At 42.7% G+C, this 72,089-nt stretch overlaps 1 long non-coding RNA gene across 1 annotated transcript; it reads right to left on the bottom strand.

The window, feature by feature from the left end:
- Nucleotides 1–14,939: 14,939 nt before the first annotated feature.
- On the bottom strand, nucleotides 14,940–22,923 carry LOC311239557. Its single transcript, XR_014620432.1, has 7 exons — nucleotides 22,818–22,923; nucleotides 21,904–21,933; nucleotides 21,678–21,732; nucleotides 21,345–21,429; nucleotides 20,833–20,906; nucleotides 19,931–20,056; nucleotides 14,940–15,466 (listed from the first exon to the last, which is right to left on the bottom strand). It is a non-coding gene; the product is annotated as an uncharacterized lncRNA (long non-coding RNA).
- Between the last annotated feature and the right edge of the window lie 49,166 nt (nucleotides 22,924–72,089).

A 72,089-nucleotide genomic window follows, 5' to 3' on the forward strand; every position in this document is an offset into this window, starting at 1 on the left:
CTTGCAGACGCGAACGGCCTGGGTTGGTGAATTGCTGGAGACCAGCGAGGATGCGTCGGTCTCTATCTGCCCGATGGAAACAGAGGATTACATGGTAGAGGCAGACAGGTTCTTGTTTGAAGGCCCAGTAGAGACGAGTATCCCACCCGTCCAGGTAACACTGGAGGGGGGTGAAATGTCTCCTTGGGGCGTCTTGTTCGAGGATGTCGGGGAAAACCCTCGGCCTCATCGGCAGGATGCCCTACTATCAGCCACATCAGACTGTGGCTCCTTGACCAGTCGAAGCCTGCTGCATGTGAGGGATGCGGGTTCGGTGGAGGAAAGTCTGCAGGGGGAACTGCAGGCTTTGTTCCCCGAGCTTATGGCGGTGGCGGCCGCTGCAAATGGCGTGCCGCTGCCGCAGCCACTGCCTGCTCCTGTCCCTGATGATCTAATAGGTCATCTCTGGCAACGTCGCCCGGTGAGAGGGGTGGACGTTGTCTACCCATTTTTCCCCTCAATGGGGGCCTATGTTCGTCGGGGCCAGGTGGTGTCCCACATCATGGGCCTTACCCCCGCCTACGTACCGGTTACGCGGGTGGTGGGTTTGGTCGACGGTATGAGAGAGGGCGTGCCACGGCTTGATAGGCCGATGGCCGCTCTCCTCTGTCCGGAAGTGGTGTGGGAGCCGTTATGCAAGCCGGTTCTTCAAGGAAAATCGGCTAGGCGGTTGGCTTATTGGAGCGACCAGTCGTTCATCTCTGGTACACAATCTCTGGCTGCTGCGTCTAATGTCGCGCAGCTGGCAAGATTTATATCCGGGATAATGACGGGCGGCACGGAGCTGACTGATGTCCAACATGACCAGCTCACCCAGGCAGCAGGAGCTGTCCTCCATCTGACTCAGCTGCAGGCCATAGCCGCTGGGAAAATGCGCGCCCTGGCGACTCTGATCCAGCGCCACCTTTGGCTGGAGCAGGCCCGTGTGCCGGAGAAGAAGAGAGGTCCTCTTCTAACGGCCACCCTCTCCGATGCTGGACTGTTCGGGAAGGCCCTGCAATTGATGACCTCAACGTGCAGAGAGATGGCAGAGGAGAGATCCGTGCTCCAACCCCATTTTCCCCCTCCCGTCATCGCCGGTGGAGTCAGACGGCTTTCATGTCGTCGAGCTTCCTCCTCCGTGGCTGCTACTGCCTCCACCGCCACTGCTGGCCCATCGAAGAAGGCTAGGAGGAGAGACGGTGCTGCTGCTGCAGCCGGCCCACCTACGACCGGAGGAGACGGTAGGGATCGCCGTGACCAGCAACCGATTATCTACCGTCCCTCCGGGGCTTCTCGGGGTGGCAAAGCCCGAGTGGCTCGAGGCAGCAGACGCCGCTAGACCCAGTGACTTTTTTCCCCTGCGGTCCCCTCTGTTTACCCCTCCCCGGCCTCTCATATTATTTGTTTTCTCATAAATAAAAAGTCCCCTCTAAAGGGGGACTGTATTTTTTGTTAAACAAACTGTGTGTTTCTTCACCAAAACATATGATGAGGTTGCAAAGTGTGAATCTGCACTAGTATACATTGATAGAAGGGTTACGTTCGTGTTATGAGCTTAAGCAAGGTCTGCAGCATACACTCAGTTATAGAAAGGTTTCTATCTCGGCCTGACACTCCACATGCAGGTAGAAGCTGGTTGTATGGTCTGTTGCTTACACAAGAAGTAATGTTGAGCTGCAACACTGTTGTGTTAGTTGCAGTAATGCTCGTATACACACGTTCCACGGCCTAGCCGTTACTCTCTCTATCAGTGTTTTTCTATGTACAATATGGAATGCAGGTGTAGGGTTCACACACACACACGACTTGGTTTTGTTGTAAACCCTGTTCACAGTTCTGTGGGTAGCGTGCATTGTATTAGCCTGCGCTATTCATTAGCATTCTACCAAAGGTTTCATATGCTACAGTTGTTATTGTGTGTAGGGGGAAGGGTTTTGTGAGGGGGTGCCGAATAAACCCCTCCTTCCCACTTGATTGGTCAGGGGGGTTTTCTCATTTCCTGTTAGGCCAGTCAGGGCCAAGCCGTTAGGCGCCTTGGCAGGGAGGGGGGGGGGGAAAGGGTTGTCCTGACTCTGCTCCTATTAAAAACAGGAGTTGAGTGTTGGGTTTCCCCCCGTCATGGCATACGACACTACGTACGTTGCTATGACGATGGCTTCCGTGAGTTAGATCTTTACGTACGATCTGTTGTGTCAAAGTGTCGGGTTAGAGCGTAGGACTTACGGGTCCACTACGCTCGATTTTATGTGTAACTTGAGTCAGTTGGTCACGTGACTCGTAGTTGCCATGGCTTTTTCATTCTACGACTCACGTGGGAAGGCTCTCTGGGGAATTTCGGTCTAAATCCTCTGTGAAAGGGGTGACTGGATGTAAAAATGTAAACAGTTTTTACCCTCGGCTGTGTAGAATGGGATTCATGTCTGTTGGTGCTTCCTTCTTTTTTATTAAAAAGAGTTGGAGTTTAAGAAGCGCCGCACCCCTCTTGTCGTTTCCCCTGGGCGCCTTGGGGATTCACTGAAAGGTCTAACTAGCCTGTTCATTGATGTGGTTGTGTCCCGACGCACGCTTAAGTACTAGCTCGGGGTGTTCTGTTAAAGATCATGCGGGTAGCTAGTACGCCTTGGTTGCTTGTGGTTGAAACAGCGTTTTTATAAAGCAACTGGGATGGAGGTTTTTTCGTCTTCCGACAACCTGTTATTGGTTATCGACGGATTCTCGTTCATATCTGGGGGATGATAACGGAATGGATCTGAACATATGTAGAGGGGTCTCACGCCCTTGGGTGAGAGTGCTTCTCAAACTTTTTCTGTCAGGCCCCCCTTTGGCGGACCAAAATATTTTGGCCCCCCCCCCCAACAAAATAGTCATGAAATGGGCCATGTTTAAATTTATTGAAATAACACCAATATCGTGACCTTTCAAATTGGCCCTATATTTTGTTTTCAGAGCTGTCATGGATGAAAAGCCAGCTTCACACAGATACTGTATGTGGTGCTGAATGGTATCAACACCTTAACTGCTGCATCATGAGATACTTGGTGGGCCATGAGATGATATACTTGGTACTCAGCACCACACTCTGAAACTAGCTCACTAGGTGGTATCAGATGAGATTCCAAGAGTTTGGATGGAGATGTGTCAGGAAGCTTTGTCTCAATGTTGTCTGTAAAGGTTTTTTTTATCCAGAGTAACTTGGTGATCCTTTTCTGTGTTTTATTAAATAATGATTTTCAGATTTTGAGAAATGGTATTTTCATGGAGAACAGTGCAGCTGCAACAGATAGCACTTTAGTGATAATTTTCTGTAATAAAAAAAATAAAAATAAAAAGATTTAATAAATCTCAAGGCCCCCCCTGTCATGCCTCTGCGCCCCCCACTTTGAGAAACACTGAGTTAACCCGTTGTCCGCCGGGGATGCAGATCTGCTGTTCTGGTACCCTGAGGGACTTGGGCTTTTTTCGGGGGGAAAAATGCCGGGTCGGCCTGGGGTGTCACAAGGTTAGGCGTTATAGAGACCCTTGTTGGGTACTCTTTTGTACCTGGCACTGTTATGGGGGATGGTTCTCTTTTTTCTTCGCTCCTCTCTCACGCATGGCGGAGGGAGGGCTGTTGGGGTGGTCTTCGGGACCTCCTCTAGTAACCCTGTGTGCGTCCCAGGCCGCTGGGTCCGGTCCGAAGTAAAGTTCGTTGATACCGTAGACTTGGAATAACCCTTTTTGTTTTGAGGGGTTATAGGAACAACCACCGCATAGGTTAACGACAAGGTGGTTGGTTCCCTGGTGTGTTGGAGCAGAGTCAACTCCCGGGTTACCCGGTTGAGTGTGCCCCTGCACGTTCATGACGTCTGCCAATCATGTCAGCCTTCTCTGCCTCAACCCCTCTGGGTGGGGTTTTTTAATGGAGGCTTTGTCATGGTGATCAACAACGCCAGCATACGCCCCTTCCGCCGGGGCGGCTGTTTTCAGTTGACTCCTTTGGCGCCTGTCTCGTCCGCAGTGCTCCAGGCTCAGGTTACAGCCTGTTACCTGGTTTCCCCGGTGCGCTGCCTGCTTCCGTTGGGTGACCTTTTTGTGTGCTTACGGCCATGCTGACTGCCTGTTCTGCAGGGTCAGTGTGCCAGGCGGTGTGCTATTGGGGGGTGTTACATTCAAGCCTAAAGTATGGCTCGTGTAGGCCTTGAATGCAAAGTGGTGGACACAGGACAAGACAGGAGTTTATCAAAAATAACACTATTTATTGGAACAGCTATTTACATGGACAAAAAGGGTGAGAGCTGGGTGCTCCAGACTCAAAAGGTCAATAACAAAACCAAGGCACATAGGCCAAAATAGAACAATAGCAAAAATAGCAGCAGAGAGAGCAGATGAGACTCTGGTGAGCTGACATCTCTTGTGAAGTGGGAGACGAACTGCAGCCTGCACTCTGCATTTGTAGGGCGTGGTGCCTCATCACCACACCTGTGATCAATTAGAAAAGCGGCCATTTTAACTACATGGAAATGACAACAGAAAGAAAACAGAAGTGTGTATCAATTAAACCACCAATTAGTGACAGCACACTTAACCACAATATGAATATGCACCACAGACAGTAAGTATCCCTCCACCATGTGAAAGTAATACGTAACAGGGGGAAAGGGCCCGCTCTTGGAGGGGCCTTATCCGAATACGCTGGCGATGTGGGGGGTGGTGTCACTAAGTGGCCACCTGGTGGGGTCTTGATGCCTGGCGGCATTGACCTCTCCGGGCCCCCGTTTTCCAGGGGATCCAGTCCCTTCAGTGGGTCTGGGTCTTCCTTCGTGCTCCGCTGCTACGGCCTTGCCACAGGGTTGGGTTTCCTCTTGACCCCGTGATTTCTGGGGTCCGCTGCGGCCCTTGATCTCACCTTGGGGTGAAAGCTTGGGAAGGAGGCGAGTAGGTGACCACACACCTGCTTATGAAGGTAAGCTGATAGGAGTGTGGCCAGACGAATGTTGGGATGTAAAGGTACATTGTGGAATTTTTTATTCAGTGCGCGTGCATGAGTGAAGTATAGTGCAGTAGTGACGCTGAGCGTCACCATTACTCACAGAACTTGGTTATAGTTATAACCTATCGTTAACGGTAGAGATTAGGCTGGTTTTCAACACAGTTACATTTTTCAGGAACACTGTCTTTTCATCTCAACCTGTTTTCTTATACAAACAAATTGTCAGATGCAGTCAGGTTCATTCTTATTTTACTAGGTCAGCTGATGATGGACAGATTATGTTACCACGTCCAAAATCAAATGCTTTAAAGAGGACTGTTGTTTATCGTGCCATCAATCATTGGAATAACTGCCCACTGAACATAAGTAAATTGAATAGTAAAGTGTCTTTCAAATACCACCTGAGAATGCACTACTTAAATATGTGAGCAAAATATTCTGATGTTGATAATGATGTCTACAATGTTTTACTGTTTTTAGATTATCATTGTAAATTGTGATTGTCATATGTATCTCATGTTGTTATGTTTTGTGTTTTCTGTTGTCTTTCTGTCTTTCACAAACTGTCTTTCACAAACAGTACTGTATTTGCAAATCTGGTATGTCATAAATGTATAGATGTAGCAGTACTGTCTATCTGTATGTTGTGTGTGTTATATATATATGTTATGATGAATTGAAAATGGGGGACCCTGATGTAAACAAGACGAAAGTCTTTCTCTGGTCTGCATCCCCTTAACAATTGTATGTATTGAGTGTGTGTGTGGGGGGCTGGGGTCGGCCGACCGTCAATGGATAGGTGTGGTGACACTTAACATTCCAGACGGCCTGAAGACTGGCAGGAGCACTCATTCAAGGGTACTACGACTATGCTTGTAGCCGCCCCCACCCACCCCCCTTCAAAACATGGTTAAGAAATAACTTGTGAACAACATCCCTGCAGAACTCTAACACCATATGCTTGCCTGTACCTAATATGTAGAATTATTGTTTGTTTGTACATTGTCTGTACATGTCTGATGTAAATATTTAGCATTTATATATAAATAATATATGTGGGCATATGCAGAATTATTCCTATAGGCCTGTGTGTGTGTGTGGGGGGGGGGGGGTCACCCGACGGAGGTGTCAATGGGTAGGTGTGGTGACACAGTTAACATTCCAGACTGCATCCAGTACTGTACCAATCACGTCGCACGCACCTGTTTGTATAAACATCTGAATTCGAATGCACCCGCCAGTTGGTTCCAGGTCAACACACAGCAACGGCCGCACAAATGCAAAATGGATATACGTAATTTTTTCAAGGCAAAGGAGCAGGAAGAAGATAACAGTAATTCAGAAGCTCTAGAAGATCGCATCCGTGAAGCCACAGTGAGCCCTGCCCCTGGGCATAACACCGTGACCCGATCACCTGAGGCTTCAGGTAATCCACCCCACACTGATTTGGGAGAAAAAAACACTGGCCCCTCTCAGCCAGTCCTGCCAGAATATCCTAAAAGATATTTTTGCGTGCAACCAAAAATAAAAGGTCAAATTCTTCGCGCTCTGCCCGGGCAGCATTACAAAGACAGCCTACCCGAATCTCAAGCTCACCCTCCGCCTATGACTATTACTATTATTACAACTACTACTACTACTACTACTACTACTACTACTACTACTACTACTACTACTACTACTACTACTACTACTACTACTACTACTACTACTACTACTACTACTACTACTACTACTATACTACTACTACTACTACTACTACTACTATTACTACTACTACCATTACTACTGCTACTACTACTACTACTATTACTGCAGCTATTGATACTATTACTACTACTACTACTACTACTACTACTACTACTACTACTACTACTACTACTACTACTACTACTACTATGATTATCTATACTAGTCTGGGGGAAACAATTATAAGTCTACACTACAACCACTTTTTATACTCCAAAAAAGGGCCATAAGGATAGTTCACATTGCAGGTTATCGTGATCTGTTGAAGTGCCACAAACAAGAAGTGACCCTTTTTATTATGACATCCTGTTCTCCCTGTCACTTGTAAGATATAAAGGATTAAGCATATGTTTATTATATATATCTGTTTTAAATCTAAGCATATGTTGAGAGATGACTTAAGCGTCAGTGATTATGAAGAATGTCTGTGTATTCTTCCTCCCACTTGTGTAAAACTGTGAGAACTATAAACTATAGACTCTAAAACAGTAACTTGTGCAAACTACAATATCTTGTGTAATCCTGGAGAATGGAATAGGCCTCTGATATGACGGATGTCTTTTTGTATTCTTATATAACCTGTATAACTATATACACTATAAACTATACTACAGTTAATGGAATATGCACAGTCAGAATGGAAGGGGCCTCTTCGCCTCTTCGCTTACAGTTCTGTGAAGCCAGGAATGTGGTCACTGAGCGCTGACCTTGACAGAGGAGCAGAGGAGAGAATCACTGCCTTACAGTTATGAGGCAGAGAAATATTATACAATTTAAAACTACAAAATACATATATGATGTTTGGGCATGTCAATCAGTGTTTAAGTATATGAGTATTGAATAGTACATGTATATATATGCTATATCTGTTTTCTGTAGAATTTGGATCATTGCAGACATGCATACATGTTTAGTGACGTAATGGGTTTTTTCCCAAAAGAAGTAATCCGTTACTTCCCCAGTTACTGTAACAACTAGAAGGGGAGGAGAGTTCATCTTTATGTGTTATGCGTTGATTGGCTGGTAGAATGACATCATTATGACATCACTGTATTTAGACCAATAGTAAAGAGGTCTTGATATGATGCAGGGCCTGTATAAAAAGGCCAGCTTGCTGGATCCCAGTCAGATTTTTTCATTCTTAGACTGCAGACACCATTATGACAAAGAGAGTTTTTGCTATGCTAAGAGAGAGATGTTTTTTGTTTTATACTCACTTTTACTGAATTGGACATTTCCAATGCAGTCTCTTTTGTAACTTGCTTTTTCTAATTAAAATAATTTTGTTATAATACCTATTGAATTCGTGGACAGCTTTCTATCGCAATGTGTCACGACGCTGGCCTCGCCCTGCTCTCATCTGAGGTAACGGTATAGCTACACTCTGGAAGCCATGCAGATTGAATCAATTGCTGGTTACTGCTTTTCAGCTAAAGTTATATAGAGGATATTATATATCCTATATATATATTATATATATATATGGCACTGTTTGTTGTTTGCGGGCGCCGGTATCTCTGTGTTCGACAGGCTCCATCAGATTTGTGGGAAACTGAGAGTCTGGCCACTGCAGGGCCGGACGATCGGTACCACGGATCGATGGATCTGTCGAATTGATAAGGGATACTGGGACTTGCAAATGATTATTAAGTGTTATTGCGCTAATATAATTACTATTGTTGTAGGTGAAGTAATATCATCAGACTTTCAAATGAGTAGCATTACAGGCCTTTCCTCACAAATGAGGATAGTGGCGGTGCCGGTGAAGTAATATCATCAGGCTTTCAAATGAGTAGCATTACAGGCCTTTCCTCACAAATGAGGATAGTGCCGGTGCCGGTGAAGTAATATCATCAGGCTTTCAAATGAGTAGCATTACAGGCCTTTCCTCACAAATGAGGATAGTGGCGATGCCGGTGAAGTAATATCATCAGACTTTCAAATGAGTAGCATTACAGGCCTTTCCTCACAAATGAGGATAGTGGTGGTGCCGGTGAAGTAATGTCATCAGGCTTTCAAATGAGTAGCATTACAGGCCTTTCCTCACAAATGAGGATAGTGGTGGTGCCGGTGAAGTAATGTCATCAGGCTTTCAAATGAGTAGCATTACAGGCCTTTCCTAAAATGATGATAATAATGATGATAATGATAATGATAATAATATTATTGTTATTATAGGCAATAAGAGTTCTCCCAGACATACATTTGGTTTATTACAAACAAAGAAGAGGTTAACAACTCTTCTATGCTTATATTTCATATCAACTGGATATAACTAACTAGTGACTATGAAGTAAGCTTGATAGAAATAGTAATTGACCCGAGAACTTAGCGAGTTTAGCACCTCGCTGGGGGATATCGGGCGGCCACAGGGTTCTATCTTGAGTAGGTGATCTGAGATAGATAAGAGACAACCCATCGGCATTCAACATGATCACACTAACATATTGTTTTTGGAGTCAAAGACATTGAAGTTAAATGATCTTGTGGAATTTAAAACGGCACAATTAATGTATAAAGCAAAAAGTCATGCACTTCCAAGAAACATTCAAGAATTGTTCTTTGATAGGGAGGGGGGTTATAATCTGAGGGGAGAACACAATTTAAAAGTGCTAAATGTACGCCCTACCATGAGAAGACACTGCATCTCGATATGTGGAGTGAAACTGTGGAACAGTCTAAATGTGGTGCTAAAGCAATGTCCAAACATGAGACAATTCAAACTGATGTATAAGGAAATGATGTTCACAAGGTACAGGGATGAGGAAGGGACTTGATATTCACGGGTGTTTACATTTTTATTTTATTTCTTTCATGTTTTACATATATAGTTTTTGTTTTTTTGTTTTGCATATATATATATTTTTCTTTTCTTTTTTACGTTTTAAAATAGTACACTCATTTGAGTAGTGGAAAAGGGGTAGGATTAAATAAGTGTATACTTCTTCCTACTCCTTTTCGAACATGTAGATTGAGTTGTGTTTTGCTTTTGTTATTGTTTGTTTGTATTCCTTGCATGTTCGAAATAAAGATTTAAAAAAAAAAAAAAATCTTTACATTTAAATGATGTGGAACTACTATTACTACTACTACTACTACTACTACTACTACTACTACTACTACTACTACTACTACTACTACTACTACTACTACTACTACTACTACTACTACTGTAGTTCTACTACTACTGCTACTACTACTAGTATTATTACTGCTACTGCTATTATTACTACTACTACTACTACTACTACTAGCATTACTACTACCACTACTACTATATTACTACTATTACTATGACTACTACTACTGCCATTACTACTACTAATATTATTACTACCACTACTACTACTATTACTACTATTATTATTATTATTATTATTATTATTATTACTACTACTACTACTACTACTACTACTAGCATTACTACTATTATTACTACTACAACTAATATTACTATGACTACTACTACCATTACTACTATTATTACTACTACTACTACTATTAATGCTACTACTATTATTATTATTATTATTACTACTACTAATACTATTACTATACTATTGCAACTTCTCATGTCTTTCTGTTTGCAGTGATGGATATGGACGTGAAAACCCTGTTGAACAAATTTCTGGGTCAACTGAAGCCTGATCAATTTATATGGAACCTAACTAACCCTGGTAAAGATGGCCTTTCAGACATACCACCTAGTGATCTGCCGCACATAACTCCCCAAAGCTAGATGTTGTGGACAAGATAGTGGAGAGTGGAGACCCATCCAATACAATACAATCCAACTGTATTTGTATAGCACATTTAAAAACAACATGGTTGACCAAAGTGCTTGAAGATGATGGCATCATTGTCACTTGTAGAATTCTGAGGACGATGCAACAAAACCAACTGGCCACAAATTTGGAAGTGAAAGCAGCGACTCTTGGTCTCGCAACAGGTACAGCAGCGATGCATGATACATATTCATTCTTAGCCTACAATAATTAATCTGGAGTAGAGATGTATGAATTTAGAGGTTTAATCCTTAGTAGAGATGTGTGCATTTACGTTTAATCTGGAGTAGAGATGTATGAATTTAGATGTTTAATCTGGAGTAGAGATGTATGAATTTAGATGTTTAATCTGGAGTAGAGATGTATGAATTTAGAGGTTTAATCTTGAGTAGAGGCGTGTGCATTTAGAGGTTTCATCTGGAGTAGATATGTGTGAATTTAGGTTTAATCTGGAGTAGATATGTGTGAATTTAGAGGTTTAATCTGGAGTAAAGATGTGTGAATTTAGAGGTTTAATCTAGAGTAGAGATGTGTGAATTTATAGGTTTAATCTGGAGTAGAGATGTGTGAATTTAGGTTTAATCTGGAGTAGATATGTGTGAATTTAGGTTTAATCTGGAGTAGAGATGTATGAATTTAGATGTTTAATCCTTAGTAGTGTTGCGTTGCTCATATCAAGACTGGTTGCACGCACACTAATGAAGCCACGTGCACGCGCACTCCCAGGCGCATGCGCACGCTCCCGCGCATGCGCATAAATGTTCCCTCGCATGAGCACAGACTAAAGACAGTGCTTATTGCCTCTACGAATGGAATGTAACACATTTCATTCACAAGTTTTGTGTGAATGTATCTGAGAACGTATTTGAACACACCTGATGACCGGCGCTATTGATATGCAAAGTAGCCAGGTGGGTACTTACAGTAGCAAGTTGGCGCATCAGTCGAGTGCAGCGCATTCCTGTGTGCACGCGCGTGCATGTGTGTGCGCGCGCTTCTGCTCACAAAGCATGGTTGCACATCGTGCAACCCCGTCCCATGAGCAACGCATTCCTGCTTAGTAGAGATGTATGAATTTAGATGTTTAATCATGTATCAACAACGTGTCATCTTGCAGGTCCCACCCCTCTCATCCATGTTGGGTGTTGATTTCCTGACACGCCACAAGAGGGAGCTGGAGAGGAGAATGGGGTGTGTCAGCGCTCTCCTCAGCGCCCTGTCTGGGCCAGGGATAGTGACCGATGGAGAGCAAGAGGATGTGGAAAGTAAAGGGACCAGGATCCAGAAGAACACAGCTCTGCTGGCCATGGTCAAGCGGAAAGGGACCAGAGCTCAGGAAACTCTCTACCAGGCTCTGAGACAGCAAGATCCCTTCCTGGTTGAATATCTTGCACGACAGCATGTCGACATGCATGTCCACGTGCAGGACGGCATGTCGTTTTTGCGGGACATTTGTTGAAATTGCGGGACAGTAATGAATACGTATGCAAGAATCATTATTATTATTATAACAATATTATTTAATGAGGGGGCGGCTAGGTGGTGTAGTGGTCTAAGGCACTCGCCACCAGTGTGGAGACGCTAGGATTCGCGTGTTCGAATCCAGCTCTCCACATTGTTTTTCAGTTTGGCTGGTCGTCCGCAGTAATACACATTGGCCGTATTACGGGGAGGGAAAAACTGAAGGGTGGGGATCGAACGTTGTGAACAAGCGACTCCTACAAGTCGGTTGGTGCGCCTGCGCAGTAGAATCAGGAAGTGTCGGGGGCAGCGTGAGCCTCCCACGCGTTACTCCTCGACACTGAGAGGTCGAGCTGCGCAGGTGAAAAGATGCGACTGCTGTTACCTCAAGTACCGGAGGGGACTTGTGCTATGTATGACTTAGTCCTCACTGCAGCCGGCTTGTGGGAGGCAAGAAACAGCGTTCGTGACAGGGGAGGGTTGAATTGGATGATACGAAATTGGGATGGGAGAAAAATATAGAAAAAAAAAAAATGGGAGAAAAAAAGTGGATCAAAAAAAAAAACAATATTATTTAATGTATTAAATACACAATATTTCTTATTAGACTCATAATTATATATAAGATTTTGGCCGCTCCCAGTTCTGGTTGGGCAGCCAGAGATTCTACAAGGAACCACGCATGAGCACGGAGACAAAACAGGGTATTTGTTAACCAATTCAAATAAACATCACATTTTATTATCTATAAAAACACTTTTTTTTCATACAGTCAACATATTCTTAAATAATAGCGCTGCCCGAGGCTGGGCATGATACAGTCAACATATAGCAAGAGAGAGAGCGAGAGAGAGCTCCCGTTCTACAGTCAATATACAGTGTACAGAGAGAGAGAGAGAGAGAGAGAGAGAGAGACACATTGGAAAGAAATTGAAATGCTATTTGGCCCTAAACAGAGAGTACACAGTGGCAGAATACCTGAGCACTGTGACTGAAGATCCTTGACTAGGTACAGACTCAGCGAGCACAGCCTAGCCATCGAGAAAGGCCGCCATAGGCAGACTGTGTGTGTTAGAAAGAGAGAGAGAGAGAGAGAGAGAGCATGTGTGTTTGTCGTGTGTGTGTTACACTGTAAAAAAAAAATCGGTAGAAAAACGGTAAAAGTCTGGCAGTTTGGGGACATTGAATTAGTGTAAAATTTACATTGAAATACCCTAATTAAAATAAAGTGGAAAAGCAATAAATTTACAGATAATTCTGTTTATTATTTGAGAACCCGAGAACAGAGAATCACTGTTAATTGACAGGTTAGGTTCAGCAGTGAAACACTGTTATTTTACAGGTTTTTTCCTACATTATTATGATCAAACACCTTCAATAAAGTGACAGAACTTAAAGTTCAGCAGTGAAACACTGTTATTTCACAAGTTTTCCCTACATTTACGATGAAACTCCTTCAATTAAGTGACATAACTCAAAGTTCAGCAGTGAAACACTGTTATTTCACAGGTCTTTCCTAAATTATTACGATCAAACTCCTTCAATAAAGTGACAGAACTTAAAGTTCAGCAGTGAAACACTGTTATTTCACAGGTTTTTCCTAAATTATTATGATCAAACTCCTTCAATAAAGTGACAGAACTTAAAGTTCAGCAGTGAAACACTGTTATTTTACATGTTTTCCCAGAATTATTACAATCAAATTCCTTCAATAAAGTGACAGAACTTAAAGTTCAGCAGTGAAACACTGTTATTTTACATGTTTTCCCAGAATTATTACAATCAAACTCCTTCAATTAAGTGACAGAACTCAAAGTTCAGCAGTGAAACACTGTTATTTTACATGTTTTCCCAGAATTATTACAATCAAACTCCTTCAATTAAGTGACAGAACTCAAAGTTCAGCAGTGAAACACTGTTATTTTACATGTTTTCCCATAATTATTACAATCAAACTCCTTCAATTAAGTGACAGAACTCAAAGTTCAGCAGTGAAACACTGTTATTCTACATGTTTTCCCATAATTATTACAATCAAACTCCTTCAATTAAGTGACAGAACTCAAAGTTCAGCAGTGAAACACTGTTATTTTACATGTTTTCCCATAATTATTACAATCAAACTCCTTCAATTAAGTGACAGAACTCAAAGTTCAGCAGTGAAACACTGTTATTTTACATGTTTTCCCAGAATTATTACAATCAAACTCCTTCAATTAAGTGACAGAACTCAAAGTTCAGCAGTGAAACACTGTTATTTTACATGTTTTCCCATAATTATTACAATCAAACTCCTTCAATTAAGTGACAGAACTCAAAGTTCAGCAGTGAAACACTGTTATTCTACATGTTTTCCCATAATTATTACAATCAAACTCCTTCAATTAAGTGACAGAACTCAAAGTTCAGCAGTGAAACACTGTTATTTTACATGTTTTCCCATAATTATTACAATCAAACTCCTTCAATTAAGTGACAGAACTCAAAGTTCAGCAGTGAAACACTGTTATTTCACAGGTTTTTCCTCAATTATTACGATCAAACTCCTTCAATAAAGTGACAGAACTTAAAGTTCAGCAGTGAAACACTGTTATTTTACAGGTTTTCCCATAATTATTACAATCAAACTCCTTCAATTAAGTGACAGAACTTAAAGTTCAGCAGTGAAACACTGTTATTTCACAGGTTTTTCCTCAATTATTACAATCAAACTCCTTCAATAAAGTGACAGAACTCAAAGTTCAGCAGAGAAACACTTTTATTGTACAGATTGTTAGAAACAAAAAGCTTCAAGTGTTAACAAACGATCAGGATTGTAAAACTGCTTTATTTTGGAAGCAAGTGTGCTGTATAAAACAGATTCAAATGATTTAAAACTTTAGCTTGCAGTGTTTGTTCAAATATAATGTTTAAATACAGTATGTAAAGTTAAAAACCTATAGAAGTACAATCTAAACACTATTTATGGATCAATATGCATGGCAGCTGCCACCATTGGTGTGTGAATGTGTGTGAATAGGTGAATGAGAGGCCATACGCGCTTTGGATAAAAGCGCTATTGCTATATAAGTGCAGTCCATTGAACATAACATAATGGCCAAGTAGTAAATTAAACTTTATGTCCACAATTCTGAACTATCCCTTCAATGTCATCAGATGATTTCAACTTTTAAAAGCGGAGAAAGCAACATATTGTGCTGTTGAACCGAGGGGGTTGTGGTCAGGTCTACAGTTTTTTAGCTTTACCATTTCAGTTTTATATTGTTTTCCACAATATTCTCCCGACCCCTGGGGGCTCCATAATATATGTGAACATTATACTGTTTAATTCAGAATCCCAACTATACAGTGTATTACTAAGTAAAAATCAAAACATACCACACCACAAAAGGTCAATGAATCAGTGGCACAAGTGAAGAGCAGATAAGGAACAATCCTCCAGATTGGCAGTAATCAGCTGGATCCTTGGTGCATGGTGCATCTGGGAAAATGAAAAAAAAGGACACTATGATTCACTGGAAAGTCCGGGACTGTACATTAGGAGGGGGTGGGTGGTAGGAAAAAAGATATATACGGTGGGGAGGAGACTGTCTACAGATACACCTGTGTGATGTTGCTACGGAGTTAAGCTAATAAACGTATACTATACTCACAACCACAGCAGGGGACACAACTATTTTGTTACCCTGCCATGTGGCGGACAGACCTCGCAAATGTCACTCGCCCAATAGCCTCCAGCTGCAACCACTCGAGTCCCTGAGTGATGACTGCTTGGCGCCGCCTCGGTAGAAAAAATTCCCTTTTCATGATATTTGGCGCCTCTGATTGGCTCAATTTTGTTTCAATCTGTATGCATCTACAAATCATATTATACCAGGTAGTCAATTCCGTTAGACTGCGAATCAAATTGACGGATCTCCCCAATCAAATTGACGGAAATCCGTCTTGAGACGGAACACTTTAATGCCTGCATTCAACATCGATTATCTATTGTTCAGGATGTAGGAACGTTATACTTTTTCATTCATACAAAAATACAAAAATACCTTCTAGAATATAAGTATGTTTTATCATTTCCTGTAGTAATTCCTAGAACGTGAGTTATAGACCTAAATGCATCGATTGCCGTTTATTCCCTAGACACGCTATATTAAAAAATTCAACTGTATATGATCGTATACGTTATGCGTCATCATGCACGGAGGAAAGGGGGGGGGGGCGGCGTTTATAATTACGTGATCGTCAGTAAATGCTTTATGTAGTATGGGTGATATATTGATCAGATGGTTTGCAGTGAAATGAATAAATTGGGCTGAAAATAACCAGGGTTTAGCCCAGTCAGATTTAAGGCTTTAAGACTTTTTAATGCCAATCAGAATTAAATTTAATACCAATTTCACGATAACAAAATGGCAAAAATCATGGGTACTCTCAGTACTCATTCAAGGGTACTACGACTATGCCTGCACCTCATGGTACCAAAGCACCTCAAAGGCACTAAAAACAAGATTACAAACATCACAAAACAAACTGGTCAGACTACTGCTTAACCTCACTCCTAAAACCCACTTTACCCCTGCCCACATTCAAAACCGCTCTTAAAGAGCACCTACGGGAGACTGCAATTCGAAACTGGCCACCGTAAATGTCCACCCCCCCCCCCCTCCTCCTAATGTACAGTCTCATCCCCATCATATATATATAATATTTTCTGTTAGGATCTCTGGGTAACAGTACTGTATATTATTTGCATATCGTATATGTCACAAATGTAACAGTACTACAGTATATACCTGTATGTCATGTATGTCCCTATGCCATAAATGTCATGATGTCATGTATGTTTTTACTGTATTTATTTCTGTATATGTTCGGACAGAGATACGGGATGGTTTGAAAGCTCGGCGTTGCTAATAAATATTTTTAATATTTTTTTATAAACTGCTCAAAGCGGCATTATTTCCGCCGTTGGGTGATCACAGCGCCTGCGCACCATCCCGTATCTCTGTCCGAAACCCTCGTGCAACTGTGAGCACATTTGTAATGTCTCTGTGATACTTGTATAACGAACGGTTCGGCCAGAACCAGTCCTTCAGGGTAAATCTAGGTTGGTTTCCCATTGAGGAGCAAGTGACTGTGGATTCACTCGGTGCAGCACAGTCACGAAAGGGGCTATGGACCCTGATGTAAACAAGACAAACGTCTTTCTCTGGTCTGCATCACCTTAACAATTGTGTGTATTGAGCCGTACTGTATTGTACCCATTCTGCAATCTGTTAAATAAAGTTTTCATTCATTCATTCAGCCAGCCGCCGCGCTCACTGGGGCTATTGATAGCGTCAATTAATTGTTGTTGTTGTTGGTACTGCCGCTGCGGATGTGAACGGGGCCGGAGGGGCTTTGGGAGGATGGGAAAGTTATTATTATTATTATTATTATAATAGTAATTGGCTATCATACGTGCCTAGCTAGCGTTAGCTAAAAGAGCCCTCGCAGTGAAGTTATTATTATTATAGCTATCATACTGCAATATAAACTGAGTTTTATAGTGAAAAGAGCAGCTTTATTTTGGTCAAGATTGAAGGCTCTATATTGCAGGAAATTGCACATACAGGTGTTCATTAAATGTAAAAAAAATAAAATAAAAAAAAAGAATAAAAAAGAATCTTGCACCCCCACTTTCAACTATAACTAGGCGGCCATGGGTGTATATATGAATTTTGAATGCCATGGCGAAAAAATTCAATATTGATCTCAATAACGCTGTACAGCGAGATCCAATAGGGTCCAGCTGCAGACTCGGAGCCTCGGTCCAGATTGGAACTTCCGCCCTGCCACAGGACTATTACTCCTGTGACAGGGCAATGCGCTGATTGGCGGAAAGTACGGAAGTATCTCGAAGTACGTCTGACGTATCTCGAATTACGTCTGACGTTTCTCTACGTTAGCGAACATTAAACGTTGTATTCATAAAATAATATAAATTCAGCAGCATGGGGAGGGCCGGGGGGAGGGGAGGTACAGGTAGTAGAAGACATAGAGGTACAGGTCACATAATTATAGTACAGTGGAGAAGTAAAAATAGAATAAAAAGGCAGTGGAAACAATATACAATATTATTAACTCTAATAATAACACGCCTCGCAGGCTCATTATAATACGAGATCCGTGGGTCTGCATTGTATAGAGCGGATCCCCCGGCCGTATTCAAGCGCTGGAGCGCTTTGCCATGGATAAAACTGTATTAATATAGTAGTAATAATAGTAGTTGGCTAGTTGCGCGCTTCTGGCCACCTCCCGCAGTGCGCGCATACACACATACTGTCTGTAGCCTATACAGTACGTGCAAAATTAGTTGTCAAGAGCCAATCGCACAGGTTGCCTCATCTCATCTGGCTCTGCAAATAGATCTAGAGTCTGAATATCATATATAGCCTGCTGATGATCTCTCTCAAATCCATTCTGAGAACGGAATGCAGTGCCTGCGACGCGGGTCTTGATTGATTGATTGATTGATTGATTGATTGAAAATTGTATTAACAGATCATGCTGGACCTACAAAAGGCCTTTGACACTGTCAATCACTCCATTCTTGATTGAACATTTTATTAACAGATTGCAGAATGGGTACAGTACAGTACAGCTCAATACACACAATTGTTAAGGGGATGCAGACCAGAGAAAGACTTTCGCCTTGGGGGGGGGGGGGGGTCGGGTAGGAGGGGTGGGTGGGTGGGGGACACTGTGCAACTGTACAAGCAAAACTGTACATTGGAATATTGACAAAACCATACTTGGTCATTTACTGTACATTGGAGGGGGTTGGGTTACAACACAGGAGCAGAGTATAAACAACAGTACAGGAATGAGAAACAGTACTGTACTGTTTTGTAGGTCCAGCATGATCTGTTAATACAATTTTCAATCAATCAATCAATCAATCAATCAATCAATCAATCAAGACCCTCGTCGCGGGCACTGCATTCCGTTCTCAGAATGGATTTGAGACGAGAGAGAGAGAGAGAGAGAGAGAGAGAGAGATCATCAGCAGGCTATATATGATATTCAGACTCTAGATCTATTTGCAGAGCCAGATGAGATGAGGCAACCTGTGCGATTGGCTCTTGACAACTAATTTTGCACGTACTGTATAGGCTACAGACAGTATGTGTGTATGCGCGCACTGCGGGAGGTGGCCAGAAGCGCGCAACTAGCCAACTACTATTATTACTACTATATTAATACAGTTTGATCCATCGCAAAGCGCTCCAGCGCTTGAATACGGCCGGGGGATCCGCTCTATACAATGCAGACCCACGGCTCTCGTATTATAATGAGCCCGCGAGGCGTGTTATTATTAGAGTTAATAATATTGTATATTGTTTCCACTGCCTTTTTATTCTATTTTTACTTCTCCACTGTACTATAATTATGTGACCTGTACCTCTATGTCTTCTACTACCTGTACCTCCCCTCCCCCCGGCCCTCCCCATGCTGCTGAATTTATATTATTTTATGAATACAACGTTTAATGTTCGCTAACGTAGAGAAACGTCAGACGTAATTCGAGATACGTCAGACGTACTTCGAGATACTTCCGTACTTTCCGCCAATCAGCGCATTGCCCTGTCACAGGAGTAATAGTCCTGTGGCAGGGCGGAAGTTCCAATCTGGACCGAGGCTCCGAGCGGAAGTTCCAATCTGGACCGAGGCTCCGAGTCTGCAGCTCGACCCTACTTGCGAGATCTGGCGGTCAAAGCATGGCGGGCAATAACCCTTTACAGCGTGGATGTGTTAATAATGATTTGAAGATGTTTACACTTTTTTTTACAACCCTACTGTTCTCCCAAGAATTAAATAAAGGTTTGATGATGATGACATGTCCTAGAAGAGAGATATAGATAGAGTGGGTGTGTTTGTGTTTGTACATGGAAGTTATACTCACATCAGCTTAAGGGAGATGCCATCCATGTCAATTCAGCATAGGATGATTCAGATGGCCTTGTGGTCAGCAGGGTCCCCCTCTGGCTGCTGGCCTCTGGTAGAGGTGTAGATCACCAGTGTCATCCCTCTGAGAACACAATTAGACTTTAGACAGTGGCTTGCGAGCACGATGAGCCTCATTTCTTTATTTTGTGATTGCTCTATCTATCTGATCTTATTACAAAATACTTGCCCCCTAGATCACTAAATGCGGGGCTCCTATCCTATTGAACATATTTTACTTTGTGTGTTTATTTTAACAATAATTTGTGATGCCATCACACAAACTGGCATTTAAAGGGTCAAATTTCAAAAAGTCCTGCACCAGAATGCAGGAAATTAAGTTTTTGTAACAAAATAATTGTGTGTGTGTGTGTGTGTGTGTGTGTGTGTGTGCGTGTGTGTGAGAGAGAGAGAGAGAGAGAGAGAGAGAATGATGGACAATTGCTTGCTGTGTGAGAGAGAGAGAGAGAGAGAGAGAGAGAGAGAGAGAGAGAGAGAGAGAGAGAGAGATAGAGATTAAGTACATTTGCTGAAATACAGTTGTTCTTAATTTTCTCACTTGCTATGTGAGAATGTTAGTTATTATGTTCTCAATGCCCTTGCATTGTATGAGTTGTGTGGACGCGTTTGCTAGTTCTAGTGCTATCCCTTTGTACATTGTGGCTGTGTCTGACAAAAGTTAACAATAAATAATGGTATTAGGAATACATTTGCCTCCTGCGTGAACTGTGCATAGCTGAATAGACTGTATTTTAACACCGGTCATATGGTGGTACTTGGAGAGCCAGCTACATTCTCAGGTGGTACTTGGTGTAAAAAGTTTGAGAACCACTGATCTATCATGTATAAAATTCAACTCACAATTCTACATGGGCTTCAGGTGGTGGTCTGCGTCTTCAGGTGGTGACATACTTCCCGCAACTGGCGAAGAATCTCTGAAATATTGGATTGTTTGACAGTGACACACAACAGAATATTATTTTATGCCTGAATTTCCCCAAAATGGCTAATTGGACAGCACTTCTCCACCATCAGTGGCTATACGTGTCAGATAGGTGCAGATAGGAGAATCTGTCTGAATGACAAAGAAATCGCTTAACTCTCCCTCCCTCGGCCGCTATTGGCGCGACGGTGTAGCGGTCATTCCTATATGGCTATGACTATGAGCCCAGATGCAACGAGTAATTGTCTACTCAAAATCAACTAAGTGTCATGATTACGTCATTACAACCTGGGACTTGGATGGGAGAGCAGGAAAGATCCAATGTCTTCAGTCAAAAATCCGCCAATCAATGCAAAGGTAAACATACGTCTTTAGAGACGTTTTATATAAGAATAAACACCAGTGAACTTGTGTATAAAATTCAACTCACGCTACAGGCAGTCTCTGCCTGCGTGCAACTGCTGGTCTCTGGTGGTAATTCAGGAATGGCTTCAAGTTCCTCTGGCGAAGAATCTCTGAAATATTGAATACGACAATAAAAATGTTATGCCAGTGAGAGAGGGAGACGGAGATAGAGGGAGAGACAGACATAGCACTGCTGTGTCATCAAATGACAAAGGCTTTGGCAATGTAGGTGTTGTGTGAAGTGGAGGGGGTCGAGGTGAGAGAGACAGAAAGACAGAGATGAAAACACAGATAAAGGTGTGAAGTTTGAAGTGGGGTGAGAGAGACAGACAATATTGAATTGAAAGATAATACTTACTGAGCTGAATCAATGGCAGTGTGGTAATAGGGGCTGGAGTTATACATTGGCATTCCTAGAGAAAGAGCAACATAATTAACAAAATAAGGAAAAAATAAGCACCATCAAAGTAGTTATCAATGAGCACCATATAACCTACAGTAGCAAGTGTACCTAGCTCCATATACCTAGCGCATGTCTGGTGGTAAAAACAAAACATGATTTGAGAATGTGTTAGTTAACTCACCTTGATAGCGGCGATGATTGCCAGCGAATTCTAAAAAGAAGACGATCAAAATATTCAAAAAACCTTGTATGCAATTTATCAAGACTGTGTATATTATATATATATATGTTTAGAGTAGCAGGAGCTAGAAGTTCAAATATGTCAGTCTTTCAAAGCCCCATTTTTTATATATAACAAAAGGCAGAATGAACATCACTGCCGCCCTGCTGGATTAAATTCTGAATTGCAGGTAGGCCTGAATAAGTATTTACTGTGCAAAATAACCAAAACCAGATAAATAATATCTGTTTTTTTATGAAGCACAGATCATGTTAATTAAGTATTCTGAGTCTGAGCAGACAGAAAACCATCTTACCCTCAGCAAGGGATTACTTTGTGCTGAAGACCCACAATGCAACACAACAACTGCAAGCTAAAATGCCTCACATACAAAACGAAATAAAATAGAGCCATGGCTGTGTCCCAAGTTTAACACAATTGAACTATAATAAAGTATTTGTTAACACTAGTTACAACAATGCTTATGTAACTATTAAAAACGTACATTTTAATCACGAAACAAAATGGCAGAATAACGTTAGCTAGCATGATAGCTAGCTAACGTTAGTAGCTATAATAATATGCATCACTATTTGCTCAAACAAGCTCCAAACTATTTGCCACGGCACAGAGATAACATTTAGTCAAACGATAACAGCCCGGTGATGGTATCTGAACGGAATCATACTATTCCCATAAGAACTCACTTACCAGTTAAGTACCATCTAGCATATTAGCTAATAATGCTAACAAGCTTCGTTCTAGCCTACTAGTTGCCACCACGGTAATAATTCACAAAGTAGCATGTAGTCAAACGATGACAGCAAGATTATGGTATGTGAATGGCATAATACATAATATTGTCAATGACTTACCAAGGAGTTTGGCTCAGACTATTTGTCAAGCAGTCAGTGAAGACACCATCCATCGCGCCAAAGTGTTTGAATACCTCAAGTCCCGTGAGATCTTCTAGGTCTCGCGAGTTGCTTAGGACTATACCCTCTCGAAGGGGAGGGGAGGGGGAGGAGGGGAGGGGGAATCTACTAAATTGATTCAACGACAGTTTTTCAAATGTTGAAATGGTATCTGTAATTAAATATTGAATCAACATAGCTTTTTCAACCTCAACCAAAAATAACCAATCTGACTGTACATTGGAGGTGGTTGGGTGGGTGGGGGGGTTGGGTAGGAGGGGTGGGTGGGGGACACTGTACAACTGTACATAAATATTACAGTGACAGTCCAGTTGAGTTAATGGATGGAGGGGGGGGGGGGCGTTGACTTGCAACGGATGGACTATAGTGCAGCAATGCAAGTTCAATTCACAGTTATTACTACAGACCGGTGGCACTCACCTCTGTGGTCATGAAATGTTTCGAGAGGCTGGTCAAGGACCACATTTGTGCCTCCCTCCCCAGTGATATGGACCCTATGCAATTTGCATACAGGACAAACAGGTCCACTGACGACGCGGTCTCCCAGGTACTGCACAGCACCCTCTCTCACCTTGACCGTCAGAAGGGGGGCTATGTGAGACTGTTGTTCATACAGCTCAGCGTTCAACACCATAGTCCCCATCACCAGACTGGTGGACAAGCTGATCGAGCTGGGTCCGAGCTCCGCCCTGAGCGCCTGGGTACTGGACTTTCTGAGTGAAAGACCCCAGGCGGTCAGGGTGGGGGGTCAGACCTCCAACACCATCACCCAATTCAATTTCATCAATTTCATCTCTGTGCGTCAGAGTTAATTTTTTTACAGAGCGCTAGCTGCTCCCTACTTCCAGTCCTTGTGCTAAACTATAGGCTATAGTTGCTTGCTTCCAGCCCTTGTGCTAAGCTATAGCTAGCTGGTCCCTATACTGCTTCCAGCCCTTGTGCTAAGCTATATAGCTAGCTGCTCCCTACTGCTTCCAGCCCTTGTGCTAAGCTATAGGCTAGCTGGTCCCTATACTGCTTCCAGCCCTTGTGCTAAGCTATAGCTAGCTGCTCCCTACTGCTTCCAGCCCTTGTGCTAAGCTATAGGCTAGCTGGTCCCTATACTGCTTCCAGCCCTTGTGCTAAGCTATAGCTAGCTGGTCCCTATACTGCTTCCAGCCCTTGTGCTAAGCTATAGCTAGCTGCTCCCTACTGCTTCCAGCCCTTGTGCTAAGCTATATGCTAGCTGGTCCCTATACTGCTTCCAGCCCTTGTGCTAAGCTATAGCTAGCTGCTCCCTACTGCTTCCAGCCCTTGTGCTAAGCAGGCTAGCTGGTCCCTATACTGCTTCCAGCCCTTGTGCTAAGCTATAGCTAGCTGGTCCCTATACTGCTTCCAGCCCTTGTGCTAAGCTATAGCTAGCTGCTCCCTACTGCTTCCAGCCCTTGTGCTAAGCTATAGGCTAGCTGGTCCCTATACTGCTTCCAGCCCTTGTGCTAAGCTATAGCTAGCTGCTCCCTACTGCTTCCAGCCCTTATGCTAAGCTATAGGCTAGCTGGTCCCTATACTGCTTCCAGCCCTTGTGCTAAGCTATAGCTAGCTGCTCCCTACTGCTTCCAGCCCTTGTGCTAAGCTATAGCTAGCTGGTCCCTATACTGCTTCCAGCCCTTGTGCTAAGCTATAGCTAGCTGGTCCCTATACTGCTTCCAGCCCTTGTGCTAAGCTATAGCTAGCTGCTCCCTACTGCTTCCAGCCCTTATGCTAAGCTATAGGCTAGCTGGTCCCTATACTGCTTCCAGCCCTTGTGCTAAGCTATAGCTAGCTGCTCCCTACTGCTTCCAGCCCTTGTGCTAAGCTATAGGCTAGCTGGTCCCTATACTGCTTCCAGCCCTTGTGCTAAGCTATAGCTAGCTGGTCCCTATACTGCTTCCAGCCCTTGTGCTAAGCTATAGCTAGCTGCTCCCTACTGCTTCCAGCCCTTATGCTAAGCTATATGCTAGCTGGTCCCTATACTGCTTCCAGCCCTTGTGCTAAGCTATAGCTAGCTGCTCCCTACTGCTTCCAGCCCTTGTGCTAAGCAGGCTAGCTGGTCCCTATACTGCTTCCAGCCCTTGTGCTAAGCTATATAGCTAGCTGCTCCCTACTGCTTCCAGCCCTTGTGCTAAGCTATATATCTAGCTGCTCCCTGACACATGCCTCCTCTATTTGAACGACCACATCAAACAAGAGGTGGACGCGGGCAAATACTGCGGCATGGTCATGCTGGACCTACAAAAGGCCTTCGATACTGTCAATCACTCCATTCTGATTGACAAGCTAAAAGCAATTGATTTTGATAGCTTATCAGTGAGCTGGATGCAATCCTACCTGGAGGGGAGAGAACAGATGGTAGAGGTAAACGGTATACTCTATCCCCCCCCCTCACAGTGAGCTGTGGTGTTCCACAAGGAAGCATACTAGGACCGCTACTCTTCCTAATTTATGCAAATGACATGTCGTCAGCCTGTGACTGCAACTTGTTCCTGTTTGCGGACGACTCAGCCATGCTGGTCTCTGACAAGAACAAGTTGCAGGTTGAAAAAACCCTCAGCTCGGAACTATATAGGCAAAATCTGCATATGGCTCGCTGATAACAAACTATCATTACACATGGGCAAAACAGAGTCCATTCTCTTCGGTTCAAATAACAAACTCAGCAAGACCGACGGCTTCTCAGTTGCAGTGCATGGGTGACAATATTGTCACAAGGAAAGATGAAATTACCTACCTGGGTTCCATCCTAGAGGCAAATCTTTCCTGTGACAAAATGGCATCCAATGTAATAAAAAAAGTCAACCAACGAACTAGATTCTTGTACCGGATCTCCTCTCAAGAAACAAGAATACCCTGAAGACTCTGGCAGGAGCCCTCATTCAATATACTACGACTATGCGTGCACCTCATGGTACCAAAGCACCTCATAGGCGCTTAAATCTAAATTACAAACATCACAAAACAAACTGGTCAGACTACTACTTGACCTTACCCCCAGAACCCACCTCACCCCTGCCCACTTTGACAACCTAGGATGGCTTAGAGTAGACGACAGAGTACAGCAACTTGCAATGGGCCTGGTCTACAAGATACACTATACGACTAAGGTACCCATGTACATGTCAAAATACTTCCCAAAGGTCAGTGAATACCACAACCACTAGAGGAAGCTCAACAAATCATGTTAAACCCAGATTCGGCTCAAACAATGAACTAAACACGTTTCGCAATTATGCCACATCAATGTGGAACGCCCTACCCAAAGCTGTAAAGGAATGTGAATCACTACCCACTTTCAAAAACACCCTCAAAGAACACCTATACGGGATACTGCAATTCGAAACATGGCCCCTACAAATTTACATTTACATTTACATTTAGTCATTTAGCTGACGCTTTTATCCAAAGCGACTTACATGTTCTGTACGACAAGCCATCAGGAAGGGCACAAGCTGAGCAACAATGTTCATCAAAGTGTTGAGTGCTGGTTAGTTTATTAGGACAAGTGCATGACAGTACGGTTAGTTAGGGTTAGATTATTTTTTTTTAATTCAGATAATGGTTGAAGAAGTGCGTCTTTAGTCGACGGCGAAAGATTGGACGTGTTTCGGCTGTCCTAACTGGGGTGGGTATAGTTCATTCCACCATTGTGGGGCAAGGACTGAGAATAGGCGACTTCTCTTTGATGACCCTCCCGGAGCTTGGATAGGAGTAGGTCTGAGGCGGCCAGAAGATGCAGAGCGTAGGGGTCTTGAGGGTGTGTAGTTAGAAACCATTGATCGGAGGTAGGCGGGAGCGGTTCCCTTTGCCGCACGGTATGCTAGGTCGAGGGCCTTGAAGCGGATTCGTGCAGCAATGGGGAGCCAGTGCAGGTCCCTAAGAAGTGGGGTGACATGGGCCGACTTCGGTAGGTTTGAGATCAGGCGGGCCGCTGCGTTCTGAATGAGTTGAAACATTTCCTAACCCAGTTGTCCCCCCCCCCCCCCCCCCCCAACCCCCCCCCCCCCCCACCTCCAATGTACAGCCCCCCCCCCCCACCCCACCCAACCCCACCCCACCTACCCAACCTCCTCCAATGTATACAGTTTCGACATCAAATGTATATACACTCTTTTTCTGGACACTTTTTGTATCACAAACAGTACTGTATTTGCAAATCTGGTATGTCATAAATGTATAGATGTAGCAGTACTGTCTATCTGTAAGTCGTGTACATATGATGAATTGAAAATGGGGGAAGTCTTTCTCTGGTCTGCATCCCCTTAACAATTGTATGTATTGAGCTGTACTGCACTGTACCCATTCTGCAATCTGTTAATAAACTTTTATCAATCAATCAATCAATCAATCAATCAATCAATCAATCAATCAATCAATCAATCAATCAATCAATCAATCAATCACATTATAATTACATTGTCATTTAGCTACCGGCAAAAGACACAGATACCTATGCAAGCTGTTCTGCGCATGGGAGGTTCTTATATAAATCGTCATTACACAAAAAAAAAACCTTTTTCCGCCCTGAAAGACAGGAACAGCAGCAAGACCCGACCCAGTAAGACATTTATATTAAGTCATTGTTTTCAAATAGTCATTATATAATAGAAATCTGCGACTGTCGTCTTGTCTTAAAATGTACATTTCCACGTATTTTACCGTAACAATATGCTAGCGTACATGTTTGTTCGTGCAAAGCAGCTAAAGCAATGAATGTGTTCATGCACACATGTAAGAATTAAGAATGGGAAATTCAGAAATAAAAAGTATACACTTGGTAGAATCAATATGAACAAAACTTTGCATTATATTCGAAAATCATTTAAGGTGTATTCGTGCACACGTGTCCCGCATGTCTTTGGAAAGACCAGATTACTTATTTGCCATGAAAGAGTTCTCTGCAGTATATGACAGCAGTCATAGAGTGTATATTTTCAGCAATACGTTTGTTTAGGTTAAGGTTAAAACTTAGGAGATTTTATCTTTTTTTAAATGTGATAATATTTCCACAGAGGTTGTTACAGCAGGATCTCACTGCCACCTATAGTATAGCGGCGCCTATGTACATGTATGTACCACGTGGATGGTTTGCAGGTTATTGTTACGAGACCGCCGCCATCTTATGACCGCCGCCATCTTATGAGTGAAAACAAACGAATTTCTACCATCAAATGGCATTTCACTATTTCGAAAGCCTTTCTAGGCGAGATATGCGTCAAATAAGCTTGCCCTGATTGACTTGTCCAAATTGGTTCAGTTATCTGCAATATTGGCTGAGATATATTAAACAGATTTGTTTGCGGTTTTTTGATAATCATGTCCTTAATTTGCATATAAATGATACATGGGACACTCTGACAACTTTCAAATCTAGAAACACTGGTTAGAAGTATATTTCCGGGGGGTGCATGATACCCCCCTCTATCCTAAAGATGATTAAAGCCCAACCTCCAGGTTAAACCCTACTGATCAATTATGGGTAGTTTACATCATTGGTATATAATTTCATTATTTATTTTTTTCCATTTGACACCGGAAATGCCACTCTGAAAGAGTTAAAAAGGTCCACGCACGAATAACATGCACGTGCGAATCAAAAAAGCTTATCAAACGCCGACGTCACTACAGCCAGGTGCATATTAATGAGCCGAATCTAAAAGCTAGCACGGCCGTGACGTCACTTCAGGAAATGCCTTGCCCGTCCGGGTCATAGTACTAGTTCAATGGTGGCCCACTAGGTGCATCACAGTTAGCCTATATAGTATATAGCTCCGCCGTCCCTGCTGCCTACAGTCAGGACCACTACACTGACGTTAGCCTATGGTTCTCTCCTCTTTGTGTGCCCCCGTCCTCGCGGGTGTCCTGCGGAGGAGCTTGTGGACGCGACAACAGCGGCGGCCGTTGTTAGCTCATAGCTATCGTGAACCACTAGCCTTTACGGGCTCGAGCACCCTACAGCATAGACATCTATATTCTATTATAGATATCTATGCCCTACAGGCTGCCACCATTGTCGCCGTTGTCGCGTCCATGGCCCCCCGGCAGGGTACCCGTGGGGACGGGGTGTACAGAGAGGAGAGAACCATTTTGGGTCGGCCGTTCATGCCGGCCAGCGAGCCGGATGTCGGGATATTTTGTTAGCACAATAGCTACCAAGCTAAGCTATGTTAGCTAAGTTAGCTAAGTTATAAACACAATATGTGTACAACGACACAATGATTTACATTATTACAAATATGGTAACGTGGTTGTGGCTTTAGAGATGGGTGGCTATAATCACGGAGCAATAGTGTTAGGTGAAACAGATACATTTTCATTCGGCTAGTAGTAGCAAGCATATATCAGTGCCATGCCACTAGCTGTGTGTGACTCTCAGCGCCCCCTGGTGCCCTGCACCTGTTGTGACGATCATTTCGATTACATATGAACCATTGATTAAAATATGCACGTGCAGTGATTGTGTTGGGCAGACAAAATGTTTGATAAAAACGCTAAAACTGGGTCAATTTCAATACTTTTTTTCCCCATTCTTCATGAAAGTCACTGTTGGCCTAGTCCACATTGTTTATTGAACAAAAATACAACAGAAGGTTTTGTAGATACAGTACTGAATTCTGCCATCCGGACGCATGCAATTTGAAATATGATTATAGAATATAAAATATCAGGCCTAAAATGGTTATGCGGTTAAAATGCGATTAATTAGATTAATTTTTTTAATTGCCTGACGGCACTAGAAATAACCTTTTTTGAAGTTTATTTGTGCTTCACTTCCACTTATTTTGTCTCAACAGTTTGGATTGCAGTTCCGCTTCATCAGTTGCAACATTTAGCCTATCTGCAGATTTAGGACAGGTTATATACACATGCACACACAGAACTTCCTGGAATTGTTAGATGTAACATGAGATTTGAGGGAATACTTAACTTCTGAAAAATGCCTGGTCATACATGTAAATGTAGGTCCTGTGGCCTGTCATTCAAATCGCTTAAACGTTATGTTGACCATCAGTTACTTCATAGACATGAAGCAAACAAGCAATTCCCTTGTGGTGTGGCTGACTGCAAACATCAGTTTCTGAAGTATACTGCTTTGAAAAAACATATGTACCGTGACCACAGGACCATCTCTGCTTCACAAAGAAATTATATAGGATGTTCATTCAAATGCGAGGCCGCAAGTTGTCAGGAGCAATATACTAATCTCAGGGATGTCATTGCACATCTGAAATTGCATATATTGAAAAAAGAGACAGTAAAATGTCCATTTGCAAATTGTGACAAAACCTATAAAGTAAAATCATCATTCACTAGCCATATCGCACGGTTGCATATTAATCAAACAGAGTTGTTTGTAACCCCTGGCCCTACACAATCGCAGTCTACTCAGGATTCCGCTGAGGTGCAAAGGGATTTAGATGAAAGTCATGTAGCAAGTTCATCTGACGACATGCCAGATGACACCAAAAGAACTTTTCATATGTGCACCCACAGGCTATTTATCTTGGCACAGACGAGAATAGAAGGGAGTGCTATGCACAATATATCCCACTTCAGGATACTTTACGATCCATGTTAAAAGACCCAGTTGTGTGGCAACAGTGTGTGAAGCCACAAAATAATGCTGCTTCTACTAATGTGTTCACTGATATTTGCGATGGATCTGTTTTCAAGTCCAACGACTTATTCATGGAGCCAGGTATAAGCTTAAAGCTTATCTTGTACCAGGATGCATTTGAGGTAGTGAACCCTCTTGGATCATCAAAGAAGAAGCACAAAATTGTAGGAGTTTACTTTACACTTGCCAACTTCGAGGCCATCTATCGTTCTAGTGTTGACAACTTGCAGCTTTTGCTTCTGTGTCCTGAGAGGTACTTTAAGTACTTTGCACATGAAAAGTTGTTTGCACGGATGCTGTCAGATATTAGAGAACTTGAGAGGCATGGACTGGTCACTTCATCTGGCCAGGTGGTGCGGGCAACAGTCGTATGTATTCTGGGGGACAATTTAGGCTCTCACTCGATCGGTGGCTTTACTGAGAATTTCAGTACTGCAAGTCACTGCTGCAGGTATTGCTTAGTCCCTACAAATAAAATGGACAACCCGACAGACCGGTTTCCGGTAAGAACAGTTGAGACCTACAAGGAAGCACTGCGACAACTACAGGACTCTGAGGCAACACATGTAAAGGGACTCAAGTTTGACTCTGTTTTCAACTCTCTTAAGTATTTCCATGTATGCCAGCCAGGGCTCCCACCATGCATAGGCCATGACTTGTTTGAAGGCGTAGTAGCCTATGACCTTACCCTTTACTTGAGGTATTTTGTAAAGGTGAAGAAATGGTTCACATACACACAGCTGAACCGACGAATCGCACAGTTCAAATATGTGGGTTCTGATGCTGGTTCTGCTCCTTGTGAAGTAAGTATAAGTGGTATGAAGATTGGTGGTCAGGCGGATGAGAATTGGTGTCTTTTGAGACTTCTACCAGTGATTATTGGGGATAAGATGTCGGATACTAAGGATCCAGTGTGGCAGTTACTGATCTTGCTGAAAGAGCTTTGTGAGTTGGTCTGTGCCCCCAAGATATCTGTACCTCAAATCTGTTTCCTCAATGTTCAGATTCAAGATTATCTTGAAACAAGGAAACAACTATTTCCCACAGAGAAACTCAAACCAAAACATCACTACCTCGTCCACTATCCCTCTTTGATCGTGAAACTTGGTCCGCTCATACGGTTGTGGACAATGAGGTTTGAGAGCAAACACTCATACTTCAAAAGATGCATAAGGAGGACACAGAACTTCAAAAATGTGTGTAAGACACTTGCAAACAATCATCAGCTGCTTCAGTCATATCTGAACTCCAGCTCTTTCTTTCCTGCAACTTTGCAAGTAAAAAACATGTTTCCTTACCACACTGACTTGTACAGTGACCAAGTGCGTGATGCGGTTAAAGCAAGCTCGCTCCCACATCCTGAGTTGGTGTCCACAGAAATGCAGTGGAAGGGTACCCTGTATAGGAAAGGCTATTTTCTATGCATTAAGAATGAAGAGTCAGTGGAATTTGGACAAATTGAGCTCATTCTGATGAAGGAAAACAAGTGTGTGTACTTCCTGGTGATACCACACTCGTCATCCTATCTGGCAGAGTATGGCCTCTATAACCTTGGAGAAGCAGCTAGACAAATGGTTTGCATCAATGCTGAACAGTGTTTGGACTTTTATCCACTAGCTGCATATAGTCTATGTGGAATGAGAGTCCTGTCCCTTAAACACAGTGTTCTGGATCAGTAGCTTACTGAATTCGCTACTGACGATATATGGGGTGGCTGATTAGTTGGGGAGGGGATGGGAATCTCAGTTATATTTGATCTTGATTCTTGGGAGTAATGATTCGATTCATAATTGATTGGGTACATACATTCTAAATTCTAAATTGCTGCACGAGGCATATATAACATGTAGTATAGGCATCCAAATCATTCTCATACACACACACACACACACACACACACACACACACACTGAGGACAGACTCAGGCAAAGTGGCAGGATAGGTGTCAGCAGTTGGGCGTTCAGTGTCTTCACACACTTCCACACACTGCAAGGAGGAGCTGGCATCAAACAGCTGTGCCCCTCAGCCAATGCCACCCCAGGTGAGCCAATAAAAACAGCCGTATTTATTTAGCATTGAACTACCATCCTAAACAGCTTTCATTACTGTTTTTTTTTTTCTACTTTTTCTGCCCTTTCTGTGATTTTTCTCCCCATCCCAATTTACCTCTTGTGCCAATTCTCCCTCCCCTGTCCTGATTGTTGCTTGCATATGCCCCCCACTGGTCGGTTGTAGGGAGGATCGAAGCCTTGCATCACATGTCCCCTCTGATACATGTGGAGGCAGCCTGTCGCATCTTTTCACCTGCTAGCTTTTAGCTAAATCTGGGCTCAAGCTGTGTTTATCTTTCTTTGTAGTCATGGGTGACCTGGCCAGTTACATAAATGCCGTGCTTCCAGGCTCTGGACTACAACCTTTACTACTGGATTTACTTGACGGCCTCGGAGTGACTAGTGTGGACGATCTACAGTTTTTGCAACCGCATGAACTTGAAGGTGTACTGAAGCCGGTGGAATCCAGAAAGTTACTTGCTCATGCCAAGCGTAAGTGAAACATTGACTGTCACTCTATTTGAGCATGTCTTCATTTTTATATAGTAGAGTGTATGTCAAACTGACTTTTGTTTAACAAAATGGGATTAATAAAGTATCTATCTTTAGGTTACAACCGCAGAGAATCGGAAGAAGATTCCAGTAGCCCGTCTACAGCCTTTCCTGCCAGTTCAGGCATTTTTTCTTCTAGCGGCAGTAAGTAAAACCATTGTGCACACTTTCCTTTCAAATGACAATACTTGAGAGGTCTGTTACGACCAGAAAGGAGATTGCACTGTGCTCATTACATAATTAGCTGCTGCCTTAATGAGGTACACATGGAATGAGTTCAAGTATTAGGGTTCTAATGGGTTCTCCTATTAAGGGGGGGGGGGGTAGGCTCCCAGATATACACAGTACATTTCACAGAGTAAATTTTACTCAAACTGAGTAAATTGTACTCAAACTGAGTACATTTTACTCAAACTGGTTTGGGTAAAATCTTACTCAGTTTGAGTCAAATGTACTCAGTTTGAGTAGAATTTACTCTGTGAAATGTACTGTGTACTTTTTTTTTTGTTATAACCTCTGCATTTGTCATGTCTCGATGGTAATCAATAAATTATGATGTCAAATCAAAATCCATAATGGATAAGGGGTCAGGGGAAGATTTACCTCCACCCAATCAAAACTCAAACCAGCAGGTTTAATTGGACGGCCTAGTTGTGCGTCAGAAGCCGAACCAGAATGCACCTATCATCATAATCTATTGATTACCATCGAGACATTATGACAAATGCAGAGATTATAATAAAAAGTACATAGAAATCTGGGAGCCTACCCCCCTTAAATACACTGATTTAAGCTTCAAATGTGAGTTTCATATTGTGGGCTCAATTTGTTGCCGTCTTCACTGTTAACATCCAACCATGGTCGCACTGAGTAGTGTACTTGCAGAGGTGGTGGTCCAAACAATATGATAATACTCCTCTGTGCCTGTTTTGAAAATAACGTTATCATTCACTACCATTTTGGACCCCTCTACAGACTTTCCCAACAACACTCCAGACAGAAATGCGGATGCGCTGTTTGACTCCTGCTCGCCTACAAGCTCCTTGTCACCTCCGTTCACGCCAAGACTATGCCCCATCACAAATAAACGTGCGTACATTTACCATGTATACTGTTGGGGATGTTGAATTCAATTGGTAAATGGTCGGCCCAAAACTGTTCTTACTGACTATGTAAATGTGTTTAAAAAAAAATAAACACCTGTCATACAGAATGGCACTATTCTAAAATGGTTCAATGTATGTTAAAAAACAACACATGAATTGAAAGCAGACATTCTGAACTTTTACCTCATAGTTCATTGTTTCATTTAAAATATAAATGATATTGTCTCAGAGGCAAAACAACCAATCTCTCATATCTGTGCTAATTATGGCTTACTGTATTCCAGGTCTGCCGATGTCCTCATTGTCCTCCACCAATGAGTGCTCCATCAGCCGTGAGAAGGGAACAGCAGCACTGGACAATAACTGGCACTTCAGTTTCAAGATACAGTGGAACATCATGCCGTCGAATATACAAAAAATATTGGAGAATGAAGAGCGGCCAACGGCGAGGGATAGAAGAGAAATAGTCAGGTTGATTTCCGCAGAAATCCTGGTTGTCTGCAAACATCCTCAAAAGAAACATTTGAATGAAATTGCCCGCAAGATGGTACAAGAGTATCCTAAGTCATTCAAGGATGTGATTGAGGATCAAGTCATAGGTAGTGGCTACGATGCTCTAGCAAAACAACTACAATGCAGAGTGGACAACCACAAAAGGATAGGTCCACCAACGATGACTCCCAGCAGTGTTGACAAGGGAAAGACACGAAGGAAAATGTCTTATGGATGTGTGAACCCAGAACCTCAACTGCGTGCTGCAAATGACGAATCACAGAGGAAGATGAAAGAGGACCTACATAAAATGTTTGAGGAAAATGAGAAAGATGAGAAGAAAATAGAAGCATTGATGACTAACACGTTTGCCTCCCAGAGAAGAGATGTCCTAGATGAGAAAGACACACGGACTTTGAAAAAAGAATGGCCCTATCTTTTCAACACAACTGGCTTGAAGGCTCATTTCAATGAACTGACTGGGGTCCAGATAAATGAAGAATTCCAAGAGGCCATGAATGTAAAATACAAAAGAGTCCTGGGATTTTTCAAGTGTCTGCGCCCAGAAAGAGATAGTGTTGCAGGAAAACTCCAACCTCAAATCCAGGCTGCGGGTTGTGATGACTCCGTTGGGACTGTGTTACTGCTTTTAGCTCACTTCAAAGAAGACCAAAACAAGATGCTCATAAATGTTGACGATACCGATCTTGCAGCAGATGTGAACTCTCAGGATCTTCCCACAACCCCATGCATATTGCTGTGTGGTAAGTTAAGTAAAGGATAATGTATAGCTATACTCTGTCATTGTCGCAAAATAATTGACAGACACTGCGTTCTGGAACACCGAGGCACAGCCGAGGTGTTCTAAACCCAGTGAAGGTCAATTATTTTGCGACATTGACAGAGTATAGCTATACATTATCCCGCTTATTACATGGCTAACTTACTAACAATATACCTAATTCATTTTACACCATCGACAAGATGAGATCAAATGCAGACTCAGTTGTTCTGTGGCTCCTCTGTCATCGCCGGCACCCGGCAGGTGTGTGGACTTGATTGCACTGATGTAGTGCAGTTGTGCATAATGGTAATGCTTAGCTTTCGTGACTGCGATCAAAATGCTTGATTGTGATTGGTCAATAGCGCTCTGTTGCCCCTGACAGCGGTCATTATTGCGCGTTGCCCATGACAGCGGTGAATTATCGAAAAATAAATGTTTTTTTTTATCTACTTTTTCTCCCCATTTTTCTATTTTTCTCCCGTCCCCAATTTCGTATTGTCCAATTACCCTACCCTTCCCCCTACCCTCCCCTGTCTCGAACGCTGTTAGGCCATGCCTCCCACAAGCCGGCTGCAATGTGGACGAAGCCTTGCATCACGTGTCCCCTCCGGTACTCAAGGAGGCAGCCGTCGCATCTTTTCACCTGCACAGCGTGATCTCTCAGCGGCGAGGGTCTGCGTGGGAGAGACACGCCGCCCTCGTTGCTTCCTGATTCTACTGCGCAGGCGCACCAACCGACCTGTAGGAGTCGCTGTCCACAATGTCCAATCCCCACCCACCAGCTTCCCACCCCCTAATACTGCCAATTGTATTAGTATGAACAACCAGCCAAGCTGGTAGCAACGCCGAGAGCTGGGCTCGAACCCAGCATCTCCTGCATTGGTGGCGAACGCCTTGCCCACTGCGCCACCTAGCCGCCCGCATTTTGGCTAATGTTAAAACTTGTCAGCTCAGTGTTGTCTATTTTTCTGTGTGTGTGTGTGTGTGTGTGTGTGTGTGTGCGCGTGTGTCTGTCATACCTTCACAGGACAAAGCCCACTGACTGCATCTGTCTTCATGGTAGCAGTGGACCAGGTGGTGGTCAATGATGGAGTCTCAACGTTCACTGAAGCAGTCAATGCCATGTTCATGATCTATTATGCCCTCAACATCGACTATCCTGTAGAGCTGGGTGCAACAATGGAGTTTCTTCAAAGGTAATTGTATATTTTTTTCATCTTTTTATTCATTTACCAGCATAATGAACTTTTTTTTTTTTTTTTTTTTTTTTATCTTTTTCCCCCTCCATTTTCCTCCGATTTTCTCCCATCCCAATGTTAGTCGTATGCCAATTCCCAGTCCCTTCCTGGTCGCTGCGCACTTACCCCCCACAGTCAGATCATCTGGGAGAGTGGAGGCTACCACGTGCTTCCTCCGACACACGTCCAGCCAATCACCGCTTCTTTTCACCTGGCAGCGCGGATTCTCATCGAGAGGGCGTAGCGTGTGGGAGGATCACACTATCCCCCTCAAGTCCTATCCGCGCTTAGCAGGCGCCCCGACCGAACTGTAGGAGTCGCTGTTTACAACGACCCGGACCCACCCCGCCAGCTTCTCCCACCCTCTAATACAGCCAATTGTATTAGTGCAGACGGCCAGCCAAGCTGGTGACAACCCCGGAGCTGTGAGCTGGATTCGAGCTGGATTCGAACAGGCGAATCCAGCTCACAGCTCCGGGGTTGGTGACGAACGCAATCTCCGCTCGGCCACCTAACCGCAGCATAATGAACTTTTAATCATAAAGTCCTTGTAGCAGTTTGAGAGTGAATCAATGCAGTGCAGAAGGCAGGGCATGAGTGACAGAGCCCATTCTTTCAAACATTCATTGAGAGCAGCACACACATAGGCTATAGCAGTATCACGGTATGCAGCCAAGGCCCACCAATGTGAGAATGAACGGAATTGTGTAAATGTACACCATTTGATAACGATGTCAATCCTTTTATGTACCACTCCTCTACAGATGCATGTTCAAGATAAATCCGGACAAGGGCTCAAAAGTCCACAAACAAGGCAATAAGAAGTGTCTCGCAGTCAATCCCAAGGTCCTGTCACTCATATCGAAGATATCAGAGCATGACTGGCTGGAATGACTGGTGAGTTTGCTGTTAATTCATTTGATTACTTGTGATTTATTTCATGTCCCTTTTTTCAAAACTATTTGGCAGGTGATCGGATCAACCTCTATTCAGGTAAATCTAATTCTTTCCACCACAAGGTCGGGAGTAAAGCGAATACAGTTTCCACAGGAAAGAAAACCTTCAGTGCTGTTCTTTGCTCTTCCAATTAAGAAACTCATTTCATTTCAGATATAACTAATGTTAATAGCAGCATCTACGCTAACCTCCGCCATTGGTGTTTTGAAATGAACAGTTGCTTCTCACTGTTGTCACACCTAAACCACCTCTTCTCGTAGATTACAAACTTCTCTCTATGGAGATTTGCCAGAATGATGTGGGCAGTGAAACGTGAGCTCACAAGATCAGAATGGTCTCATGTCCAAATTCTGAAGATTTGGACATCAATCTGATGCAATTTCTTCTTTATTTCTCCATGAGGTTGATTGAAATAGTATTTCTGTTTGTGTGTATTACAGAGAATCCAGAGCCATCAGGACTAAAATGAAGCGAAACAAGATACAGCAGCACTGGAAGAAAGAGGATGAATAACATTCTTGTTTTCAGTTCAGTTAATTTTTATATTGGACACATGACAATGGTCATAAATCGCAAGTTTTACCAGCTGCTGTTGCAGCATTGTCCGAAAAGGGCTAGGGAGAAGCACTATATAGCTTGCCGGGCCTACGCCTGAAGACTCCCATTTTTTATACACATATATACCTGCACATATTCATACATGATACATATTCATACATGATGTTTATAGCATTGTTCTGTATATACTGTATACATACACATATACACACACGCATATATATTTATCCCATAAATACTGTATCATATTATAAATAATAAGCTGTACACCAACTGGGGTGCTCTTTGCCATGGATATGTATGTGTGTGTATGTATATATATATATATATATATATATATATATATATATCCATACACACATGGCAAAGAGCACCCCATAGTTGGTATACACAGCTTATTTACAATATGATTAATAAATTAGTGTTGGCATGTATATAAAGTGATATACAGTACATATACACATTATAGTATATTATGGTTGAGCACTTTGGTTCCGCACGGACGTTTACACTGTTATAGAATACAGCACTGACCATCACCAACCGTAACTTAGGGGTTAGAGTTAGAGGTGGTCTAGGTCTGGTTAGGGGTTAGAGTCAGAGGTGGTCTAGGTCTGGTTAATAGAGGCCATAACCAGACCTAGACCACCTCTAACTCTAACCCCTAACCAGACCTAGACCACCTCTAACTCTAACCACTAACCAGACCTCTTCCATGTGGCACTTTAACAGTACACTGACCTCAGAATGTATATTTTTATGCAAGCAGATTGCAATCAGTGTGTACTACTAGTACTACTGTGTTTAGTTTACAGTATCATGTTGTTATAGAATAAACCGCTGCCAGCAGCAGCCCAGCACTGACCAATGACCATCACCAAACTTAACTTGGGGGTTAGAGTAAGAGCCTAGGTGGTCTAGGTCTGGTTAGGGGTTAGAGTCAGAGAGGTGGTCTTGGTCTGGTTAGGGGTTAGAGTCAGAGGTGGTCTAGGTCTGGTTAATAGAGGCCATAACCAGACCTCTAGACCATCTCTAACTCTAACCCCTAACCAAACCTAGACCACCTCTAAATCTAACCCCTAACCAGACCTTCCATCACCATGTGGCACTTTACACAACAACCTCAAAATGTGATTTATCATTTTATGTTTATGCAAGCAGATTGCAATCAGATTGCTACTGTGTGTACTATACACTATTGTACTGTACTATTATCTACTCAAGTTCAACTACTGTGTTTGTTTGTTTACAAAACACAGTATCCTGTTAGTGTTGTTGACACTGTTACACTGGCTGCTGTTACTGTTATTTAATATTTTCAAATAAATCGCTGCCAGGTGAGCAAGGCCAGACATAGGCCCCGTCCACACGAACGCTGGGTTTAATGTAACCGTGATTGTATGTGCGCAGTTGCACTGTTCGGCCACACACAACCGGGGATTTGCTACACTGCAACCGCGGTCTTTGAAACCGGTGGCCAGGGTGGAGTTGTGCGGTTTTGCAGTTGCGTGTGGGCATAGCAACCGGGGTTATTCCCAGTGTTTACAGCAGAGCTGTCGCAATTATTCCCCATGTTCACGGCAGACCGCGGGGTAGAGAGATTAGAGCAGAGCCAACTACACCAGTGTTTACAGCAGAGCTGTCCCAAGTAGCGTTATATGAAAATGATTGTAACAAACTTTTGTTAAAAACGTATCGTCTGTGTTGAAGAGTGTTGTGATCGACTGATGTCTGTTGACGCTCAGAGTAAACATGTAGCTGCAGCTAAACTAAACTCATGTGTTGTCAAGTTATTGTTATAAGGAACCCAGTCCAGACTGCATCCCCTTAACAATTGTTTGTATTGAGCCGTATTGTATTGTACCCATTCTGCAATGTGTTAAATAACGTTTGCATCCATTCATTATACTAGCGTTAACGTTACATTATTACGTTAGCATTTAAGCTATATACTATACATAGAGAATGCCATTGACATTAGCATGTAGCTAACAACACCGGAGATCTTTTTTGTGAGACTAAACTATCCGCTCTTGGTGGTAAATTGTGTTGCTGATGGTTTTGTTTCATCAACAAAATGAGAGGCAGAACACAGTGAATGTATCCGTTTGTTTATTGCAGTTTCTTTCTTTGCTGAAAATATAATGTTCCGTTGGCAAAATGATCAATAGGGTCCAGCTGTGCTTCTAAACAGGAAGTTTACTTCTTCTTCTTCAGTAAATTAATGGCAGATCGCGACCCAACAGGAAGTTTAGTGAGCGTTCAGTCTTTTCTGATTGGTTGAAATGGCCTTCATGTCTGAACAACATCGCCGCCTACTGCTTTGGCATTGTATTACATTGTACTAAATGTATCGGTTGCTGGGTTCCAGCTCTGCCCGTGAGTACGCAGTTATACACGGTTGTCCACCTGTGTTCACCGTGTGGACGGAGTTTTATTTTTTCAAACTTCGGTCATATTAAATCCAAACTCTCGTGTGGACAGGGCCATAATGTGACTGTCTTATTAAGTTATTTCTCCATTCACAGATCGACAGTGAGTGCTGCACCCTTCCTGTTTATTACTTGTGCCGCCGACTCAGATTCCCCTATAGGTTAAAAAATAAATACGCAATTTAAATCAGAATATGTTCCATGTTGACTATTTCTGACTTCTGCCAAGTTTTTTTCCATTGACTAAAAATAGACAAAAATGTCATCCGTTTACTAAAATGCTCAGACATTTTAGTTGACTAAAACTGACTAAACGAAAAAAATAAATGAAAATGACTAAATATGATAAACGAAAAAGGAGCACTTGACACATTACTAAGACTAAAACTAAAATGAAAATAGCTGCCAAAATGAACACTGGTTTACAGTGACATTCCATATAAATGTTGTGATTTCCATATAAAATGTTGTGCTAATAAATACCGCTCTCCTTCGAGACACCACCGCCGACTCATCTCTCAGCACTATACAATAGTATGCTAGATATAGTCGTTTCCTTTTCACCATTGGCAGATTATCATCCACATTGGAGAATAGAGCTTTTAAATGCTTATTTCTACTTTTGACACATTAACTGTACTGACTTTTACAAGGTATATCAACTGTATATATCAACTGTATGTACTCCAAATATACTGAGAAGAGTGCTTGCTTGTGGGTTGTTGAACTGGAGTGCAGCTGAGACCATGCAAAATGAATACTTAACCCATTTAGACATAAAACGCCTGCTAAAAACTCCTATTAAAACCTATGCAATTAGGGTTTTTTGGAAAGATTTTCAGAATTGTCAGTTAATAAAACCTTTTATATCAGCCTCTGGAGCAGATTGAAACATGAAATGAAAACCGATAGATTAGAACTTGGGCTTTTATTTGAACATCATTCATTTTCCCTAATGTGCATTGACATTTAAAAAAGAAAAATGTCTTGTCCAGATACTTTTAAAGGGATTTCAAATAATAGGTAATTTGAATTTGTATACAGCAGTTGGGCTGTAAAAATACAGAGAATATATAGCAAATATCTGTAAAAAAAAATTCACTGCTGAACTTTGTGTTCTGTCACTTAATTGAAGGAGTTTGATTGTAATCATTTTGGAAAAACCTGTAGAATAACAGTGTTTCACTGCTGAACGAAGTTATGTCACTTAATTGAAGGAGTTTGATTGTAATAATTATGGGGAAACCTGTAAAGTAACAGTGTTTCACTGCTGAACTTAAGTTATGTCACTTAATTGAAGGTGTTTCATCGTAAATGTAGGAAAAACCTGTGAAATAACAGTGTTTCACTGCTGAACTTTAAGTTCTGTCACTTAATTGAAGGAGTTTGATTGTAATCATTTTGGAAAAACCTGTAGAATAACAGTGTTTCACTGCTGAACGAAGTTCTGTCACTTAATTGAATGAGTTTGATTGTAATAATTATGGGGAAACCTGTAAAATAACAGTGTTTCACTGCTGAACTTAAGTTATGTCACTTAATTGAAGGTGTTTGATCGTAATAATTTAGGAAAATACTGTCAAATGACAGTATTTCACTGCTGAACTTTTAGTTATGTCACTTAATTGAAGGTGTTTCATCATAAATGTAGGAAAAACCTGCCAAATAACAGCGTTTCACTGCTGAACGAAGTTCTGTCACTTAATTGAAGGAGTTTGATTGTAATAATTATGGGGAAACCTGTAAAATAACAGTGTTTCACTGCTGAACTTAAGTTATGTCACTTAATTGAAGGTGTTTCATCGTAAATGTAGGAAAAACCTGTGAAATAACAGTGTTTCACTGCTGAACTTTAAGTTCTGTCACTTAATTGAAGGAGTTTGATTGTAATCATTTTGGAAAAACCTGTAGAATAACAGTGTTTCACTGCTGAACGAAGTTCTGTCACTTAATTGAATGAGTTTGATTGTAATAATTATGGGGAAACCTGTAAAATAACAGTGTTTCACTGCTGAACTTAAGTTATGTCACTTAATTGAAGGTGTTTGATCGTAATAATTTAGGAAAATACTGTCAAATGACAGTATTTCACTGCTGAACTTTTAGTTATGTCACTTAATTGAAGGTGTTTCATCATAAATGTAGGAAAAACCTGCCAAATAACAGCGTTTCACTGCTGAACGAAGTTCTGTCACTTAATTGAAGGAGTTTGATTGTAATCATTTTGGAAAAACCTGTAGAATAACAGTGTTTCACTGCTGAACTTAAGTTATGTCACTTAATTGAAGGTGTTTCATCGTAAATGTAGGAAAAACCTGTGAAATAACAGTGTTTCACTGCTGAACTTTAAGTTCTGTCACTTAATTGAAGGAGTTTGATCGTAATAATTTAGGAAAATACTGTCAAATGACAGTATTTCACTGCTGTACGTTTAGTTATGTCACTTAATTGAAGGTGTTTCATCATAAATGTAGGAAAAACCTGCCAAATAACAGCGTTTCACTGCTGAACGAAGTTCTGTCACTTAATTGAAGGAGTTTGATTGTAATAATTATGGGGAAACCTGTAAAATAACAGTGTTTCACTGCTGAACTTAAGTTATGTCACTTAATTGAAGGTGTTTCATCGTAAATGTAGGAAAAACCTGTGAAATAACAGTGTTTCACTGCTGAACTTTAAGTTCTGTCACTTAATTGAAGGAGTTTGATCGTAATAATTTAGGAAAATACTGTCAAATGACAGTATTTCACTGCTGAACTTTTAGTTATGTCACTTAATTGAAGGTGTTTCATCATAAATGTAGGAAAAACCTGCCAAATAACAGCGTTTCACTGCTGAACGAAGTTCTGTCACTTAATTGAAGGAGTTTGATTGTAATAATTATGGGGAAACCTGTAAAATAACAGTGTTTCACTGCTGAACTTAAGTTATGTCACTTAATTGAAGGTGTTTCATCATAAATGTAGGAAAAACCTGTGAAATAACAGTGTTTCACTGCTGAACTTTAAGTTCTGTCACTTTATTGAAGGAGTTTGATCGTATTTTTTTTAAATACTGAAAGTTGCCTTATTTTCACATTCAGTAAAATGATGAGTATCTTATGTGTTTTTACATACAATTCAATGTAATTTAACATTCAACACAATTAAGCAAATACATGTATTTAAAAAGAATTACCTGTAGAATAACTGAAGGTTTTTACTGTTTTTTAATTATATTATTCTCTTTTTTAACATTATTTAACATTACATTTAAAGTTTAACAGCAAAAAAACAGAAAGTTGCCTTATTTTCACATACAGTAAAATGATGTATATTCTAGGTGTTTTACATGTAATTTAACATTCAAGACAATTAAGCAATGGAATAATCCTGTAAAAAAAAGATAATTTCTTATTAAATCAATCTACAGATTACAACCTTTATTTAATGGTTAATATTTGTATTAAAGGTTATTTACTGTATTTTTATGGAATTTCCTGTATTTTTATGGGATTTACACTTAAAGTAGAAAAACAAAAGTAATCTGTAAAATAATACATTGAAAGTCCCGTAAAAATACATTTTTTTTTAAGAGTGTAGAGAGAGAGCATGTATGAGAGAGATAAGCAAAGATATTCAACTTTTAATGGAAGAACAAAACAGAAGGAAAAGATAACTTCACAAAGGCAACATGAATATACATAGATCCAAAAGGACAAAGATCAACACTTAAATCCAAAGAGAAGAGGGTCTATACCAGAGAAAACAAAGCAGCAAGGAGCCAATGGCCGACATCAGCTAAATAGGCTAGCCAGGTACTGACACCAGGCCACACACAGCTTTGGCCAACGGCCCAACGCTACCCAAGCTACACAAACGACCAAGACAATTCACACACAGCACATGTCGTATCTCCAAATGTTGTGAAGTAACATATGTTTTGCCTGGAAAAAAACATCGTTATTAACAATACATTCGGGAGGGGAAGGAAGGAAGAGTGGGGTAATGTCATTACATTTTCATTCATCTTACCTGCACCAAGGAACGCAGGGCGAAAGGCCGCAACACAGGTCTCCACGTTGACGAAAGGCCTCTCGCTAGCAAAAAGAACCTATGGCCGGAGCCTTGTCATGGTGCAGGCCCGACTACATCTTCTGTCAAAGATGATGTCGTAGTCAGAGTGCCACAACCCCCTGCTATTCTCACGGCTAATGTCAATGGTCGTAGCACAAGCTAACAGCTAACTCTAGGCTAACTGATAGCATCAAACTAACGTGCGCAGCCGGCAGCTAACGTCGTAGCTAAACAGCTAACTGGCTAACAGTTAGCTCAACCCGGCTATCGCTAACCATTAGCTAACGCAGAAGCAAGCTATGCGGCTACCACTGAAAAACTGTACAACATGAGAAAAGCAATACAGGTGCTGACACCAGGCCACACACCGTTAGCTACTAGTACTACAACAGCTAGTCGGCCAGTTTGGAGAGAGAGAGAGAGAGAGAGATCCACGGTGGGAATAGAATAGAGTGCATTAAAAACTCACCAAACGTCCAAGAGGATGGAGACAACCGCGTGGAGTTGACGAAGTTCATCTGCCGAACGACCATCCTCTTCATCTTGGCTGCACGCGCTGTGTCTAGGTTAGCTAACGCTAGCTAGCTACTAGCCGACATCATCATGGCTATATCCCGACTGAACCACACTTAATATTATAACGTAGCTAAAGCTAACTAGCTGTCCCTGTCTTTAGCCGGGATGGTTAGCCTGACTGAACTGTCTAACATGCAACAACTTTCATCTTCAGTCCATCTGCCGAACGGTGTCCTCTTCATCTTGGCTGGCATAAGCTCCAATGCTGCACGCGCGAAATAGTCAGACGCTAGTGATGGGTCGGTTATGAGCGACTCGTTCATAAGAGCCGATTCATTGCCGTGAGCGTGAGTCGAATCGCTCACGTCTGGCAATGAGTCGGTTCACGCCCCCCCCCCCCCCCCCCCCCGGCACGCACACAGACACACACAATGAACTCAACAGATGCTCCTGGCTGTAACCCCTCCCCTCATTGAAACCAATTCTGCTGCCTGCAGAGCCTCAGAGCCAGGAACGTGTCTAATGTGAAATATATAAGCATATAAGCAAAACTAGATTTTAGGTCTGTGATGAAAAAGGGCCTCGCGGGAAGGGGGACCTCGATAAAAAAAAAAATAATTAAAAAAAAATAATAATAAATAAAAAAAATATATATATATTTTTTTGTGCGAGGCCCCCCTTCCCCTGTGTGACCGCACTGCTCGCACACCCCCTGAGGCGGCCCTGCCGATACCAACCGATACCTATACGTCGTCCCGCCCCCCCCCCCCCCCCCCCCCAAACGGAATTAATTCAGGTAATTAACATTACATATCTCTTGTCGTGGAATTAACACAACATTATGCATACTTTTGACAATAGATCAAATAAGAATTTGTTCTTACTTGCTTGCCTGGGTAAATAAAGGTTAAATAAATATAAAATATATATATTTCTTTTTGAATACCATTTTTTTTTATATTACATTTTAATGCCAATATCGGTAGGCCGATAATATCGGACATCCCTAGTATCTATACCTTAAGTGTATCTATAGTGTATATAGATACTGGACTGTATAGGACTGTGAAGCTATGCATCCCCCACCTTGTACCCCCCCCCCCCCCCCCCCATGCTGCTTCGACACCCGAATTTCCCCAAGGGGATCAATAAAGGATTATCTTATCTTAGACAATAAGAACAGTGTAAACTATACAAACTATTTAAAATAATAATAATGCAGGACCTGTCGCAGAGGTCTTTAATTGGCATGCAATTATCCTCAATGTTAGCGGTTAGCACACACGGTTAGCACACACACACACCGGAACACATGCATGCATTGTTTTTGTAGGATCGCCGATGCGATACTCCTCTGCGCTTGACCCATCCCGTCGTCCTTCCCCCCCAAGGGCAGCCGGGAGCAGACGAGGGCTGTGGTGTGAGCCACGCCCGGAGACTATCCAAGTGCTCCTGCCTGTCTTTGTCACGGACGCGACAGCGTTAGCGATCTGTTGTTTTTGCATGTTTTTCCATTGGGTTTCTCTTATCTGGAGGGGAAACCCTTGCGAGCACAAGGAGAACATGCAAACTCCACACAGAAAGGCCCGGGAGATACCCCACCTGGGTAACTGGCATCGCGGAAACCTGGTCCCCAAGCGGGAATCGAACCCTGGACCTTCTTGCTGTGAGGCGACAGTGTTAACCACTACACCACGTGCCGCCTAATAGCAGTATTAACAAATAAAATAGCAAATATAAAAGATAAATGATAAAATATTAGTTTTGAATGGCTTGTAGTAGAGTAATATTGTAACATTAGCAAAAACACATGAGCCAGTGTTTTTCATAAAGGCCCTCCCATAGTCGAGCGGAACGTACGCGGAGCGGACTCCGTGGAGGTCCGCGCGGACTCAAAGCGGACTCCAAGTGCGAAGCTCCAATTTTCTAACTGCATGGACGTCCGCTCACTTGGTGTAACAAAAAACCCTGCTTGGCGTTGACATTGACCTGCATTTAATATGACGCCGATCTGCATTTTACTCTGAACACTCACTCCGTGCCAAGTGAGAGTATAGGGCAGGATCATGATTAAATGGGTAGGATTGGTCCGGTAAAACGTTGGCAGGTAGATGACGCTAAATTTAGTTTTACTATCGCTAATCGTCATCCATTCCAATTTATATACATTTGGACCATGTCTTTTTTCATCATCTTTGAATGGCTTTTCTAAAAATGAAGTGTGTAAAACTGCCAGTTTTATTTAGAAATATTGGAAACGGAGATAGACTCTTTATTTTGACATCGGATGACGACGACATGACAGAAGTCTAAACAGCGTGGGAAAAAGTCTGTAAACTGGCGCGAGACATGTAGGAAATTGGTACGCGGAGGTCCACTCGACTATGAAAGCTCAAAGAGTCCGCGCAGACCTCCGCGTACGTGCCGCTCGACTATGGGAGGGCCTTAAGAGTGAATTATCACTAGATAGATTTCCTCTATCTGGCTGCAAGCTAGCCTAGCTTAGCACAAGTGAACGAAAGCTAGCCTAGCATAAAACTCTGGGAGAGGGGCCACAGCTAGGCTAGCTTGCAGCCGGAGAGCTTTCTACTGAACGCACAGAGAGGAAATTGGTATCTATTTTTTTGTCTGACTCTGGAGAACACAGTAAGCGCATTTCCCATGATGTCGGTGTGTTCCTTTAAAACAGTGAAGCGGTGTGTGTCTGTATAATAGCCTTGCTCAGCACCCACCCACCACTACATCACTAGGGAAGATGCCTGGAGCCAAAGCACACAGCAGCAGCTGGAGGGCTTTATGAGGGAAGGAGTGTGTAAGGAGCGATACGACACTGGCAGGCTCCCTTGTTATTGTTATCATAGCTGTAGATACGACATAGAGCTCTCCCTCGGCCTAGAACCATTATCACCATTAGCACACCAAAGAGTCACATCTTTAAAGGTGCTATAGATAATTATTTGTATGTAGAGTAAATCTTTTTTTTTATTATATATATATATATAATACATCCACAGAGCTTTTAGAATGTAAATATTGATTAATTCATTTATATTTTTTATTTTTTTATGTTTAAAAAACAAAACAAAAAAAACACTAACCCTCTTACTGTCTTATACTATCATGCACTCTTCCTACTATACTAATATGTCTCTACTTCTTGTACCCTTCCTGCTGACTTGTCGTACAGAACTTGTAAGTCGCTTTGGATAAAAGTGTCAGCTAAATGACTCAATGTAAATGTGATGTTGCGGGTCCAAAATTAATGTTGTTGTTTACATGTTACATGCATCTCCTCCCGACTTCCCATTGCCCCTCACGTTGAATGCACCTGATTGGATGAATGAAAAGCTGGTGCTCTTGAGTATTCCTTTTTTAAATTTTTAAATTTTTATAAAACACCCAGAGCTTTTAGAAAGGTGAGAATAACAGTATTGATTCATTCATTTATCATTATCATCTCTATCATGAATTGAAAATGGGGGACCCTGATGTAAACAAGACGAAAGTCTTTCTCTGGTCTGCATCCCCTTAACAATTGTGTGTATTGAGCTGTACTGTACTGTACCCATTCTGCAATCTGTTAATTAAAATGTTCAATCAATCAATCAATCAATCATCGCTCTCTCTCTCTCTGTTTATTTCTCTCTCTCTGTCTGTCTCTCTCTGTTTCTTTCTCTCTCTCTGTGACCCCCCCCCCTCTCTCTCTCCTCTCTCTCTCTGCCCCCCCCCCCTCTCTCTCTGTTTCTTATCGGTCATGTAATATCAGTTAGAGTAAACATGAGAGTGTGTTACTTACGTCACCTACCTTCATAGAGAGAGTGATGTCAGTGGGGAGGGGGGAGGGGTTACCATTAGGTCACACGGTGTTGTAGCTTGTTATTGTTAAAGCTGAACTCACAGGATCTCATTCCGTTACTCTCTCTCTGTGACTCTGTCTCTCTCCATAATAACCATAATATATCAAGGCCTGTCATTAGCTATTGCTTAATTGATCCCCTTGGGGAATTTCAGGCGTCATAGCAGCAGGGGGGAGGAGGGGTACAGGTATGGGCAGGGTAATGGAAGAAAGACATAAATATAGGCATAATCAAATTAATCTAATTATAATATAATCAAATTAGATCTGAATATAAAAAATATGAGAAAACAGTGTAAACAAAGGTGCAAATGAGGGTCTGCATGCTCTATCAGTTATATTCTATGTTACAGTAAATATAGGCAATAAAGAATTTGAATCTGAATATATATTATGATTAAGAGTCAAATTAAACAGTATACACAAGGTACCCTAACTGGCATGGTATACGTCATACGTTGTAGTCCAGAATTCTAATAACTATCCCTAGTGTGGACACTTCTACACAGCTGCCCGACTGCAAATTACTCTAACTTCTCTACTGTTTACTCTCGGTTCCTCTAAGAAAGATGGATGAGAACCACGGCAGGGAGTTCTCGGAAGAAACAATGACTTTTCTTAGGTGCTAATTTATTACCCCGTCGAGCGCGTGAGTGGACGTGTCTGTCAGGATGGTTCCTTTAGTACATAAACACTGGCGTGTTGTAGCTCTCCTAGGTAACAAACTCCACTTAGACTCTCTGCAGAGGCCGACGTGAGAACACATCTGAGCCTGATGGAGACATAATATGAGAAACACCTGAGGCTGAGCTGAGCTTCTCTATATATGGTGCTGAAGAAGAAAGTCAAGAAGCTCTACTCCATTACATACAGTACATCTATTACAGTACATACATACAGTACATATATTACAGTACATACATACAGTACATCTATTACAGTACATCTATTACATACAGTACATCTATTACAGTACATCCATTACATACAGTACATCTATTACAGTACATACATTACATACAGTACATCTATTACAGTACATCCATTACATGCAGTACATATATTACAGTACATACATTACATACAGTACATCTATTACAGTACATGTATTACAGTACATACAGTACATCTATTACAGTGCATCTATTACATACAGTACATCTATTACAGTACATCCATTACATACAGTGCATCTATTACAGTACATCTATTAAAGTACATCCATTACATACAGTACATATATTACAGTACAATAAGTACATCCATTACATACAGTACATCTATTAAAGTACATATATTACATACAGTACATATATTAAAGTACATCCATTATATACAGTACATCTATTAAAGTACATCTATTACATATACAGTACATATATTAAAGTACATCTATTACATACAGTACATATATTAAAGTACATCCATTACATACAGTACATCTATTAAAGTACATCCATTACATGATACAGTACATCTATTAAAGTACATCTATTACATACCTTAAAGGGGAACTATTTTACTATTTATTTCACTATTTGGGCACTTTTACACAATTCCTGTGAGTCTATGGAACACCTCTAAGGTTAAAAAAATATATATAAAAAATCATTGTTTTGTATTTCTAATCAAGTCGGGGAGAACGGGGGACGTTGTCACACTTTTTACTCTAGTGTGAATTGCTCATAATCAAAACATCTTTCAGTAGTCATTCCTACATTAAATTGAAGCTTAAGATGTTGGCTTGAAATGTGTATCCCTCTCATTTTCCAACGTATTGTAACAAAGAGTTAATCACCTATCAAAGACACTGACACATTGTGACAACCAACCCCATCATGGGGATGGTTGTCACACACTATGGGGTTGGTTGTCACCATGTGTTTTAAAACGTTTAATGGGAAAATCTTAAAAAGAAGACAAGATTTAGATTTCAGATCATGATTGAAGAAGTGCGTCTTTAGTCAACGGCGAAATATTGGACGGGTTTCGGCTGTCCTAACTGGGGTGGGTAGTTCATTCCACCATTGTGGGGCAAGGACTGAGAATAAACAAGAAGGCAGAACTAAATTTGAAAGTTTAATTGCATTGACAAGTTGACAAATACATAACTTAATGCATCTTAATGAACATAAACAGGAAACACATCTTTAGGCCATCCTATATAACAAAATAAGAACACAATAAATCGCCCTAACAATAATAGCCTACACAACATGTGACAACCAACCCCAAATAAAATGTGACGACCAACCCCAACTGGAATGTCTTGATAGCATCAAGGCTAACAGCCATCTAACAACTAGTTAGCTAGCTAACAACAATCTAAACTATAGCTATCCCTTCACACTTTTTAAGGGTAATAATTGTTTCATTATAAACCAATTGTGTAAAAGCCTAGAAGAAAAATACAAATGGACACAAAAAGTCCTCTCACCTAAAATTCAGCTGTTTCACTCCAAATATGACAATGTAGGTGAACTCTGACCCAAAATCTGTACATTTAAATACCAAAGTATGGGAGACAGGATCCTCTGGTGGTGAAATATAATGAATGTGACAACCTACCCCGTGTGACAACATCCCCCGTTCTCCCCTACTCAAAAACTGCATTTTTCTACCTCAAGATCTTAAGCCGTTTTGAGGCTGGGCTCCAACCACTGTGGGACCTGGTGCCAACTGCCACATCAACTGCTACATTATTATGCAGCTGAGAAATCTCTGACATCACAGATATGCACATTTTCAGATGACTCAGTTCAGTGAGGGTGAATATTGTGAGAGGAGAATTGGAAGAATGCGCCAATATGAGAATTAGAGACATAGATCCTATTAATATAAGTCCACATAAGTCCACACAAACAATGCTAAACACTGGAAAAAGGCCATTCATAAGATAGTTCCCCTTTAAGAACTTCTACTCATGCACAATAGAGAGCATCCTGACTGGCAATATCACCTGGTTTGGGAATAGCACCGCACAAGACCGTAGCAGACTACAGAGAGTGGCCCGTTCAGCCGAACGCACAATTGGAGGTGGGCTTCCCACTCTCCAAGACATTTACAACAAGCGGTGCATGGGTAAGGCTAAGAGAATAATCAAAGACTCCAGCCACCCAAACAACTGCCTCTTTGAACTGTTGCGGTCAGGCAAGCGATACCGGAGTCTCATGGCAAGCACAGAGAGACTCAGAAGAAGCTTCTATCCTCAGGCCACTAGGATGCTAAATGACAATAACACTATAAACAACCATAAAATACACTCACAGCACACACTCACTTTAAACAAACAACTCACTGCAGAACCCACTTTAGACACTTAACACACTATATTTATTGGTAAAGAATTTGCACTACAACTCATACCTCATTACACCTTACTGTAAATTGTACCTAAATTGTACCTCATCCCATTTCTGCATTGTATTGTATTGTAACTCAGTTACTTTTCTACTCTGCATTGTATATATGTACATATTGAACACTTTTGTCTACTTACTTGACTTCTATTTTATACTTATTATACTTATTTTATACTTTTCTATTTTTATTTAGCACAATCTCTGGAGCAAAACAGAAAGAAGCTTTTTATATAAAAGTATTCTGTACTTTTGTATGACAACTAATAAAGAAACTTGAAACATACAGTACATCTATTAAAGTACATCTATTACAGTACATCCATTACATACAGTACATCTATTAAAGTACATCCATTACATACAGTACATCTATTAACACATTGGCGACGACGGTTTGCAGTGTAATATGGTTCTGGATGACCAGGGTTTGTCAACAAACTGATGTACTTTCTAACAACTATATATATACTTTATATTATTGCTATCTGTCCATTCTCATTGTCACTTGAGTGCATAAACCGTGCCTTCATAATGGCTTAAAGAAGAAAAAAAATCCATCGGTTGGTTGTCATTTTATAGCACCATGAATATAAGGTTTATCGCAGTTTTCGCCTCTGTTTTTTTCTGGGGAGCTAGATAATAGGCTAAAGGCTAGTCACGTTATATCAAACGCCATTTCTGCTGTATATATACGAATGAAATAAAACAAACTGCGTAGCATCCGGACTATTACAGAGCATGTATGGATGAAATGGGGGCGGCGGGGAACGCCGATTACTATTATTGATTAGCAATACAGTGTGCGTTCAATATACCATTTTCACTGATCGATCACGTTACGTTTTAAAACAATGTCCAATCCAGCTGTAATTTGGGTGAATAGTATCCTACCGTCAGGCCATGTGATCGCCGGCAGCATTTCGTCATTAGTCATCGGAATCTGGTAGATCGATATGTCCATTGGCTAATCATAAATCCCATTATTCCAGGCTGAAATATGCGTTCGGTAACGGGATCAAAGATGGAGGGTGTTCGTTTGGAACCGAGGCTCATATGAAACGCCCACAGACAGTAAAAATAATTATTTTTTCAATCGCCCTCAATGATACTGCAGTGGAGCGATGGCACCCCTAAGCAGATCTGGCCGGTATTGCATGTTTCGAAAATCAAATATGTGGGTAGGTCCTGCAAGTCGATCGCGGACGTTAATAGCGTTATTAATATGGAATAAAACAATAACAACTCGCCACGAGTTAACTCGTGGCTCTGGTCCTCAACGGGTGGAATCGAAACACGAGTTAACTCGTGGCTGGTCCCTATAGTGTTAAAGTACATCCATTATATTACAGTACTAGGGTGTAGGCAAAACTGTCATGGAATGTAACTCCTCCACTTCCTGTATTGACCCTATACCCACAGCATTTTTTAAGCCAATATTCAAGAGTATTGCAAGACATGTCCTAAATATTATAAATACATTTCTTCTGACAGGGATTTTCCCAGACGCATTCAAAACAGCCGTTGTAAGACCCTTACTAAAGAAACCCAAACTAGACAGTAATGTACTAACCAACTATAGGCCGATATCCCGTTCATCAGCAAGATACTTGAAAAGATTGTCTCAATACAAATAAACTCCTTTCTCAAAGAAAACAACATCATGGAGGAATTTCAATCAGGCTTCAGAACACACCATAGCACTGAAACTGCTCATACTAAAATAATTAGTGACCTCAGAATAAACTGATGCAAACAAAGTCTCAATTCTCGTCCTATTAGATCTAAGTGCAGACCATGATATCCTAATAAATCGTCTATATTACATCAGGCTTGGAGATAATTCTTCTAACATAAAACGTTTCACGTTATAATGTGATAACTTATTGTTTATGTTAAAACAATAAGTTATAACGTGAAACGTTTTATGTTAGAAGAATGATCGCCAAGCCTTATTGTTAAAACAATAAGTTATAACGTGAAACGTTTTATGTTAAAAGAATAAGTTATCACGTTAAAAAAATATAAAGCGTTTTACGTTATAAGGTGATAAATAGTATATTGTTATAATAAGAAAAGTTTATTGTTATAATGTGATAAATTTGTATGTCGTAATAACGTGAAAATATATTGTTATAACGTGAAAAACATCTTGTTATAACAATAAAAGTTTCACGCAACATTAATGAATATGTTCTGTATTGATTGATTTATGGCGTGATATGAATCTCGGCCCGGTACCTGGCCCATCACTTAACTGGCGGCCAGAAAAGTGGCAATTTTTTAACTTGAACTTGAGGACTGCATACTTTTTTACTTTATACTTATAGCACATGCATAAGCCTGGTCTCTTTTGAAAGATAACATTACACAATAAAGAAAAATCACTTTTAGTGCTAATGAAATAGAGTAACATACTCTATTTCAGTCTGAACTTGAGTTGTAGAAATACTTGTTACTCACGTTTTTCTGTAGTAGTTGCAATATCCAGAAATAGCATATCCAATGGTATAAGCTGGAAAACACCCTGGACATAACCCTGGATATAACAGCTTGAAGTTATATGAAATTATGAAGTCTAATTTCATAAAAATCCGTTCAGATTAGGAGCAATTTTGGTAAACTATGTACAAAAAAATTAACTCTCCAGGATTCCATTTCCTCATTGACTTAAATTCATTCAGCGTTTTTTTCTCGTCCAGTTTTCGCTCGCGACTTTTCACCCAGATCCCTGATTCTCACATCCCCACGTGGGGTATCATTGGAAAGCCACACTCATTGGTTGAGCCTCGGGAGTCGGGGTGGTAATCTGACTCTGCCGTGTACAATGCTGCACGCCTCACATATTGGCATGTAATTAAGCATTACATCACGCGCAGGAGTGGTTTGTGAACAATAAACCATGCCTAGGGGTGGTCGTTAGACCCCCCTAGGCATGGTTTATTGTTCACAAATCACGACTGCAAGTGGTGTAAAGCTTTTATACAACTGCCACATTCATCCAACCTTATTTCTATACAATAAACACACATTAATCGAAGATTTATTGAAAAAACCATCCGCCAGAAAAAGTAGTTCCCACAACTACAAAAAAGACAATATCGCCGTATTTTCTCGAAAATAGTGAGAGAGAAAATAAAGATATGATGTCAACGTATCTCTTGTTCTTCCTTTCCTCGTAAACATTGTCAGCCAATATTTTTCTCCACGTCAAGTGGGCATATGAGCAACACGTTGCTTGTGATTAAATTTGAGAAGGAGATGAGTGTGTGGCACCACCCCTGCTTATGTAGGTAAGCGGATGGGGGTGTGGCCAGATGAATGCTGGCATTTAAAGGTACATTTTTAAATGTATTCAGTATATATATGCTGAAGCGAGATATATGCAATGAGACGCTGAGCGTCCACTAGTGTTAACAGAACTTGGTTATAGTCATAACCTAACGTTACTACAACAGCCTGTACTGTAGTGTGCTGTTACTACAACAGCCTGTACTGTAGTGTGCTGTTACTACAACAGCCCGTACTGTAGTGTGCTGTTACTACAACAACCTTTTACTGTAGTGTGCTGTTACTACAACAGCCTTTTACTGTAGTGTGCTGTTACTACAACAGTTGAGCTGCTACTCTGACAGCTGAGCAGTGACTCACTCTGGACGAGCACTTGACCGTAGTGAACAATGACCATTTTGTTTTCTTTCCCTCTGTTGTAAGGGGAGGAAAACAATAAATAATCAAGATAATAATCCATTCATAATAACATTTCCCCCCCGGTCATCTATTTGTTTTTCCATCCCATAATTATAGAACTGTTACTATATCATTCGAAGTCCTCCAAACATCTGCTAGTCTGCATGAACTCAAAATACATTTTGATACATGAGATAGGAGAGGAAAGAGAGACCCTTAGTTCTCGTGATATCGTTGTGCCCATTTCTGTCATCTGATTGGATAAATTACATGCTGGTCCTCTAGTGTGACATTACATCTAGTGTACTCATTCTAGCAGCCAAATGTTGTCTATAGCACTTTTAACTCAAAGGCTCCAGGTATGATGTATGCAGTTAGACACTCTCCAAATTGCAGTCCAAAAAATGTATGCTAGAGAGCTTTATTTTATAAAAATAAACTACATTTATTTGAAAGCAAAGTATGTCTTAGCTTTAGATAACTAGAAACAAACAAATACTTTGTAAATTAAGCTGATGAACTGACAATTCAGTGCAGTCAAAAACAATATGAGCTCTGACTACCTGAACTCTGACTACCTGAACTCTGACTACCTATCATATTCTAGGAGGTAAAGGGGAACATGGTAAAAAAGGGAGTAGACCAGTTAAGACTCCATAATGATATACAGTTAGTTATATATTCGTACTTGGCTTATCGCGTCCCGCTCTTAAGCCTATCGAGATACCTCATCTCCTGTACCTATTGTACCTCCATCAACGAATAAAAAACAATACACCCCACCTGCCGGGTCCCGCCCCTATGGAGGCGCAGCCTACAAGACAGCGGGCCTGGTCACCAAACACTCTTCCTCTAATTTCGTTCCCATCATATCGGATGCAGTGCACCTTATGTTAACTAGTTGTTATGAAAAGATTAGAGAAATTGCGTAATGTTGAAAGCTTACCGGAGGTTTGCTTACCCCTGGCATCTTCGAGGCATGTTTCAGCGACACGACGGGCCTATGTTGATGTTCCTCATCTGTCGGCAGCCAGATCAAGGGGCAGCGTACAAGGTTGGCTATCGAGCCGGGTTGTACAAAGGTAGGCCCTGTGTCATCAGGCACGGGTGTTAGTATTAGTAATGCTGGGTTGTTTTGTTACACAACTGTGCTGTGTGTCGGCGCCGGGGGCGGGATGGTTTGGTAAACGTTCACTGCAGTGAACGGGTTCCAAACGGTCCTGAAAGCGTGCTGTTAAACAACTAATGCTAATGCTACATGCTAATACTAATGCTACATGCTAACACTACTGCTACGCTGTTCTAATGTCTCCGCCGTGAGATGTTGTCACTTCTCCCTCCTCTTGCCCGGTTCATCAATGAAGGTCAGTCGGTAGCTGTTGTGGGGGTTTTGCTGAGTCCTATTTACCTTTTTACGAGTAAATGGGTTGACAACAGGGTAGGCCGTGGCTAGGTAGCCTAGCCAGGTACGTTACCTCTGTGTTCCGGCGGGGTCTGTTGAACGGTGTCCCCATCAGGGGTGGGGCTAGGGGGTGGCTACTTGGGCTCAAGCCCCGAATGTTTTCTGAAAAGCCCAGAATCTATTTTCAAATATATATATTTTTTTTAAATATTATAATTTTTTTTTTTTTTTTTTTTTTACAATTAATCATTGTTACATGAAAATATGTTTGCACCAGATTTAGCAGAAGCTAATTTCCATCTGTAGTCTATCCAGCTGCTAACTGTATTTGAGTTAAGTCTTGGTGTTATGGTAGACTCAGACCTAAGCTTTAAATCACAATCAACAAGTTGACAAAAACATAATTCTTCCACCTTATAAAACATAGCTTTTGAGATATGTGATAACACAGGCTGCCGGCATGTCTTTATGTATGGAAATATCGAATAAAAGAAACAACGATGAAAACCCGACTATACTCTGGTTTTCGGGGGTCCTGCCGCTCAACGTTTGGCGAGTTAACCCTAGATCTTAGATCCTAATATGAAAAACGATGTGATTTAATGTTCTATGTCTTACCTTGACTTTGTCTATTTTACTGCTATCTATGTTATGCTTTATGTCTGCACTTTATGCATTGCTCTTGATCTGCCAATGTTGTGCTCATTTTATGCCTGTCTTTTTGTACTGCTGTGAAGCACTTTGAGCTGCAATTCTTGTATGAAAGGTGCTATACAAACAGTGTATTATTATTATTATTATTATTATTATTATTATTATTATTATTATTATTATTATTATTATTATTATTATTATTATTATTATTATTATTATTATTATTATTATTATTATTATTATTATTATTATTATTATTATTATAATTATTATAGTTTGCTTCATAAATTAAAGGGTGTGAATTTAAGTGTTCTCTAGTGCCTTTTGTCTGCTTTAAGGTGGTGGTATAAGTTAAAGGTTTTGGTGTCGAAGTAAAAACAATCTGTGCCCGCTAACGCGGGCACCTATCTGGGCTAAGCCCCGGATCTCCTACAATCATAAATCCGCCCCTGGTCCCCATCTGGGAGCCGATGCTTGAGCTCGGCGGTGTAGCAGTAGAGCTATACTACTGCAGGATGGGACTTAACGGCGGCCAGTGTTATGGCTCAGCTGGCTAGTTCCTATCCACATTGGCGTCGGGTAGTGGGGCTATGGGTCCAGCCGACATTGTAAATGTTGCGTGTTTGTGCGCAGGCGGTTGTTGATCTAGGTCCCACATCGCCTCACGCTAGGCTATAGTAGTGTAGTGGGCTACTGTTTTGTTCTGTCACTCTGCTATGAGAAGGTCTGTCTATGCTACAGCTTTCTCTCCTCTCAACCATTTCATGCTGACGGTCAATCGGTGTCTATTGGGGGAGTATGCGGGGGGGCTTTGTTTACCTTTTTTGGTAAATGGGCTAAGCTAGGGCTGGTGTGCTGTTGTGAATATTTTTGAATGAATGCGGGACTAGTTCGCTCTGGTCCGCCTCCCCTTAACGTTGTGTATATGGGCTTGCTCATTCTACAGTATTTTGTGGTTTAGTTCTTTTATTCATTTAACCCCTTCATGGTGCACACCACAGTGGAGGTTGCTGTTTGCAACCACCAATGGTGCTCCGTGTTAACATCAGTCCTTTGCTTTTGACATGTTGAAACAGTGCCCCGCCCGGCCGACGCCATGGGTGGGTCGGCCTGGCGAGTGGCTGGTGGGCTGCTAAAGCCTGTACCGCCACGGTATGGAATTGGCTGCGATTAGAACTGTGTTCGAATTGCTGTTTTTTCGATTAAAAAAATGGTGTCTGGTGGCGGGGCCTTGAGGGCCAGCCGGCGTCGACACATCGCGCGAGGTTGTTGACGTTATTAGCTTTGACCTAGCCGCAAGCTATAACCGCTCAGGGTTCCCCTCTCCGCAGGGGATTTTTGGTCTTCTGCTGGAGCGCGGGCGGTATTGTCCTAGGCCCCACACCGCCTCACACCGCGCAGCCAGAAGAAGAGAGAGCATGGCCTCGTCAGCGGCGATGACGAGGCCCTCGACAGGCGGCCATGATTTTCCCCCGCCAGAGGTATCCTGGGCGTTGAGTCGACAGGTGTCCACAAGGCCGACAGCCTTGGCGGCCGAGGGATCGGCCATGTTGGATGGGCTCGGCTTGAACAACAAGCCGTCACCGTCCTGCCGCGAGCAGCCCGCTCTCCGATCACTCCCTCCCCCAACACCAGCGGAAAAAGGGGGGCTCTGGTTGTTTCCTTTGGCTGCGGGCCGCGTGCCTTCGTTGAAGCGCGGGCGGCCCCACTTTTAGTTTCTCATGGGGACAGGGGCTGACACCCAGTTGATGGCTGAGCCTGGGTCTGTCCGTGAGAATGTTGTGCTGTCAAGCGGCTCCCACACCATGAGCTGTGTTGGTTGAGCCTGGTGTTACGTCTGTCAACTATAAGTGTTGTTAGCAGGGGGGCTCGAAACCTTTTGAGGCACACAGTGCAGGCTTCCCCGACCTCACCTTCGCCAGGCCAGGTATCATGTTGGTGCCTCCCACTCCTGAAAGATTGGCAGTGGTCTCGCAGGCACGCGTGATTTGGGTGGTAGTAATATCACTGCAGGGCTACGGTGTGTAGGAACCCATGGGGTCCTCACACCTTGCATGTCCGGCTGCAGAACACCTCCTCAGCATGTTCTGGAGGGGTGTTCAGTGGGGGGGCTTTTTTCACCTAGAAAGTCCCCTGTATCAAACCGGCCCTTTCTGTCGGGGTCCCCCCTTGGGTGCGATTGCCTCGTGGGTAGTGTCAGGGTCAGATGTCCCGACACGGAACGCTCTGCTCGTGCGGGTCCAGGGTTGGCTACGCACAGCGGGTGGGACCGGGCCAACTATCTACAGTTCCTGGCGGACCTGCGCCACATGGCGGCGGGTGCGTTGGGAGTGTCATCACATATGTCTACGGCAGTACCATATGTCGAGGTGGATGGAGAGAACGCTGAGGCGGGGACTTGTGTTTACACAACCCCACCCGTTTTCGGGTTTGGTAAAGACCCTATTGTCAGGGTCTCCAGCAGTGACAGCTCTGGTCAACGAGATCCAATCTCTGTGGACGAAGCAAGCCATCGTCGTGGCGTTCTCCTCCCGGTGTTCTCTGGTGCCTGAGAAATCGGGAGGGGGGGTGTCAGACCCAGGCTGGACCTGTCCCATGGGAAGGTTCAGCATTTTTTGGATCGTCTCCTACCTGTTGAACACTGTCAGGTGGGGGTCTGGTTCTCCTCCATAGACCTGTAGGATGCGTATGCGCATCTCCGATCTTCCATCCTAGGGCTTACCTACGCTTCCTTTGCAGGGTTAGCGTATGAGTACCAGAGGCTGCCGTTCGGTTTTTCTCTGGCTCCCCGCATCTTCACCAAGTGCGTGGAGGCCGCACTGGGGCCTCTGCGTCGTCAGGGGTTACGGAGTGTATTCTGCCCTGACGACGTTCTGGTCCTTCACGGTCAAGGTGGATCGTCAGGTCTCGTACCAGGCAGGTCCCTACCAGCCTGGGGTTTGCTGTAGACTGGAAGTAGAGTACTCCTCTTCCCAGTCAACGGTTGGAGGGCTATGGGCATCCCTCTCAGAGCGTGTTGTCAACACGCTCGGGAGGTTCCGTCCTAGGACGGTTACAACTGTCTCACGTCACGTTTTTCACCGCCGCTTCCCTCGCTGGTGACGCGTCGGGCCAACGCAGTAGGGGGCAGCTGGCAAACCATGCTGCCCGGTCTGCGCTACGTTCAATGTGTTGGTATTGAAAGCGGTCCTTCTGGTCCTCACACGGTGTTGATCAGGACGGACAATACGACGTCAGTGTTGTATATCGACAGACAGGGAGGAGTACGCTCCCCCTGTCTGCACCAGGCGGCGGGCGGCTGGCTATGGGCGTCCTCCATCTGCGCGGCCTGAGGGCTCCCCACATCCCCGGCAGGGTGACTGTGGGTACAGGTGTACTGTCGCAGGGCGGTCCTCATCCTGACTGGTGGGGACATAGCCAGGCAGGTCTGGGACCAATGCCGTGCCACCTGGGATTCTTCCCCATACATCTGTTAGGTCAGTTGTTGGGACGGGTACGTTGAGGGGCGCAGGTTCTTGATCCTGATGTCTCCTGCCCCCTGGATGCTGTCCTTAGTTACCTCCAGTCTCTCCTTGATAGACTGTCGGCTTCGACGTTGAGGGTATATGCAGCAGCTATATCCTCCTATCATGAGGGATTTGAGGGGATGTCTTGTTCAGCCACCCTCTTGTGAAGCGTTTCCTGCTTAGCGCTCGACGCGTTAAGCCGGTGCAGCGCTCCTTGGCTCCGACTTAAGATCTTCAATTGGTCCTCGGTCGGTTGTCCTTGGCCCCGTTTGAGCCGCTCGAGCAGGCGCCGTTGGAACAGCTGTCTTTCAAGACCGCGTTCCTGCTGGCTGTCACTTCCGCTAAACGCGTGAGTGAGCTCTGTGCTCTTTCGGTACGTCCAGAGTGCCTGTCTTTTCGGGCCGATTGCAATGCCACTCTGCGACCTAATCCTGCTTTCATGCCTAAGAATATCCGGAGTTCCTTCCGCTCCCGGGATATTGTGGTTCAGGCGTTTCCTCCTCCTCCTCACGCTAGTGAGTTAGATGCAGGCCTTCACCTGTCATGTCCGGTCCGTGCTTTGGGAATTTACCTCAGCCGTACTCAGGACCTCAGGGTCACCGTTCAGCTTTTGTCTGTCACGATGGTTCTCGTGCCGGTAAGGCACTGTCGAAACAGCGCCTGTCCCATTGGTTGTGCGAGGGCATTGCCCTCTGCTACACGTTGGCTGGGCAGTGTCAGGGCGCACTCCACTCGTGGGGTGGTGCCTCTGCCGCTCTCCTGGGTGGGGCCTCGGTGGAGGCCATCTGTGCTGCAGCTTCATGGTCCTCCCCGGGCCCCTGTGTAAGGTTTTACCTCATGGACATGACCGGGGGTTCTGTCTCCCAGGCGGTTCTGGGGTCTGTGGCCTTTCCTGCTTCCCGTCCGTTGGTAGGGTAGCAGGAGTGTGTGGGTATGGGCCGCAGTGTGTTAGGTCACACGTGGTTCCGCCTGTGCTGTGTGTTCAAGGGGTTCTAGTTCCCTCTTGCTCGCACTCAGGTGGAGTTGACTGCGCCCCCCCTTCATTAGGAAGGATGGGGTGACGGGACTCCCCAAACCCCTTGATGTGGGCTTACGGGTCCTCAGGGGGTACATCTGTCGGGCCTCGCGTCCGCTCTAACCCATATCTCGATAGGCTTAAGAGCGGGACGCGATAAGCCAAGTACGAATATATAACGATAGGTTATGTATATAACCTAGTTATATGAGTACTGGCTGAGCGTCCCGCTCTTAAGCGGCCCTGAGTTCCCTTTTGAGGGATCTTTTACTGGGAATGGGATTTTTGGCGAGGAAGAGTGTTTGGTGACCAGGCCCGCTGTCTTGTAGGCTGCGCCTCCATAGGGGTGGGACCCGGCAGGTGGGGTGTATTGTTTTTTATTCGTTGATGGAGGTACAATAGGTACAGGAGATGAGGTATCTCGATAGGCTTAAGAGCGGGACGCTCAGCCAGTACTCATATAACTAGGTTATATACATAACCTATCGTTAGTTTCACTGTATTGTCCACAGTGTGGAACTTTTGTCTCACCATCGAACAAACAAATAAAACCATGGCCATATCGTCTGCGTATTTAAACAAGCAAAAGTTAACACAGTCAATTTGGAACTCGTTTGTATACAAGGAGAAAAGTAAAGGAGATAAAATGGTAATAATAATAATAATAATAATAATAATAATAATAATAATAATAATAATAATAATAATAATAATAATAATAATAATAATAATAATAATAATAATAATAATAATAATAATAATAATAATAATAATAATAATAATAATAATAATAATAATAATAATAATAATAATAATAATAATAATAATAATAATAATAATAATAATAATAATAATAATAATACATAAATAATAATGAAGTTAATAAACTACATATCTAATGGGGCAAGATAAAATGTTCACCAAATTATACTATATATATTATATCAGAAAAAAATCCTGATTATTATCTTGGTCTCTCTCTCTCTCTCTCTCTCTCTCTCTCTCTCTCTCTCTCTCTCTCTCTCTCTCTCTCTCTCTCTCTCTCCAAGTTATTTCAGGCTTTTTGCCTTCAGGGAAATCTTCTCACACTTTCGTCATGGGTCTGTGGTAAAGGGATAGATCGGGTTTTTATATGAAATACTTGCCAGTAGTGTAGTTGCTGCAAAGCTATTCGCTTACTTATTTTAGTCCTGTGAGTCGTAGTCCTGGACCGGAGAGCAAACGGGGGCACAGAACCAGAAACATCCACATCATGATGTGCAACCAGGCGACCATACCTGCTGGAGGACCCGGGAGACCTGCTGGAGGACCCGGGAGACCTGCTGGAGGACCAGGGAGACCTGCTGGAGGACCAGGGAGACCTGCTGGAGGACCAGGGTGATAATACCGGCTGGAGGACCGTGGTTTTGTGTGGGAAACGGGTCACCTTTTGACAACCCTTTGACACGCTCTTCATCTTCTGGCCGCCTCAGACCCACTCCTATCCGAGCTCCTGGTGGGGTCATCAAAGAGAAGCAGATTATTCTCTTCTAACTTGCCACCACAGTCAGAATAGACAGCTGAAACCACCACAGTCAGGATAGATAGCTGAAACCATCACAGTCAGGACAGCTGAAACCACCACAGTCAGGACAGCTGAAACCATCACAGTCAGGACAGCTGAAACCACCACAGTCAGGACAGCTGAAACCACCACAGCCAGGACAGCTGAAACCACCACAGTCAGGACAGCTGGCACTTTGCGAGCGTCTGAAGGCTCGGGACTGCATTTTTCGCCTAACCTATAAATTACTAAATGAAAGCTCTATTCGTTGCCGTTCGAATGCCACCTCAAACGACACAATCTGTGCCTCGTTTCTCGAGTTATATGTCGATGTGTCAGGCATGCTACTTTTTGCGCGTTGCAAAAAGGCTACACGCCGCCGGACCGCACCCGCCTCCAGCATTCGCCTAGCCGACAGCCACTCCAGCTGTCGCCTGCCTAAACATCCACCCAGCCAGCCCCTTGCTATCACAGGTGACAACCACGGGACCGTTCAATGGCCATCTCGCAACACGGATATTCGTTGCGGGAGCAGGCCAGCACTCGGTTGGTACACTCAAGCCATGTACAGTTAGCGCTCAGAGCGCTGGAACTTTATCGGCGAACATTCTCCTTTTCGAGAGCGTGCCCTCTAAGGGCGAAGAGAATAGATACTTTGAACTGGCACGTGCACCAGTGACTAGGGGCGCCCCGACGTTTTTTATTTTGGGGAATGCCGGCTTAGATAGGACTTTTGTTTCAATTGTGGGCCCACTATATTTTTTGGTTACATGGGTTATGTGATTAAGGTGTGCAGACGGCACGTGTGTTTAATAATAATAAATCCCATTGAGTAGCTCGCAGAGTTTGCCAGTACCCTCTCTCTCTCTCTCTCTCTCTCTCTCCCTGCGGACGAGTGTAAAGCATATTAACCTTTCTACTTGTAATATCTAAGTGCTATGCATCGTGCCTTGTATTGATTATATGCTAATCTATATAAAAGGAGAGGCGTACAAATGGGATCACTGTGTGCATGTCCATTAATGTGCATTCTTGTTTAACCCCTTCCTTTCGGTTAATGTACATTATTGTTTAACCCCTTCTTACCCACGCCCTATGCATGCATCATTGGGGCAGGTCTCCGTTCGTCAACAAGGAAAGGTACTGCTTTGGGGAGAAATTATATCATCTATCACTACTGCCACCGGGTGTGGGAGGGTGTGGGAGGTATTAGGGGAAGTGTGGGTGTTTGGGGAATTACTGCAAGTCGCCCTGGAGGGCAAGAAGGACCAGCGCATCACCCCTAGGTTAGTAAACCCTAGGCCCCATCCGCTCCCTCTGTTAAATCCCAATTCTAATACCCCTACACTACAGTCGGGGACTCAGCCGGACCCAGATCTGCTGTGTTCCCACTACCTGGTGACAGTGCACATCTACTCTCATAAAGTAGGGATAATCCACCCTTCTACACATGGTATAATGTGGTGCGTGTGTATGTATGTGCACTGCCTGCAGTCAGTGCTCCGTCACAGTATCATTTAGCCAACAGGCTAGCATGGCATGGCATGGCATGGCATCATTTAGCCCACTGTTGTTAGTAACTGCTGTTACTAACTATACTATGCAACAATCACAACAAGTTATTTTCTTTAAGTGTCCTTTTCCTTCCTTTAAAATGTCCTTTTCTTGTGTGTTTAAAGTGACCTATGGTGCGTTTGTGTGTGTGCGAGTGCAGAATGTTGTGTTGTGTGTGTGTATGTGTGTGTTCATGTGTACTTGTGTGTGGAGAGATCAGTATTCATTGTTCTGATGGCCTGAGGGAAGAAGCTGAGCCTTAGTCTCTCTGTTCTTGTTGCGTGTATATGGAGGCGCTTGCCTGACCACAGCAGCTTGAACAGGCTGTTGTTGGGGTGGGGAGGGTCCTTTATTATTCTGTAGGCTCTGGTTTTGCAAATCAACAGACACCTTCTGTCTGTTTTCTCTCTGTGCTGTGACGTATCAGTCTGTAGCTGCTCCCTAACCAAACCAAACCATAACCATAACACACACACACACACATGTACACATACTCACTCACTCACTCACTCACTCACTCACTCACTCACTCACTCACTCACTCACTCACTCACTCACTCACTCACTCACTCACTCACTCACTCACTCACTCACTCACTCACTCACTCACTCACTCACTCACTCACTCACACACACAACCACATGCTATGGGGAAGATGTCCGTTCCAGAGTGCTGCTCTTGAAACCTGTTGCTAATAAAAACAGCCCAATGAATTATTAAATACACAAATGCTGGTCTTGGCGGGAGTGTTTCCCTTGGCCAGACGGAGGGATAAAGATAAATCAGGCTCTACACCCCCCCCCCCCCCCCCCCCCCCTACCGGCTGTGGCAGAGAAGGGACTGAGACACTTGTTCCTGAGGGCCAGAAACTACCCTCATGCAACTACACTCAGTAAGACATGTGTTCTAATACACACTACACTCAGTAAGACGTGTGTTCTAATACACACTACACCCAGTGAGACATGTGTTCTAATACACACTACACCCAGTAAGACATGTGTTCTAATACACACTACACTCAGTAAGACATGTGTTCTAATACACACTACACTCAGTAAGACATGTGTTCTAATACACACTACACTCAGTAAGACATGTGTTCTAATACACACTACACTCAGTGAGACATGTGTTCTAATACACACTACACCCAGTAAGACATGTGTTCTAATACACACTACACCCAGTGGGACATGTGTTCTAATACACACTACACCCAGTGGGACATGTGTTCTAATACACACTACACCCAGTGGGACATGTGTTCTAATACACACTACACCCAGTAAGACATGTGTTCTAATACACACTACACCCAGTAAGACATGTGTTCTTATACACACTACACCCAGTAAGACATGTGTTCTAATACACACTACACCCAGTAAGACATGTGTTCTAATACACACTACACCCAGTGGGACATGTGTTCTAATACACACTACACCCAGTAAGACATGTGTTCTAAATTCTAATACACACTACACTCAGTAAGACATGTGTTCTAATACACACTACACCCAGTAAGACATGTGTTCTAATACACACTACACCCAGTGGGACATGTGTTCTAATACACACTACACTCAGTAAGACATGTGTTCTAATACACACTACACTCAGTAAGACATGTGTTCTAATACACACTACACTCAGTAAGACGTGTGTTCTAATACACACTACACTCAGTGAGACATGTGTTCTAATACACACTACACCCAGTGGGACATGTGTTCTAATACACACTACACTCAGTAAGACATGTTCTAATACACACTACACTCAGTAAGACGTGTGTTCTAATACACACTACACCCAGTGAGACATGTGTTCTAATACACACTACACCCAGTGAGACATGTGTTCTAATACACACTACACTCAGTGAGACATGTTGTTTCGCTGTGCTCGTTTGGCACCTCCAAACGCCGCAGCAATTCAGTCAAGAGGATCATACAGCAGTTGTAAGTAAGTCAACCATTGCAAGGTCTTTTAAAAAACCTCAACAAAAAAAGGCATTTATTTTGCAGTATGTGGTATATGGCAAACGCAAGTGCAAAATAGTGGTTACGAGTTTGTATTCTCCATTGGGTTGCACAGGTAGCAATTTGCTTCAGCGACTCTCAGTTCAGTCATTACAGTGCAAATGTCGGGTCAGCTTGTCATTTATTTCTGTCAATGTGCTGGTTCTGTAGGACTGCGTCAGTCAACATCCTTGGCTCCCGGCGAACCGAAGATAGTCTGCATGCTCCCTCCTCCTCAGCAGAGTTGTCTGTGAAATTGACAACTTCATTGGATTTATTTATTCTCAAAAAATATCAAAAATCATACGATTAAATATTGTTTAAAATAAAAAGCTAAATACTATTCTTTTGTGTCATGTTTCCAAATAAGATTGTTCTTACGGAAAATGCTTTTTACGTTCAACTTGTTGGTTAGATGACCTCTGTGATCTATCTCAGTGAAGTCTCTCATTTTAGTTCGCTTAGCCATTGTTCCACATTCCACAAACAGTCATGTACTCATGGGGGTGTTAATTACCATATATGGTTAATTAGGGGCGGTTCTGTATGCAAATACTTAGAATCGTGCACGAGCAATCGAGCATAGACGGTAAGAACAATTGGTATTTATCAACATGGAGTGTGCGTACGACCTGTGTATGCACGTTTGATAAATCCCGATTTTTCTGTGTGTAGAGACATTCTAAATTCCGTGCGTAGGAAGTAAAATAGAACACTTATTGATAAATGAGGGCCCAGGCATCTAAAACGGCTTTAGATGCCAAATGTGCGCTCGATCACACCGCACATTCGGATGTGACCCGATTGTACGCAGTCTCTCCAACGTTGGCAGGATTACGCACAGGAGTCACATAAGCCATGGCTGGAGTTGGTATACACCTATACAAAAGCACATACTTTTCCCCAACACATTTGCAATGAATATATTACAGCACAAATGTTTGTGTCATCCATGTCTTGCATCATTCCGTATAGACTGCTAGCTGTTCCTAAACATTTTGCTGTCATGCACAGACCCAGGGAATTTGGCAACCACATTCGTTATTATATTACTGGCGTTGCACACTACCTGGATGTTGATTGAAAACGTTTGCTTCCTATTTCTAAAAACATGTTCGTTTTTGCTTGGTGGTAGCTACAATTGGAACGTGCGTGCAGTCAATATAGCGCCGACAACATTGGGAAGCCGACAACGTTAAATAACAATAAGATTGCATGGGATCTCTGAATACGAATAAAATACGGTCCGGGATATACATTCTTTTTATATACATAGCATAGAAAATGTATATCCCGGACCGTATTTTATTCGTATTCTTATTTGTATTCTTATTCGTGACTTTAAGTTTCTGACTACTGTCATGTTTACGGTCTACTGTGAGCGATTTGTAGTGCAGAGTCTTGGTGCTGTTCTCTGTCGGGGGCAGAGAGTGAAACGTCTCTGAGTCTCAAATTGATACAGATTAGGCCAACAACTAGGGATGTCCGATATTATCGGCCTACCGATATTATCGGCCGCTATCGGCATTAAAATGTGATATCGGTTGATATTGGTATCGGAAATTAAGAGTTGGACAATATCGGTATATCGGTATCGGTAAAAAAGCCAATATCGAGCATCCCTACCAACAACCGTTTCCAGTTCCTAAGAACAGTGGAGGGTGGAGTACACATTACTGTGAATCCAGAAGGAAGTGAGGAATATTCAAAAAAGAAAATTATACATACAGTATATACCACTGATATGGTTGTTTCAACACTGGTGACTGGCAGGAACTTCCAATATTCATGGCTTTATTGCTGACCGGTTTCCAAGACAAAGACATTAAGTTGTTTCTATTTCAGAGGTAATTCATGGCAGTGTGTTCTCTCATCACGTCGGTCAGTGTAGATATTCATGGCAGTGTGGTTCTCTCATCACGTCGGTCAGTGTAGATATTCATGGCAGTGTGGTTCTCTCATCACGTTGGTCAGTGTAGATATTCATGGCAGTGTGGTTCTCTCAGCACGTCGGTCAGTGTAGATATTCATGGCAGTGTGGTTCTCTCAGCACGTCGATCAGTGTAGATATTCATGGCAGTGTGGTTCTCTCATCACGTCGGTCAGTGTAGATATTCATGGCAGTGTGGTTCTCTCATACTCATATATACACATACAGTATATTTAACGGTTGTGACAACGTCACCTCAAACTTTGATGCCCTGAGGGAGATTCACGCTGCGTGCAACAACACAGACCAAGAGGTGAATTCACTCCTTTGTACCGTGTCTATGCGTCTTTTTGAGGATGTGAGAGTGAGTTTAACCCATAGCACCGCTACTCACCCCAGCCCTTCTTGACTGCGCTTCACGATACCATCCGTTACACTCACCCTCCTTAAACTCACTCCACTCCACCCAAGGCATCCGGGTCAGTCGGCACCATTGTAACGGTTGTGACAACGTCACCTCAAACTTCGATGCCCCGAGGGAGATTCGAACACGGGTCTCCCACGCCGCGTGCAACAACACAGACCGCTATACCAAGAGGTGAATTCACTCCTTTGTACCGTGTCTATGCGTCTTTTTGAGGATGTGAGAGTGAGTTTAACCCATAGCACCGCTACTCACCCCAGCCCTTCTTGACTGCGCTTCACGATACCATCCGTTACACTCACCCTCCTTAAACTCACTCCACTCCACCCAAGGCATCCGGGTCAGTCGGCACCATTGTAACGGTTGTGACAACGTCACCTCAAACTTCGATGCCCCGAGGGAGATTCGAACACGGGTCTCCCACGCCGCGTGCAACAACACAGACCGCTATACCAAGAGGTGAATTCACTCCTTTGTACCGTGTCTATGCGTCTTTTTAAGGATGTGAGAGTGAGTTTAACCCATAGCACCACTACTCACCCCAGCCCTTCGTGACTGTGCTTCACGATACCATCCTGGCACCGCTACTCACCCCAGCCCTTCTTGACTGCGCTTCACGATACCATCCGTTACATATACTGATATACACATATACTCATATATAGATGAGGCATACAGTACAACCAGTCCATAAGGGGTGGATTTCCTTGGGGGGAAAGGATTGATGGAACAATGGAATAATACTCCAAGTCGGGAGGTTTTTCCAACATATAGTCTGTACAGCCATCATACTGTCTGCTGAGAGGATATTTATAACTCATACTGTCTGCTGAGAGGATATTTATAACTCATACTGTCTGCTGAGGATATTTATAACTGTATAGTCTGTACAGCCATCATACTGTCTGCTGAGAGGATATTTATAACTCATACTGTCTGCTGAGAGGATATTTATAATTGTATACAGTAGTTTGTACAGCCATCATACTGCTGCTGAGATGATATTTATAACTCATACTGTCTGCTGAGAGGATATTTATAACTCATACTGTCTGCTGAGATGATATTTATAACTCATACTGTCTGCTGAGATGATATTTATAACTGTATAGTCTGTACAGCCATCATACTGCTGCTGAGGATAGTTATAACCAGGGGCGTAGCTGGGGGGGGGGGGGGGGGGGGGTAGATTAGGATGATTCTAAGGGCCCAGCACTGGGGGGGGGGGAGCCCAGAGAGAACACTATTATTATCTTTTTATTAATATGGTTTTATTATTATCCTAAAGTAAGTTAATGTAAATGACTCAGAAGTATAATTGCCTGTATTAAAAGAAAAACGTCACAAAAGAAACAAACAGGTGCTTTTTTAAGTTTCCATAGATTGTGACTCCCCTGCATTTCTCTAACAATGGTTTGATCTACTGCCTCACGAGTCCCACCCACAACAGTCCATCACGCAGCCAGGTGCTGCCGGCTGAGTGCGTGTGTGTAAAGACGGTCTGTCATTGGTGGTGGTGGCAGGCAGACCTTTCATGTAAGTTACAATGCTCAATACAATAAAACACATTTATAATCATCATCTTCTCTTAATTTTCGCTGCTTTGAATTACAGGTCACAGTCTTTATGTTAGCTAGCTCAGCTGTTAGCTAACGGTGTTGTCAAGATCCAGAGTAGACCTCAGGCCCCCTCCTCCCCTCTCTCTCTCTCTCTGCACTAGTTACCTCGGTCTCTCTCTCCCTCTAGCTCTCTTCCTCTGTGCTCGCTCTCCCTTGCTACCTCTGATTACAGATGTGCAAACAGCTGCCACTCCTTGTCTCATCAACTCACAACTATCATTTTCCTTCAAGCATTGACTTTCATATTTTCCATCATATACC

The sequence above is a fragment of the Notolepis coatsorum genome (assembly GCF_963971535.1).
Source record: "Notolepis coatsorum genome assembly, chromosome: 13".
NCBI lineage: Eukaryota > Metazoa > Chordata > Actinopteri > Aulopiformes > Paralepididae > Notolepis > Notolepis coatsorum.